This window comes from Malurus melanocephalus, unplaced genomic scaffold (genome assembly GCF_030028575.1).
Source record: "Malurus melanocephalus ecotype Western Australia unplaced genomic scaffold, MMel_1.1 scaffold_291, whole genome shotgun sequence".
NCBI classification, from domain to species: domain Eukaryota; kingdom Metazoa; phylum Chordata; class Aves; order Passeriformes; family Maluridae; genus Malurus; species Malurus melanocephalus.
Window position 1 is genome coordinate 679,710 of NW_026623523.1, and position 67,384 is coordinate 747,093.

A 67,384-nucleotide genomic window follows, 5' to 3' on the forward strand; every position below is an offset into this window, starting at 1 on the left:
CTGCTTATAATTCGCTTGCCTGCTCCACAAGGTTTGTGGAAAAAATTATCAAGTATATGTGAGCATTTGTGTGTTAGAGCAGACACAAGTAGTGGTGGCCCAGCCTTGCTGTGCTGGTGCAATGAATGAGAAGAGCATCTCCAGCATTCCCACGGTGATTCCTAACACTGTCAGTGAACTTCATTTTATTTTAAATAAGATGTGGGAACAGGAACTACTTCAAGAGTAAACAAGGGCTCCTTTCTCTGCCTCATGCCTCTGTTGGGAGTGTTATCTGACAATCATACCATGGCACACAGTACAGCAGAGCAGCAAAAGCACCATAAAAACCAGTCCATGCTGACACAGTGATTTACCTTTTTAGAGCCTGTAAATCTAGGACAAAATGCACACAGTAGAATCTCTGCTTCTGGGAGCCCTCCTGTCTAAGGGCAGCGATTACAGAAAGTCTCACAGCCATGCTGTGCTCTCACTGAACCTTTAGAAAAAGGAAACCACTGGAATCTTCAGAAGCAGCTGCATGAGGGTCTCAGGATAAAGGCAGCCTTCATGTTTGGGGTTACTGTACTGCGTGTGATCCCAGTTTGAGGAGGCAGGTCCTTCACCTGACCCACCGCTGCCCCTGGGCTGCTGAGCTTTGTAATCCAGTTGCCCTCSTGGAGAGCACAGATCTACAACAGAGAAGAGCTCTCAGCTTCCTGAGAAATCAGCTTCATCTGCAGCCTCCTCTGTGCCCTCTGGGCTGGCCTTGGGAAAGGAAGATCTGCAAAGCAATGGGCTGCCCCCCAGATGGGGTTTGGGAGGGTTGGAAGTATGTGCCCAGCTTGCAAAGAGTGGCAAGTTGTTTGTTCCCCATAGCTCATGGAAACGGTTTACTCTGCACATGGGAGTGGGCTTTTTTRTTTTGGTTTTGGTTTTTTTAGGGTTGGGTTTTTTCTTTTGTGTGCATCCCTTCTGCTCAATACTTTTTAGGGTCCTTTGCAGAGAGATGAATTATACCACAGCTTTACATTAAAAAAAAAAAAAAAAATCCGCTCATGGGCTGCAACAGTGTTTTCTAAATGGAGTTCCAGTGCATTGGCAGGGTCATGACAGCTTGCTAAGCTGAGAAAGGAACACTCTGCCAGGAGGTTTACCCTTTATTTGCTAAAGTTGCCCTTGTGTTATTTTCTGTTCCAGAGAATCTGAGAGTCTCTCTTGCAAAAGTGCTTCTCTGGCCTGAGCGACAATTCCTGTGGGTTTCCTTCAACAACAGTCTCTGCCAAATTAACAGCCCAAACACTACATAGAGACACTCTCCCTGTGCTTTAAGGTAAACACAGAGAAGAAAAACAGTTTTGTTTCTCTTCCAGTTCTTCAGATGTCATTTTTTCCCCTCCAGACCCTGTGCAGAACTCTGTTCCGCACTGATATCTCTCCCACCTCATCACATCCCTCATGCCTGCTTTCCTCTCTTTCCACCTGCCACAACCAGGCAGGAAGGCAGCTGTGAACAGCAGAAGCCATTCTCCCTGCCTGTGTATGTAGGGAAGTCCACATCCTTGTTTCTGGAAGGAGGATGTAAGGGAGGAGTGGMACCAGATGCTGTGTGTCTCATAGCTTGGCAGAGAGCAGTCTGCAGCAGCTTATGCTGTTAGAGAAGTTATTGGGAGCTGAGAGGGGAAAATCCAGGACATTTGCATCAGGGGAAAGGCAGATCTTTATTATGTTTGGATGTGATCCCCAAACAATATTTGCTTTTGCACTGTATCCAGATTTGCTTTGAGGCTGGTGGCAAATTTGTTTGTGGCTGCAGCCAAAGGTTTGACAGAGCCCTTGTCTTCCTGCCAAAACCCAAACCAGGGTGCTGACCACCTCGGGTCACACCAGTGCTTGCTGTGCCTAAGACCAGAGGTCATCATGAGCACATGAGACAAATGTGACCACCTTGGCAAAGTGTGCTTTCCAAAAGTGAGATACAAACCACTGCAAAACAATGAGCACAACCCTGTTTTGCCCTGAATACAATTCCACCAGCCTCTGTGGGACTGCTYCTGGTAGAATCAGCAGCACAATGATCTTCCCTGCCCCAACCACCTGCATTTAGTCTACAAGTTTCCTGTCTGGCATGCTGGCTCTGTGAGCACTTCGTGCCTTGGATCATCTGCTCATATCACAACTACTGTAAAGACTTATGTAAAGAGGCAGTAAAAACAAGCTGCATTTATTTTAGGTTTGTTTCTGGCTGGTTGGCTTTGTGGATGGCTTCTTGTTTTGTTGGTTTTTGGTTTTGTGTCTGTGTGTGTGTGTGTGTGTGTGTGTGTGTGTGTGTGTGTGAAATAATATAGAAATGCATAGTGGAAAAAGATTCTGAAAATGAAATATTGTCCTGCAGTGTTACAAGGAGGTCAGGAAGGGTGGAGGCTGCTACTTCACAAAACATGCATGTTTTGCTGTTCATTAACTTTCTCAGGTAAATAGTTTGATGCAGAAGGCTACTCCTGGAAACAGGAACATGTTTTAGTCGGCAGTTTCAAAAGTATTTTCACAAATGTGAGAGTTAATACTATTTAACAGTAGAAGTGAATTTTTTAAAAAAAATGGTAAGCTTTTCCTCCTAAGTATGCTGTTGAGCTGAGGAAAATTTAAATGTCCATGTATTTTACAAATGCATCAGCTGTAAAACAGAGGATCAGTAAAGTCTGGGGCTATTTTTAAATATGGAATTTAATAGTGATTCCCTACACCTTTATCTGTTGACACTGTTAATTAATTTCCACATATAGCATTATATTAATTAGTACATGGTTATCTGCACCTTTGCAAGGCATTTGTTTTAAATATCAAACAGCACTGGAGAATTCATTAAAGTTTTAGTTCTGAACTCAGGGAGTCTATCATGTCTAATCTTTTGCACCAGTGCAATGACCCTGATTTACAACACTTTCCAGCATTACAAATTAGTTTTCCTGGTGTGTAATTATACAGCCACAATGTAAGAAAATATAGGAACAGTTAAGAACAGTGATTCAAAAATCACTTCAGTTTCCTCTCCACGTCTCATCACCAACATTTCTCTCAAAAGTTGTAAAACGAATCAATATTTTCTTCTGGCAAGGTCTGACTCGCTGAGTCTCTGCAGATATGAGGAATTTGGAAAGTTCAGGTACAAACTGTCTCCTCATTTGATGAAGTGCAGCCTCCTGCAAGTGGCTGTTCATCAGATGAAGCGCCTAACTCTTAAATTTTTGATGACAAGAACCAGAGGTGYCACATTAAGAAACAAAAATCCAGCGAATTGATAAAAGGCTAGTGCAGAAATCCCTTCTTTTAAGGATATTCCCTGCTCTGAGGGGAAACATTGGCATTCCTAAGAAAGTTGCAAGGCAAGCCTGAAAGAGGGGAGGATAGCTGTAAAGAGAAGAGGCCGTTGTCACTTACTTTTCTGGTACTTGTGGCGCTGGAAACCCGGTCAGTGGGCGATCAGACAGCAAAATCAGACGCTTCCTGCGTTTCTTTCCCGACTGCTTTTCCGGTGCCCGGGCACAGAGCTCGCTCCTGCCGGAGTCAGCCCAGCGCTGGTCCCGGCTGCCTCATTTATAGAGTAGCAGGTCCTTTGTCTGGCGCGTGTCGCCACTAGTCCTGGCAATCCAGGGAGCTTGTTTTGCATCTCCCGGGAGATTCCCTCTCTGTCTTGCCTTTTCTCTGCTCACCACATGTCCCCTGCCCTTTTCTGGGGCTGGTGTGGGGTGGTAACTAGAGCCATCCCAACCAGCCTTAATCACTCAGCCTGGTGGCTCTGGCTARGTCAGGTGAACTTTGCAGGAAAGGATGGAACTGGCATTAGCAAAAATCTAATTTTCCTCTCTTTTTCTTCTGTTTGGGGAGATGTTTTTATTTTTTAAATTTTGCTTATTTAGCCAGTTCTGAGCTTGTCAGTTTTCCAGAGACAGAGAGAGCTCTTTCAAAAGCCCTCTTTAGCTCAGAATGGAGGAACAGGCTGGTGCATTCATTGCACCCCCGAGCTGGAGACAGCTCCTGCTCTGCTCTGACAGGATGTGAGGTGCAGCTGGGGGTTTGTCCATGTSCAGGATCCTGCTCTTCCTTCTCGGGTGGGAGTTCCCTTTCACTCAGAGTCAAGGCTGGCACCTTCTGCAGCCAGAGCACAGCAGCAGCTGCTGCTGTCCCCGTGCTGCCGCAAGCYCTGGCTGCCCCTCTGCCTCACTCTGTGTCAATTCACACCTCTTCCATGCTCTTCCCTTCAGGGTCCAGGCCATGCACCGAAAGTCTAACTCATGTTTTTACAACAAAGATGAGTGAGCTCCATACCCCTGTGGCTAAGATGCAGGATTGGTGAAAYACAGACTTCTTTTGGTGCCCCCAAAACTTCCTCTCTGCTCAGGGATGACAGGCAAGCAAGGTGACATCTGAGTGCAAGCCCCAAAACCTGCAGAGTAACCCCATCCCCATCACGTGTCTGTGTCCATGGCAGAGACTGGTCCATCCAGTCTTGGCCCTGACCTGGGTAACAACCCTTTCATAGGYCAAACAATGGCACAGGCTGCTCAGAGAGGTGGTAGATGCCCCATCCCTGGAAATATTCCAGGTTACATTGGATGGAGCGCATTGGATGAGTAACCTGCTCTGACTGAAGATGCCCCTGCTCAGTACAGGGAGATTGGACAAGGTGGCCTTTCAGTGTCCCTTCCAACCTGAATCAGTCTCTGTTTCTGTGAAAACAGTCACAAAATTGMCCCAGACACAAGCCAGCCAGGCTGATCCTTTGGGACCTGTACAATCCTTTCTGCACCTCCATCCACCTTTCCATTAAGTGCTRCAAGTTTGCTTTGGGTGGACATAGGAGTGAATAGGGAGAGCAAGAGCAAGATACCTGCTTTTGCCCTGGAGCAACAGGAAGCTGGGAATAAAAAGGGGAAGGAGGGGTGGGGAAGGAGAAGCCCCAGCTCATCATCTCACTGTCATGGGGCAGGAAAACACAGGATAAGGCAGCTTTAAGCACACCCCACCAATTCCCTCTGCCAGGTCCCAGGAAGGCTCAGCGAGTACCCAGAACAGCTCACCCCAAACTGCAAGATGGCTCAGCAGTGCTCACCCACTGGGTTTTTAAAAGAGCTGAGAATGTTTCAGTTAACAGGATTGCCCCCATAAATATTAATAAGCCAGCAGCGGAATGATGCGGTCGCTCTCTGGAGAGAACGAGTCGCGGGTCCCCGCCGGGGCAGAGCTGCTCTCTGCAGAACTCGACTGAAGGTTCAGCCCTTTCACACGGTAAATTAACAGTGGCACTACAGTCTGAAAGCTGTGTCAACCGCTTCATTTAGCACAAGTGTTAYGTTAACTAAAGGCCCTATTCCGGAGGGGCCTTTGGCCGCACAGAAGCCTAATTTCCATGTAATTTACATCGGAGGGCTGGAGAGCGGTCCTCCTCTCTGTTACTTCCTCCAACCAACCCAGTTTTGCACCCAAAACCTGCCCTGAGATGCTGCAGCCAGCTGTAGGGAAGAGGGCTTGTAAATCCAGACAGGGAAGGGAGTTTGATCCCAAACCACTTGGATACTTCACTGCCCAGAGCTTCCAAAACCTGGCCAGGAAAAGCACCATGAAGCACAGTCAGGAAAGTGTCTTTCCTTGCAGGGAGAGGGGCAGGATGGAATGCTGTTCATCCCCACTCGTACATCCACGCAGAAGAGCACGCAGGGAAGACAGCACTCTGTCCTGCACCAGGACCCACAGCCGGGCACTGGGCAGGAGGTCCCAGGTGCAGAGCCAGAACTGGGAATGCTGATGGCATGGCTCAGGGCTGCTGACCTTTACAGCAACGTCAAGGGTCTTTTTCATCCTGTTCAAMGGGGTTGTACATCAGAGTCTGCTTCACTGTGTCTTTATTAAGCTTCCTATTGAGCTGTGATTACTTGGCATCCATGAACCACACCGGGCTCATTCATCTTCCTCTCCATATTGACCTGGCAGCAGGGGGAACACGCTACCAATCATCCCTGCACTCCTGGCATTACTTTTCCATAGACCAACCCACAGCTGCCAGGATAGTACAGCTCAGCCAGGAACAAGAGCTGGGGAAGCAACATCCCACCCCGGGCTGCTCCTCCTCACAAGAATTTCTGCAGGAATACATCCTGTCAATTTCCCAGGAGTCTGGGACAATACTTCAACTGCAACTGGTCTGGATTTCAGCAGACACCTGTTATCAGCTCATGGAAAGTAAAGGAGACACAGAATGCATTTTGTAAAATGTGATTTTAGCTGGTCACTTCAGCTGCCTCACCTCTGMATCGCAGGCACCAGGGACTGCTTGACCTGGAGGAAGCAGCAGACTGACTGCACTGTCTCATGCAACTGCACTTCCATGTGTGATYCCATGAAGTGGGATACTTGAGAGCTGGCCACTTTGAACAGGTCAAGAACATTTGTGTGCTGCAAAGTGTGAGCATCTCAAAACTGGGTCTTTTTTTGAAATCTGGTGTGCCAGCATTAATATTCCAGCCCCTGAAACATCCTAGGGGCATAACCCTCATTGTTGCTCTCCCTGAAAGGAAGAAAAGCTGCTTTTGGCATAGGGGCTCAGTGGTAAGCCGGCAGGAACAAGAAGTTTTAACCTACTCCACAACTTCCASGGCCAGTAGCAGCCTCTCCAAGACAGAGTGGTGGTCAGATGGGCAAACAAATATTTATGRTTCACTCTGGGCCAGACCTCAAACCTCAAACTCCATCTTTCCCTAGCAAAACTCTTGCAGCTGGCCAGGGCGTAGCAGAGAATCCAGCCTAGAAATGAGYAGAGGTTTCAAAAGATGGGGCTGGGTTCAAGTAATCTTTTTCTGCTTGGTGAGGTGAGTCAGGTGAGCCTGATGAAAGTGGTGCAGACAGAGCAATGGGCAGGGAAAGGACAGTGAGAGGCTGTAAGCTAGGAACCCTGCTCCACACATGGGAACAATGAGAAACAATTATGCACATCTGGGTTCCTGCCCTTTAAAATCATAATTTAGATTAATAGATTTTGAGTATATTGAGCTGGAGGAGGCTGCTTGAGGTCTGGRATAGCAGCTGCATTCAGGCTGCTGAAATATTAAACTTCCATCATCTGAGGCTTTTCCGTAGCATTTTGAATCTCTTATTAGTGTTAACAAAACACATCAGGGGGTGCTTTAAATTCTGGCCACACTCTTTGGCTTAATTCCAGAAGCCAAAAATCGTCTCCTTTTTAATGCTGAAACTTGCTGATAGCAATGAAGAAAATGTTTAGCCACAGAATAAAGAGACTGAAAACCTAATGTACCTCAAAACCTCTTCACTAGGAGCAGGGGGAGAGACAAACAGCTAATTTTCCACTTGACACAGAATGCACCTTGACATTAGAAGTTCTTGGAAAGGCAGGCCTCTGARAGGATCAGCAGCTGCCACTTTCAGGGGCACACAGTGTGGAACTCAGCCAGGTTGCATGCAGAAATAAGGCAACAACATCAGCATCACCCAAAACAGAGATTCAAAGAATGTGGAGTCAAGAAAACCTTTCTGACCACACTRTAAGCACTGAAGGGTCTTTGCCATAGATTCCTCTTCCACAACAGATTTGCAAATAATGACAAAAAGTAGAGACTGAAGGGTTAAATTTACAATATGACTCAAAATGCTTAACCCCCAGCCATGTGGATTTGAYGTGCTGGCAATCTCCAGGATTTTCCACAGCCTGGGCAAGTCCCCTTCCTTCATGTGCAAGTCTTTGAAACCATGTAGCTTGCTCTTTGGGGGGAATTTGCTCTGAAGCTCTCAAACATCTCTTAGTCCATGGGAATGGCTGAAGTTGAAATCCTCGAAGTAGAGATCCCGTTTGGTGTTTGAGGCTGCTCCTCTTGCAGGAACAGCAGTGCAAGTGTGTGCCAAGGGAAACTCCAATAAATGCAGCCTTTCAATAGTTCATATGATCATACATCCATTTCATACTGGAAAAACAGATGTGGTCACTATTCTGACTCTTAAAGGTAGCTTTCTTTCTTTGATTTTAAAGTTACTCCATCCTGTTATTTTGTTGAATTATGAATGTGTGCCCATATTGCTGCCTCAATGGTGAAGAGATGATGTAGTTTTGAATTTTGTTTTCAATGGCTTTGTTTCCATGGTTTTTAAGTGCATTTCTGTATTTCAGGTGCTCAGCTGGTGCAAACTCACAGACTTCCATCAATTACCATGGACCTGATCTGCAGGCAGAAATCATCCCATTACTCTTTCAATTCACCTGTATTCTACCATGTGACCATGCTATACAGCCCTTTACTCTCCACTGCCTCTACAGAAGCCAACTGCAGACAGAGAAAGGAAGACAAATTTCTGGAAAAAAATCCTCCAGGTGAGAACTGTGCAAGCTGCATATCTGAGCACCTGCATTTTCAAAATAATTTTTCAAAGTCAGGCAGAAGCTTTTAATAGTTTGGACCAGGGTGTCCTTTCCCCATCTGACCATGGATATATTACTCCTGCAGAGCTGATGTCCCACCCTCCCACACCACAGCACACAGAAACAGCTGCATTAACACCATTRAAGTCCTTCCTTGTCACAAACAAATTGCATTCATCCAGGAGCATCTTACCACAAATGTAGCTCAGCTGCTTTCTGGGTCATTTTCAGTGGGCACACAAAGAATTAATCAGCTCTCATCTCCTCTGCTTTAGCTGCAACTGACCTTTCTTGCCTTCTTCAGTTTCTGCTCTAGTTGGTMAAAAAAAATACCATGGGTTCTCCCTGCATGAAAAATGTGACCGCCTCAGAGATGGAGTGAGAGCCATAAACCACGTTCTGAGCCATGGTCAAACCTGAGGGGGGTGCTGTTAGCTTAGGTTAGGGTTAGGGTTAGGGTTAGGGTCAGGGTTTGGGTTAGAGTTTGGGTTAGGCCTGGGCTTTTGACCGGTGTTTCAGGAAGACACCAGCCTTTGTTAARCACCGAGCCAGGAGATGTGGTCACYTTGCCTGCACTAAAGCACAGGAGGAGCAGGTTTTGGGCATGACAAGCCCAGGCTGTGCAGGCAGAGATTGTTTTTGGTAACCTGTCCATTCAGTTTGGTCACTGAGCTCAGGGGCTGAGTCCAGGCTGGTGACAGCATCTCTCAACCAAGCCTTTTTTCAGGTGCTCGGCTTTCCACTGTGAGTGAATGAACTTAGAACACATCACAAATGCAAAGTGACAGGCAGGAATCACAGAATGAACTGATTTAAAGGGATCCTCAAGGGCCACCAGCCCAACTCCATCCCTAAGAGTCCCACCATGTGCCTCAGAGCATTGTCCAAACACTCTCTGCGCTTCRAGGTGGTCAGGAATGCTCTTCCAGCACACCAGAGGTGCCATCCTGGGGAAAAGTGCTGCCCTCCAGGAATTCACCAGCATGGCCCACCCCAGTCCACCCACTCCTGACCTGTACTTTGCTGGTGTCGCCCACCGCTTGGCCGAGGCAGAATGCCTGCCTGCCTGCATGGAAACAAAGCCCTGCTCCCCTGCTCCTCACCCCGGCACCCTCTGCCCACCCCTTTCAGCCTTTCTGCAGTTTAAATGTTCCTTTTTAGAGTGCCTTTTATTTCCAGCCTGGAGAGCAGGGGGACGAGAGATAGGATAGGGATGCTGAAGTAGTAATTTGCATAATCTGATTAACGGAGGATTATCCAATGGCTGCTGAACAGCCTTAGTGTGCTTGAGCTAAAAACCTTACTATTCATTGCTCTCACCACCCTGCAGGGTGGCTGCACCTGCAGCATCAGCTAATACTCTCCTGGGGACTTCAAGGAAGRAGAAAAGCGGAGGCATATTTTTGTTATTATCTGGGGGAGGGTTGAGGAGCTGCAGCTTCTTGTGTGCAGCCCCTAATTGATCTGTCTGCAGCAGTCACCGGGAAGATGAAATGAAAGCTGAGCCAGTTGGCATTATCAGGAACAGCCATCACCTTTGAAAAGGGCCAGCTTGTGTGGCTCCTCCCGGCCTCCCTGTGGCCAGTTCAGTGGGGCCCTGCTGWGAAAGGAGCTTGGTGGAAGGGTCCTGCACATGCAAGGACCTAAAACAGAATTTCCCAAGTGTCTCCCTCATCTGAGWGCAAACCAGGCCCAGCTCTTGCTCTAAAATCACCAGAGAACTTCTCAGGCTGTAGTTCACTCCTCTGTCCCAGGCCAGAGAGGGAATCTGCTCAGAGCTGGCATGGCCTGACACCCAACACGTCACCTTTTCATCACCCAGTTATCCAGGGGCTTGGCTCAGGTGGCAGCAGTGGAGAATTTTGGTGAGTTGTGGGAAGAGCAGCAGGACCCACCAGAGTAACCCCTGAGCGGGGAGTGAATGAGCCTCTAAAACAGCTTTCCCAAAGTAAGTTGGGATCACCCCAACACTGCCAAGTCCACCATACACCATGTCCCAAGTGCCTAATCTACACATCTTTTATATCCCTCCAGGGGTGGTGATTCCACCATTTCTCTTGGCAGCTTGGTTCAGTGATGGACAATACCCTTGGAGGAGAATTCTTTCCTGGTGTCCAACCTAAATCTCCCCTGGCACAACCTGAGGCTGTTTCCTCTTGTACCATCACCTGGGAGAGGAGCAATCCCCACCTTTCTACAGCCTCCTTCCAGGTAATTGAGAGACAAATTAGGTCCTCCCACCCCAAGCCTCATTTTCTCCAGGCTAAATGATTCCAGAGCAGTGAACTCTCCTGAAACAATTCAGCAGGCAGGCTTAAAAAAAAAAAAAAAAAAAAAAAAAAAAAAAAAACAAACCAAAAAAAACCACAAAAAAAAAAACCACAAACCTGAAAGAAAGGACAGGTAAATGCCAGAGGTCCTTGAAGACACTGCAAAACTCAGCAGCACATGAAGGCATCAGGTGGGGCTGAGCCCAGCTCTCCTAGAGGAACTGGGAGATGGGGGAAATTCAGGTTCTGGCAACACAAGAGGAGTTCTGCTGCTGGTTTCAACAGAACCAGGTTTGCACACCAAGCAACCACTCACGGCTGAAACCCCAAACTGAGAAACAATTGAATTCTTGAAGGGAGATCCCCATCTCAGGAGAAAAATAGTGTGAGCTRGACCCTCCCACACACACTCATCAAAACCAGGGAAAGACAAAGAATTTGGGGTTTGTTGGGGTTTATTTTCCATTACACAGAGGGACATCTGTAAGGCAGTCAGCTCTAAGAGGTTTCAGAACCTTCCAAATAAACTAAAATTGAGCTTACTGGAAGAAAAGAGACACGACCAAATTTAATCCCCCTGGTAGAAGTGCTGCAATATAATCACCCAAGACTAATTGTGAATCTTTGTTTCCAGAAGCACTCTCCATCCTCACAGCAAAGTCTGGAGATGTTTTTCATGTTCACTTGTGACTCAGGCTGCTGTGTTTSTCTCTGCAGACCTGCCTGACAGATGCCATTCACAGACTTCACCTGAACAGATTTGCAGCTCAGTGTGCCTTCCTTGCTCCTACCCACGGTGTGAATGAACAATGCGATTGTGCTCTAGTAAAACAGGGAAGTTGCAGAGCATCCTGGAGTCATCCTGCCTGTTTGCTCATCCAAATATTCCTCCTTTTTAAGAAAGACGGGGAAATACTTCTGACTTTGGAGTAAAAAAACCAGCAGAACAAAGGCTGAGCAGCAGCCACCAGAGAACACATTGTGCCAGTAAGCACAGCCACCCTCACTGAGTGGTTTTTTTTTTTTTTTTTTTCCAAGGAGTTGTGACACAGAGAAATGTCCTATCACTCACTGTTCAACCCTCTGTGCTGCCTGAGAACCATGACCCCTGCTGGCTGACCTGCCAGGCTGGACTGTGGGATGTCCATGGCAGTGGTATCCCCACGGTCCTCTCCGTGGCCAAGGTGTCACCAAGATATTCCCATGCTTTGGTGTAATTCACATTCCCAGATTTAGGAGTTAAAACTGCATCCTGGGGTACACTCCTGCTTTGAGAAWGATAATCTCTGTTCCTAAACTAATCCTTCATGCTGGCATCTTCCCAGATGTCAAGAGGAATGAGGAACTGACAGCAACCCCCACTGGTGCCATGTGCTGTGGGGAACCTGTTTCCTACAGAGCCTTGYTCCTCTGTGCAGCCCTGTAAGGGCCCCTCACAGCTCCTGATTGTTGAATCTAGAGCTTTGTCTACTGATCAGAAAAACATTCAAAATGGCAAGAGGCAAAATAGACAGGAAGGGACCCTGCACGTGTTGGTGGATAAAAGCCAGGGGCCTTCTTTTCTTGTTCTTGTCACTTCAGCGCAGGYCTGGTCTGTGGTTTGGGAATTGCAGGAGTAGGATCTGGTGCAGATCATCTGGCATCTCTTGGTGTCCCAGCAAAGGAGAACACTTCCACAGATCAGACACAGCACAGACGACAAAGACAACAGCAGCATCTGTTTGCTTCATCGTGTGTTCCCAGGGATGGACTTTTATAGATATCCCCCAGAGGCCCAGCAGCCAGAAGAAAAACATTTTCTCACAACTTCTGTTACCTTTTTTTCCATGCTTCTGTCCCCAGAAAAAGCAGCAGAGCTATTTAGCTGCCATCCATTCCCCAGGCACACAAACCTGACCCACATGAGACACAGAAAACACACAGACAGCACAAACAGAAAGAAGAAAAAAGCCCTTCCCCTGAGCAGCGGACACACTTCTCACAATAAATCTTCCACGCACAGACAGCAGCAGCTCCTCCCCAGCACGCAGCAGGCAGTTATGATGCAAAAATCATGCCAAGGAAACAAATGTCAGGGTCTAGGTCTGCTCACGGTGGCGAGAGGGAGAGATGCATCACTGCAGGTGAGGAGGTTGTGCTGCTCCAGCACTGGGCGTCAGCTTAAACATCGGCTGCTCTCAGAAAGGTGCGACAAACCAGGGGCTCTTCCCTTTCTCYCCTTCTCAGCCCTGCCCCCGGCCCCCTCCCGGCTGAGTCCGGCTCCCTACGCAGCTGAACAACTGTTTGGGAACACAGGACAGCTCATCTCGGGGGCCCTGCGTTATTTATGAGTTTGGAAATCAGAGCCGCTCGGTTCGCTGCCAGCAAACGGCAGCGGCCGGAGGAGGCAGGGGGAGCCTTGTGCGCGGCTCTTCACTTCTCTGTCCCCTGTGAAAAGGGGAATCACTCCAGCTAACTGGCCCGTGGAGATAAGGATTTCAGACAATCTGCATTAGCCTGATAAGCCAGGTTTGCATTTCATGAAGATTGTTTGTTAAGTGTCTCAGTAAAATAAAATACAGTTGGAAGGGCTTATCGGCAAAACTCATTTCCACTCGCACCCTGCCGGCAATTTTCTCCCCTATAAATTAAGGTTCCTGCTTGTGTCTCCCGTGTTCTGGGATGGAACACGGACCAGGGAGCAGTGGGGGAGGGCAGGGGAGGACAAGGAAGAATAGCCTGAAACCTCCCAGCTGCGATTGGTCACTGTCAGAGCCGTGCTCCTGGTCCACAGCGTGTGGGAGGGCACCAGTGCCCATCCGGGGGGTGGCTGGGATTTGCCCTGTCCACTGTAAAGCAGAGCAGCTGGGCGGGCACCAGCAGCCTTCCCTCTTTGCACCAACCAAGGATCAGAATAGGGAAAAGGGGTTTATACACGTTTTCCTCTATTTCAGGTTTCCCCCTTTCCTCACATGAAAAATCACAGCCCCTAAGATGCAAAGTTATGGACTCCCAAACAAACCCCTGGCAGTCTTCTCTCTTCCCTCTTCAAACAGGCTATTTTGGTGTAAAACAGCCTTGAGGAATCACAGAAAACTGTTCGAACACACTCTGATTCTCACCCTTTCCCGCTCTTCTCTTTCCCAGCGCCTACAGCATTTGCAGGGAACACACCAAGGCCATTCTGTTTGGACAGCACTGCCTTACCAGGTGGTGGATGCCCATTTCTGTATGKACCCTGGGCATTATTCAGACATCACAAAACAATTCAAATTCTGAAAATCCCTTCCCAGTCACCCCTGGATGAAGAGTCCCARGGAAAGGCAGCCACACAAAAACAATTAACCACACAAGGCCTTCCATGGTTTGACAGCCAGCACAATTACAAAGTCACTTAATCTGTATCATCTCTTGTTTCCAGCTGCCATTGCTGCACACACTTTTTTGGTGGTTTTTTTTTTCTTTGGCAGAAAGACATTAACGAGGCAGAAAGGATCCTAGTAGGGCTTTGCATTTCTACCTCAGTCCTTGCTAATGCTGTGGAGTAACGYAACAATTTGTGCCACAGCCAAGTACAGCTCTCTCTCACACCCTTCAAGGACTCCAACCCTCTGCCTTAACACCAGTGACCATCACAAAAGCTGCATCAGCCCCATTTCAAACAGGTTCCTCCTTTTCAGGCCCATTTGTAGGTGAAACCTAGGCTTATGTGGCCCCAGTGTCAAAGCCTCGTGTCACTTCAATGGAAGTTCCTCTTGCCTCAAAAAGTGAGATGGGACATGCAGCAGCCTGGTCACCAGTCTGGCTAAAATCCAGAGTATCCATCTCCAGGCTTCATGCCAGCCTGCCAGATGAGATACCAGTGAGGACTGGTTAACAACCAGAGCAGCTCAGAAGCGATACTGGGAGGGACTGGAATATTTGGTGGCCAAAGGAAGGACAGGGAAYTCCTTGTCTTGTTCACAGGAGATGCTGGGGACCTTTACTCAGAGGTTAGAACACCTCCACTGTGCTACAGATCTGAGAAGGGCTGGGGGGCAGCGGATTAATTGCCTGACTTTGTCAGCTGCTTGCAGTAAAAGAGCAGTGAGGAAGAGGCTAACGAAGGTCTCAACACATTGACCCCAGCAACAGCTTTATTTCAGCAAGAAAAGAAATGRCACTTTTTCTGATTAAACAACAAAAAATGCATTACAGAGGCATCATTAACCCAGAGAAGTGGCTGCAGCAAACAGCCAAGRGCTAAAGGCATCAGCAGTGCAGGAAAATCATCACAGGCAGCTGCAGGCAGCAAATGCTGGGATTTTTGACRGAGGTGGGTCCCAAGCTCCTTCACTGGTGGTGTTCTGTGTTTCCAGGTGTATTTGGGATATGGGGATGGAGTTCACCATTAACAGATTTGTAGATGACACCGAGCTGGGTGGGAGTGTGGATGTGCTGGGGACAGGAGGGCTCTGCAGGGGGGTCTGGACAGGCTGGACCGTGGCCTGAGGCCGATGGCGTGAGGGACAGCAGGGGAAGGGCTGGGCCCTGCCCTCGGGTCACAACAACTCTGCAGCTCCAGGCTGGGCTGGGTGCTCGGGGAGCTGGGAAAGGCCCTGGCGGTGCTGGTGACAGCAGCTGGACACGAGCCCAGGGGTGCCCAGGTGGCCCAGAAGGCCAATGGCCCCTGGACTGTCCCAGCCATGGGGTGGCAGCAGGAGCAGGGCAGTGACCGTCCCTGTGCTGGCACTGCTGAGGCCACACCTCGAGGGCTGGGGACAGTTCTGGGCTCCTCACAAGAAAGACCAACAAATCCAGGGAAGGGAACGGAGCTGGGGAAGGGTCTGGAGCCCCAGGAGAGGCTGAGGGAGCTGGGAAAGGGGCTCAGCCTGGAGCAAAGGAGGCTCAGGGGGGACCTTGTGGCTCTGCACAACTCCCTGACAGGAGGGGACAGCCRGGGGGATCGGGCTCTGCTCCCAGRGAACAGGGACATGAGGAGAGGGAATGGCCACAACCTGTGCCAAGGGAGATTTTGTTTGGACATCAGGAATTTCTTCACAGAAAAGGTAATCAGACATTGGAAGGGGCACCTCAGGGAGGTGGTGSAGTTACTGTCTCTGGAGGCATCCAAAGAAAGGCTGGATGTGGCACTCACTGCTCTGTTCTTGTTGACAAGGTGCGAAACGGTCACAGGTTGTACTTGATGATCTCAGATGTCTTTTCCAACCTACTGGATTGGCTCACAGAGGTGAGCTTGGGAGGAGCCRGAGGTACACTGACCTGCTGCAGAAGATGTCAGAAGGCATATTCAGCGGGAAATCGCCTCCTTTTCTTCCAAATCATGCACAAGAACCTCGTGCATCCCTTAACTGGGGGGGCACAGGGAATAATCCACTCACATCTCATCCCCACAGAGGGGTGGGCAGGAGAATCAGGGAAAAACTCATGGGTTGAGATCAGAACAGTTCTATAACTGAAAACAAAGTAAAAYACTAWTAYTGCTGATAACAATAACAATAATAATGAGAAAGATTAAACCTGAAAAGTTGTGTACAGAACAGTTGCTCACCACTCACAGATTGATGTCCATGTTGTGACCAACATTTATTCTTCTACTGAATCCAAAACCACAGCAACACACCAGCTGCTGAGAAAAAAATTAACTGCCCCATGACAATAAAGAAAAAGTCTGGTCACTCATGGAGGGACCCATTCTGCATGATACGAATGTATTTTGCCTTCCCAAAATAAAATAATTAATTATAAGAAAAATACAAAAAAAAAAAAAACCAAACCAAACAACCTGGCCTGGTTCCTGTCTTTACCGGCTGTTACCTATTTAAACTTCTCTCCCTTTTCATGTTTGATCAGAATTCCCTCTTCCAGTGCAGCTGGAAAAGGTTGTTACCAACAGGCAACCGAGCCTGAATGCCGACAATGTGAGATGATTACAGGCGCCCAAAGAACAAACACACACAGTTTTCAACAGAAAACGCTCCTGCTGCCTCAACAGGCTCCTGAGACACAGCTCTGGACAGTGGCAGTGATGAAAAGAGCTAATGTCAGCTCAAAAARAGAGGCCACACACTTCAACAGCAGCTCCTTGCAGAGGCTACTTTACTCAAGAGTTTTGACTTTTCTGACAGAAGTGGCTGGGTAAAAGGCGCCGTAATTATTTGCTTTATGTCAAAGAGAGCCACTTAGCTTATCCTGGGCCTGAAGTGGAAGGAACAGAACTGGCTGAGCTGAGGAAACACAATGCTATTAAGCAAGATTATCAGCTGGTGTAAATTGCTGCAGTGCCACTTTACCAGAGCAGCTGATGTAGAGCAGTGAACACAAGTGCCAGACAGACTGATGCTCTGGCATGCTGTTTCTCAAATTCCCTGTTCGTGTTCTGCAACACACAGTATGACAGTATGATAGAAAYTCGTGGAGAGGAAGGAAACATGTCAGAGCAGTGAGGCAGCTGCCTATGAACTTCCTGAAGGGCTGTGTGAACTCAGAGAATTCTGCTGCTGAGTAAAACAGGACAGAGTCGTGTCCCTGGGAGCCACTGCACTGTGACAAGTCCTTGCAAGGAAGGTAGCTGTGYTGTGTTGTCACACAGATGTTACTCATTTAACATCTTGTTCATCTGTGCAAAACACACAATTACAGCAGGCAGAGCAAAGAAGAGACCGGTTTTCTCTTGCGCTGACAGATTTTAGAGTTTGTTCCAGAATTCCAGAGAATTCTAAAGCAGCAAAGGATGAAAGGCTGTTTGACACCAGCAACCAGCATCTCCCAGATTCTCCSGGGTATAACAAAACCAGCTACTCCTTTTTAATCTGGACAGCAGAGAGACTCAGCTGTACTTCTAGGACTCTCCCCARCCTGTATCACCAGTTTTGCCCATCTGCTGTTTCTGAGGCTACAAACGCAGCACGGTGGAACATACACAGGCCCTTCTGTCAGAATATTGCTCCTGGACAGGTGGAAAGCGTCAGCATCTCCCTCAGACCCTCCCTGCCCGGTGCACTCAAGCATTGTCCATCCCATGACTGTTCTTCAGCCTCAGTTTGGTTCAGACATGCCCTCTTTGGAAGAGCTGCATTTACCCCTTTTCTGCAAGCAAACACATTTTCTTCAGGTGTCCAAGACACTGCAGTTTTCTCTCCTTTCCAGTGGCAATTCACCATCACTCCTAGCATGAGTTCTAGTGCCTGATGCTAGAAATAAGATCCTTTCTTAAGCCCATACACAATTATTCCAACTTCCACTTTCTAAAAGCAGAAAGTTGTGGAAAACTAAAAGGGAATCATGGGAAATAGGAACTCCCTCCAGCTGAAGACAGGATTAACTACAATCAATCCTTAACCACAGCAGCCTTGGCTGGCATTTGCCTCATATGTTCTCAGAGACCCCCAAAGTCAAAGGTTTTACACATTTCCACATGTAAAATATTCCAGTTGCTAGGCAGCTGGATCCATTTGCATTCCTCCAATTTACTTATATTTCCTACCACCCACGGAAAGGGAGCACACATACATCCCTCYCTTTTTTTGTAACTATCTCTTACGGCTCTTGAAAATGGCCTTTTACGGTCCCTTCTCTTCAGACAGTGCTATTTCTTCGATACTTTTTGCCATTATTCTGGAGCTTTGAACACTTCCCTATCTTTAAAAGCTGCATAAAAATTTCTACAGGAAAGTCAAGGGACTTCACATGTGGTTGCTTAAGGCCATTAGGAGAATTTAGGAATTGCCCTCCCCTCCCAGAGCACTTCCAAAATGAAGGCAGTTATTGAGTTAAGAAGGTAACACAGATTTAAGAATCCATTTCAGATGAGGCAACTCAGGAGAACCTAATGGGAAAACACACCTCAGCCTGGTTGTTTCTGTGGGAATGGTAATGCTTCAGCTGYATGATGTGTCTTCAAAAAGCAGCAGTTCCATGATGTTCACACCATTCCTTGAGACCCAATCTGTGTCCAACCAGGAAATCTGTGGCCAGAGCACAGCACAGAGGCAACAGGAGACATGCAAAGTGTAATCTCTTTGTGCTGCTGCAGGATCCTTTCTCCTATATGTGGGCATCTGCTTTCATTCCTAGTATCTTTGTTGTATCCAGGTATCTTTAATAAAAAAATAAAAGCTCAAAGATGTGCAGTCAATAAGCAGTGTAAAAAACATTTCAGGATGTTTTTTCTGTGCATTATGTCACGGTAACTGCAATGAAGTGTGTTAAATGCTGCCCAAGATGACAAAACAAAGGATAAAACAGCATCTTGAGTTGCAAATTAGATTCTCCTTTTAATCAGTGTTAAATATACACTTGTATATTCTGAAGAGAAAACATTTTAACCTTAAGAATACCTTTCAGGTATAATCAACTGTTCAAGACATCCTCCCTTTCAGGGACATGCATTTTTTCCTATTAGTCTTTTCATCTACAAAGTCAAAAATTTGACAGATTATAATTTTCTGAGAACATCTTTTCTTTCACTCTTGAAAACATACCACATTTGAGAAACTCACAGGCTCAYTGAGTGTTATTACACCAAGGAATTCAGGACAACAGAGTTATGAACATGAAAACCATAAGGACATTTCACTTTTTTCCCCCCATTTTATGGAAAACGTACAAAAAATAATCTACCTGAGAAATTATCCCTTATGATGTCATGGTTACTCAAGCAAGTGAATGGTGTTAGCAGGATTTTACATCTCTCTCAGCCAGGCAGGGCTAAGAAATTTACCATCCAACTGAAGAGCCAGCCTGACAAGCTGTTGCCAGAAGCTGAATCATTTACTCCACTCTTTCAGTGGCAGGAGAAACTGAAACGGAGAGGACTGGCAGGATTGCTGCTGCAAATTTGACGAACAGTTGGTATTTGTACACATTTCTCCTTTCCCTTAGAGAGAGGCCTCTGTTCTGTGAAACAGAAAACTATGAATAACCCCCATTTCTGTCTACTTGCAGGAAAGCAGGGATAGCTGTTATTTTCTGAAATACAGTCAAACCTTTTACAGGGAGAACAAAAGGACTGGGACATTAAAACAAGGATTTTATTTCATTTCATGACAAAACCATCTCAGCAGCATGCATCTTCACATTCTTAAAGAAAAGAGCAGATTAAAAAATGTCCAGTGTGGATTGTCTCTCCTTCCATTAACTTAGTGTTGCCCATCACCAGACACCTCCTAGATGTAAAGCAGGTGGTCACAGGGGTTTTGTGCAATATAAACATTCCACTCCCAAGAGCAACCTGTTGCACATTGTGGGGATGTTTCAGTCTCAAAACAAGCACATTTGAGGTACTCTACACTCTGGTGTTCTGAAGTTAAGCAGTCACACCATCTCCTTTGAAAAAAGAGGAACTTCTCTGAGATTTTCCCATCCTAACCCTCTSTCAAGCTTGAGAATTTAACAGTCCAAAGGTTTTGATGATCCCAGGAGTGTCGAAACCACCTGGYCACTGTTTACATTTGAACAGTCAACTGCCCAGAAGTTCACAGCAATATTTCCTCTCTACTCCCTTTGTGCAGCTTTTCTTTCAGCTTCCCTTCCCTCGAGTTGCCTTTCATCTTCTCCTTTAACCACTTGGAAAAAAAGCATCATCAAGGTGAAGAAAATACCTGTTAAGCAAAGGGAGGCAAATGTCTCCTCAGGAAACACACAGAGARTGATGCTGATGCCTTTGGGCTCTGAGAAATCACAGTGTGACAGTTCTGGGGACAGGCTCTGTCAGCAGCCAGGGGTCAGTAGATTTGGATGACATCATCCCACTCATCCACAGGCCACACACCGTTGTCCTGCACATTGGAGGGTGAGCTCTTCCAGTCCCACGTCTTCACAGGCACCTTCCACTCCGGGCCRTAGTTGGCCTCCACGTACTGCAGGGTTTCACAGGGCACATGCACCTTGAGCTCCACAAATTCAGTCCAGCACAGAGTGAACTTGGGGAAGAGATACCTGTGTCAGAACAAAAGGGTATGGTCACTGGTAGAAAACTGAAATACTCCTCTAAGCAAGTTCAAGGAGAAAGCAAGCAACTACAGCAAGTGGGCATGTTACATTTATACTGTTTTTTCTCATACAAAATGGTGAAGGGCGTTATCAACAGTAAGTGGTGAACATTTGGCTCATGTGCTTAGGAAGAAGCATTTCTAATTCTTTTGCAGCTCGTGCTCATATCATTCTGCCACCTATAGGTTAGTCCCTGCCTCTGGTTTGCCAATTASAAACGGGATTTAGCAGTTACCTCTTTTAGAAATGTGTCAACAGGGTGAYACATTCTTACAGCACTGGCAATTCATAGGTAAATTCCTAACTTTGACCAGAATGACATCCTACAGAATTGTCAGAGTCCATGTGTTAAACAATATCAAAGTCTACCTATTATTCCTGCAGAGGATCACTCCCACTTCTAAAATTCTGAAGATTTCCWCAAAAAATAAAAAAGTGATCCTAAAATTCCTGTTCAAAGGTTAAAATTAAATCATAAGCATTTAGTCTTTTTGAAAAAGGTCTGTGCATTAGTATGATGAACTAGAACTGCCCTCTCCCTGTTCTTGCAAGCACAAAGTTAATTTTATTTCTAAGCTCTGAGCAAACAGATTGATAAAAGAGTTTTGCTTTGTGTTTTAAATGGAGGGAAAAAAACAAAGTGATSAAGCATTTTTTGGATACATATCCAGAGGCTACTGATTAAACTAAACTCTTACACAGAATCCTCTTTGTCAAATACCAACAGAATTAACTCATTTTTAGGGATTAAAACAAACTGTGTGGATTTGATTCCCAGACTCGGTTTTTGGTAGATACTAATTCTCTGCTGGAGAATGCAACTGTTCAGTATTTATTTTGCAAATGGGAGGACACAAATGCTGTAACTCCAAGACAAGATCAGAAGGATGCACATGCTTGTGTCAGCAATGCGTGGGGAAGTGTTTGTCTACACATAAATGCAAACCACACAGCCAGACTGTGAGSGTTAGAAACCAGCTCTCCAAGGAAACAGAGGCTAAAAATGACCACGAGAAATATTTTAGGGACTCAGTGAGAAATGCATTGGTTCCCCAAACTTTAACCTAGATGTACACAAAGTATGCCTGTGCAAATAATTAGCTATCTGAAGAAAACGTCTCTTTTACCTTTTAATCTTAGAAGAGAATCTCTATCCTTCTCTGTGATGATCTAGTAGCAATCAACATCTCTTCTGATACTACACAATCAGCTGCTTTAAAAGTGCTAGAGTGGATTTAGGATTCAGCATGACCACACAATCATGTCTCCTCTCACTGACCTTACTTTTGCTTTCCTCTAAAATTCTGACAAGGTTGAAGACTGAGCAAAACTGAGGGTGATTCTGGCATTACAGGCATTCATATCAAGSATGCCAAATGCTGTCAACATCTCACAGTAACAAAAGCTGCATCTCTTTTCCCTTTCGGAGAATGTATTTGGAATAACACATGTCTGGAATTACTTGGCTAAGGATTCTGAACAGCTGAACATTCTGTCATGGCTCAGGGCCTTTATGATGGCAAACAAGCCCCTTTCTTGCTCCTTTTCTGTATGCTTTAAACTAAGACTAAGAAACACCAGTTCAGATTTAGAGGCTTGGCTTCCTTATGATTCTATGCCCAAGCAAAGTTATTATCTGGTTCTTATTGAACTAGAAAGCCATTTTGAAACTTTTGAAAAGCTACCACCACAAATAATTACAAGGCTACAAGAAAAGGAAAGAGTTTTTTGCAAGCTGGAGTTCCAAAAGAGCTATAATATCCACAGTTACAGAAGTTGGAATGCAGCACAGGTTCACATTTACCTCCTATTCTCATGCCTGGGACCAGTCATTATCAAAGGGAGGGGTGAAAAAAAGCTCTCAAATATCCAAGCTTTGATGCTACAGTGGAATTTTGAAGGAGCATGTCAACACCATTGGCATGGAAACAGGTACTACAATTTAGGTGCAACAGGAGCACAAAGAAAAGGAAAGGAATTTATTGGTCAGCTTGCTTTTCAGAATGCATCACACAAGACAACAGGAGTTGCTGCTGTATCCTAAAAAATATTCTGCAACCCAGCATATTTTCTTTCCATGGGGATATTCCAAGAGCTCTTAGTTTAGTCTATTYCTAAATGTGCCTTTTGAATCTGGTCATCCAAGTATCCTCCCCAATCTTTATCTAACMCTTTAGAACAAAGATAACTAAGACGAGGATTGGGACATTATCTCCAACTGGATGACAGTGTTCACTAAGTTCCCGTTAGCTAAATATAAACAAATACATTTCAGGTAAATAATGAAAGTCAATGAAATTGCATAGAAGTCAGTCTGCAGCCAACTCCTGAGTGAAGGTGGGTGATGTAAAGAAATAAATCTAATTATCAAAACCCACATTCAGTTTGCTGAGTCAATCAGGAAGTTTGTTTACTGATTCTGAAAGGTATGAAACAAGAAATTCAAAATTCCATTTCCAGAATGTGAACAGTAAGGCCTGCAGGAATCACCTGCATTGCTGTCACAACTACAGTGAACCAAGCATTCCAAATGGTTACCTCAAAATCCCAAATTGTGGATTTTACTGTGCAAGGAGAGCTGAGGCTTTTTGCCATAATATTTACCTATTGAGATTGATGCCTAAGGATTAATCTTCTACTGCAAAATTAGTTTGTGCAATAAACACTGTTTTGAAGACCTTTTCTCATCTTGGATGTTTATATAACTGGGAGCCTGTCACAGTCAGACAAGATCTGCTTGACACAGAATATGCCAGCCCTTCTTTTGATTTCACAGAAGAACTGACATTTACTTTCCAGTAAGGCACAGGACTGTACTCTCTCTGCTTCACTGGTTTCAGAGYGCAGAATCTCCACTGATTCCCCTCTGACATCCATCTTTTCCACAAACAACACAGACTCTACCAGGCAACAGCATACAAAGTGCCATCACTAAACACTACCCTGTTAAATTTCTTTCCTATTAGTGGTACAAATGGAGCTCTTACTTAAATTTCTTGCCTGACTTGGCCTGAGTTCCTCCATTCCATATGTGGTCATCCTCTTCATAGAAGAAAAATATATCAAGTTTCACATCACCTTCTCCCTGGAAAGAAAGCTCCAAGCTGTCTTCCACCTGGAAGACAAAAATAYACACTGTGTATACACATAAAAAAAAACAAAGCAACTTATGTCAGCAGAATACAAATTTATTTTAATCAGAAACACAGGTTGACTCCTAACTGAAGAAAACACACTAATTCTGCAATTTTTAAACTTCTTAAACATTTCTGCAAATGAACTCAAAGTTACACACACAGAAAGATACACATGGAACGAAAAGTTTATGTACCTTGCCAAATTTATGCTTCAGTGGCAACCCTGCTTTCTGGAAGGCTGGAATGATATCTGCTTTGTAATCCCTTATAAAGATTCCTAAATCCACATCTTTGCTGTGAGGAATGATATTGCACTGTCTATACCAGCCTGAGTTGAGGGGAAGAAAATAAAACAGAAAAATCCCAAACTGGTTAATTCAGGAACATGAATTCAACTGAACAAAGGCAACAAAAAAAAAAATAGCTTCCCTTATATCACCGTGCAGACGTCTTTGGTTGAGGCCATAAACAAGAGACTTCTGCCTTTCTTTAGTAAGAATAATTCACATCAAACACAAGCATTACTGAACTTACAGTCATCTCTCTCCCCTCAGAAGAGAGAGGAGAATGAAAGAGAAAACAAAGATAAAATATCTTCAGTTTTCCAATTTAAATGCACTTGTATAAAAAAATAAAATTCCTTATCTGGGCCCAAATCTAATCAGAAATGAACAGCTACAGGGCCACAGCTGTGCTTCTGATTTCCATCTATTGTTTTACATAGCATCCAAGATGTTAATCATCTTTCAATTACCACTCCAAAGCAGAAAGACAAGAAGTAGGACACCATTTTGTCTGGTTTATTAARGCAGCTTTTAGTAACTGTTCATTCAGAAAGTTTTATTCTCTAGGATTAAATAAATACAAGCCAAACAAGCACACACAAGTTTTCACAAACTGTTTCAAGAACAAAATAATCCTCACCAATGATAAGACACCACTTCCACCTTCAGTAGAACTGAAAACTTGCATTATCTATTCTAATGGACTGCCATTTTATTAAGTTTGTTTAAAAAAATAAAATAAAAAATGCAAACTGTATTTTAGAATACAATGATAAGCATCAAATTGCATGGGAAGAAAAAGAGGGTTAGAGGGTACTTGGATGGCAGAAATATGTGCTCATCACTGTGTTTTCCAACTGGCCCTTCAGTCAAATTCCAAGGCACACAAATTAGGGAACTGTTGGTTACTTYCTAGCAGTGATGAACACAACACAGCTAACTGCTAACATCACTAAATGCTCCAMTGGAAATTTGCCCAGCATCTCCAAGGCTCAGGTTTCTAAGGAAAAAGCATTTTCTCAGAAACAAAAAGGCCTATTTCAAAACAATTATTACCTTCCAACCCAGTACTTTTGGCCCCTGCTTACATCATGAGCAGTGGAGAGTGAAGCATTTAAGGTTTCAGATGAGTTTAAAAATGCAAGACAACACAAATGTTTTACCAAGACATGTTCCACTGCTCAGCCAGAACTTTACTCCCAAGTTATTCAGTGTCAGTGCAGCCAGATGAAGCAAGGATTTTGCTTTCTTCCTAAATTCCACTGCATCAAGAGAGGCATCATCAGGATACAGCTAGAAGGCAAGCGTAAGCAAGTTACTGTTAGAGAGCAAACTTGTCTCTTCCTTTTTCTCAGTGCCCTAGGAGAAAACGATCTTTAAAAATTTACTTAACCAATACCTGTTTTCACATACACAGTTCATTTTCAGAACATGTACTGGAATGACAAGTTAAAATTAAAACTCTGAATCATCAACCTTCATTTTTTTCCAAACCATCAGAATGCAAGTTCACAATAGAGTAAAATAAGAAAATACATATTAGACACTGATTCTCAGCACTTGGCAGAAACATAGGTGAGCYCTTGTTCTGCACATGCTGAAGTCAGTTCCTGGAGTCCAAGGGGAACACAGGGACAGAATCAGTCCCTTTCAGAACATCAAAGCTTTTCCAACCTCCAGAATTCCATGATTAATTTATTTGGCGCCACCAAGTGTCAGAACAGGGTGTTGAGTTTTAAAGAAAATTGCCAAGGAGCAGAAACGGTGCGTACACAAAAATCTTCCAGCCAGGTCTGCTGTTCATGCAAGGCCAAAACCAACACGGCAGGCTGGGCAAACATTACCAAGTCTAACAAGGGAACAACCCCTCAGCTTCGTTATGGATTTCATTAAAAGCTCTTGGACAACAAGCAGCTAAAATGAATCTTTCAAAACAGGCACCAGCTGCTTGTCTCAGTGTTAAAGCTCCAGTAAAGTTCAATGAACATTTAGTTAGAGGCATATTTTCTCTGCCTGCGGTGATTACTGCCTGGAGGCTGAACTGGAACATACTTTTCTGCCTTTCACACATGAAGGGCCAGAACACGAGTGCCCTTGTGACCCTCCTGCTACACAAATAGGGATCTACAGCCCAGTAGACTGAACAAGAGTGGTCCTCTCTTTCCCCAACATCTAAATGAATGAAAAGTAGAGCCTCCAGGGTCCTTTTTCCCCCTTCTATGAACCTCAGCCATAGATGGCTCAGATTCAGTGGCCTGACTATGACTCCTCAGTCTTAACTGTGAACTGGTCACTTTATAACTCATGTCCTTTTCAAGTTAGGACAAAATGCTTCCCAGATTGCAGCAGAGACTTTCCTGCTATCTGCTGAATCAGGGAGCAACATTCTAAAAATAGTGCTCTAAGTAGTGGTGAAAACATTATCTTACATAGTCAGAAAAGCAATTAAATAAGTCACTTTGGAATGAATAAACAAATTCAAATGGGCCAAATGAGGAACACGGAACTACAGGACATGGTTCAAAAAATGTAAAATGAAACACTACTCAAAACTTTGAGGACTGCCATAAGGAAAGTTTTCACCCATGAAGAGACACAAGATCTTAGTTTTATTTACATGAGATCTATTTAACAGTAAGGGAGTGTGAGAACCACGCACGTGTTGGTTCCCTCTTGAAAAAGATATTGCTCACAAGTGCAAAATAAGGCCATGATCTCAGGTAAAGTTTTGCTTTCATTACCACTTACTAAGCTCTGTGGAATGAGAATCAAGGGCTGTACTTAGCTTTGTGCATGTGAACAGTCTCATTCAAGTTAAAATAACCCAGTGAATTGTTCTTAGCTTTTGGTCAATCAGTCAAAACACACATTTCATCTTAAAGACACCACCTGGTTACCACTAACCTGAAAGAAAGCCCGAGCTTCTCTGTACCTACATTCAAGAAATCTAGAGTGGGACATCTCCTCTAGAAAACCGGACGGATTTTTTGGAATTTGAACTTTTAAGTCATCAATGGAAACAGGCAGAAGTTCTGGCCTGCATGGAAAGAAAGATAATACATTACACCATTTAATTCCTTCACAAACCAGGTGGCTCTTTCTCCTTTAACCGAAGTTAAAATCTTAATRCACACTACTGGCAGTGATTCCTCTGTCCAAATACAGTTAAAACCAATCATAAACAAAAAAATGCAACAAGAGGTTCAACCAATTCCCCATTCATTACAAAATTTTGTTAAAAAGAACTCCTATACCTTCAAACCCCAAGTTAGTTTATCAAATCACTGATTGCTTTATTGACTCATGACTTGAATTTGTTCAGAAATGTTGTCCAGTGCTTTTGAAAATTGCATGGGGTGCACTTAAGAATCAAATTTTACGCTGCACTTTGAGGCTATTTGCTTCTAAAAATGAAAAACTGTTCAGCCTTCATAATGATTGAAGTGTGATTATTTAACAGCTTACACAGTTTACTTCAAACGTTTAGCCCCCATAACCCACACAGATTCACATTTTAAAAGGAAGAAAGAATGGGGTCAAATTAAGAAAAAAAGATTAAACAGATTTACTTTTACCTGTGAAATGTCTCAATGTCTTTCTTATTTTCTCAGAAACTATATTCTCATAGCCTGCACTTCAGAGTCCAAATCACACGAGCTAAATTTTACAACCTCACTTCAGGAAAGAGGGTAGTTTTACACATATGAGAAAAGAAATAATTTTGGGAGTGTCATGATGACTTTTTCCTGCWCCTGTTGTGAACTCACTTTTCATAAGCTCCAGGGTAGCGACCAAAGTGGAGTTTCCGGAAAGGCACAAACTTTCTGTCCATGTGTTGCTTGAGTCTCAGGGGTCCATGCCAGAGGAAATTGCCACTCCTCTCATAGAAGACCACCAGGTGAATGGCATGGGATGCCAGTTTGAATATGTAGTGCAAGGGAATTTCCATGCCAGACAGGTCATCCATCCCATCCAAGCGAGGGTCCTTGTTGATAATCTTTAGCCATTGGAACCCCATCTTCTCAGCAGTTCTAAAAAGGCCCATCTGAAAATGAGAGAGGCAGGAGGTTGAGCAGGCTAAAGATCAGAGAAACCAAAACTGAATGCTGAATGCTTATTATTAATTGACACCATCTCCCATTTACATTTTTGATCTAAACACAAATGAATCRAAAACTTCTAAGAGCTTGAAGACCAGAAAGCACAAGTAATTCCAAACACCTTCTGTCCTTGTCTGAAATTTTGTCCCTCAAACAATAAAACAAAACAAAAAAAGTTGTAAGCTATGCTTGGATTAGGTTTATTCCTTGCCATAGCATCCTATCCTGCATTCTCAAACTATTYTCTAAAATTATTCTTCTGCCTAACTTGATGTTCTTAAGCTCTTTAATAACACCACCACTAACATAAAAATGATTACTGCAAATTTTTAATTTGTGGGGCAAATAAAAATGTCACTAAACAGTGAACACTGCTGTAGGGGAAAAACATTCACATTTCCACAAATAAAGGGAATTAAATTCTGTCTGATTATAAAAAAAGAAACAATCAGTATCAGAAGAGCCTTTCAACTGCTTCCCTTGAAATTTTTGTAAAAGCGTATTAGCTTCTCTTCTGTCTGATTTGAGACACAAAACAGCAGGGAAAGGGATTAATTAAAGTTGTGCTGCTAGACAACTTTATTCTCAATTTCTTTAAGTCCTTACATCTATGGGTAAAATAACTGTCTGATCAGGTCCAGAGTGACACCCCTCTTCACTCAAGTTCTTCAGTGAAGAAGTCACAGATCATTTCAGTGTCTCCTACTTTTTCTAATGAAAAAAAAAAAAAAAAAAGCTGTTTGCCACTGGTGTCTTTACTGGTGTCTTTACATTGTACAAATTAATCTAATAAACATTTCCATATTACACTTAACTGAGGAAACAGTCTTGGATTCAATTTTGTCCTTCATCACATGCTACAACACTATTTTTAATACAGCCATTAAAAATCTCCTGACACCACAGAAGCAGAGATACCAGCACATTAAATGAAATGGTATTAAATACAACAATATGCTAAAAGAAATGTAAACCAGCAGACAATAATAATTTTTCCAGACTTGTCACATCAATACCTGCATTTCCTTCTTTATAACTCACCAAACTTCAGATTTTTAACAGCCGAACCTACATTACAGGATAAAGATTCTTCTTCTTCCTAACAGACCTTCTTTGTTTCCTTTTGGCATGGACTCTTACTGCAAGTGATTTTTGAAGACGGCCATAGCTTCTAAAAAGTTTTAGCTATAAATGACTCTCAATGTATCCAGGCTAGTAAACGGGTAACTTTTTCTTTAGAAAAAAAGTCTCCCCTGCCTGAAATATTGCCAACACATGAATTAAGATACAAACATGAAATCACAGCATCAAAGAACAGTGAAATGCATTAAAATACCCAAATGTGAACTGAAAACATGCACTTACTTCATGTTTCCATGTTTTGTCCAGTAGTGCAAATGTAGTGAAGTCTCTTCGAGCACAGAAGTACTTGCATTCTGGGCTGGGGCCATCAGGAGAGCTTCTGATCTGCTCAATGTCTTTATCAACCAGTCCCAGAATCAAAGGATCGATCAAATACACTGGAATATTGTGACTGGATATTAATCCTAGGAACTTCCTAACCACGTGCTGTTTGACAGAGRATGGAAACACCATCTTTAAGCACACAAAGGTGAATGCATTAACTCTTTGACAGAAAGAAAACCCAGCCCACTGAAGGAAGGAAATCTTATCTCCCAGTACATGCTCCCAGTGCATACTTTACTTCCACAGTTTAATGAGAAGGTAGAATCAAGTGCCACACAGAACTTGGATTCTACCCAGGGCACTCAATGCTACATAAGGGGTTAAAAGCTGTAGCAGGAAGATTCTGTGCCTGAGAAAAGGAGTTATTAACTTGATTCAGTGGAGAACATTAATCAAACACATTTAAACATCCATGGCACACAGAAGCCATTTACAGCAGTCACAGTCATCCTGCTACTTAGATGTATTCAGCTGTAACATTTAAATTTAATTATTTTAAAGCTCTGGCTTCAGAGAGATGTGAAAACACCAGGCCAGGTTGTGGTTCAACAACAGAGTTTTGGCAGCAGCATTACCTGCTGTGGTACAGGCGGAAGCAAGGCCACCCTCTTATTTGGAAAGTAAGTGATRTGCTCATATTACTTCTGTGAATAAAACTGGAACACCAGACTGACAAACAGGAAAAAAACCTGTGCAAAAGTATCTACTTGCCCACACCATCACTTCTCCGAAAAACAGATGCTTTCAAATGAAACACAAATAAGTTAAAAAACCACAAATAATGGTAGAAAGAGATGGCCTTGATGTCAAGTCATGAGAAAATGTGTTCAAATTTAGTATTTTGGACACATTCACTGCAGGGACTCAGAGGAAAGCCTGGAGCACAATGGGTTYCTGTCAGGATCATGGAGCATCCTTTATCACTAACAATCTCAGAAGAGCAAGTTAAAACATTAGAATTCTGCCCACAGACCGGAAGCCCCCTTTGACCATGACACCTCACACCTGCTCGGCAGCTCCAAGGGGTGTCACCTCCAAGAACAGCAAGACATTCCTGGCACAAGCACGCAGCCCATAGAGCAGCTGGTTTGGAGTATTTCCAGGGACAGCTCTTAACCAGAGCACCTTCCCTCTTGCACAGCAAAAACCAGGCCTTTAAATGGCCATTCGGCTAATTAGCAACATTATCATGTTGCATCCAAATCGAAAGACAGCCAGCTCCCAGCACATCCTTCTCCTTAACCATCTGTGCTGTTTTTCCACTGGGAGATCAGTTAACAAAAGTCTTCTGTAAAACTGTTTCCAAACAAATCCTAACTACAGATATGATAACCGAGCTTCCAATTCCCCAGGGYTGATGTTCTGGTTGCATTCAGTCTTGCAAGCCTTAAACAAGACACAAGTATATCCCATTTCCAGTACCTAATGGCATTCCCAGCMCTGGTCACGAGGGCTGGAATACAGCAGCTGGTGAACACTGAAATGTGACAGTTTCCTGCTTGTGAAGAGCTTCACAACCTAGCACAAGCAGGTAATGCAGAACAGTGAGCAGCAGGTAAAACACCYGGAGTGGGCAAAGAAGGATTGTGTGACCCAGGACCTTCTCAGACTAACAAAGAAGCTCCAAGGCAAACCAGACAATCTGTTCAATACTATGCCTGAAAGGACACAAAAGCGTGCATCTCTCTCAGAAGAACAAGAGTTGCTTCCTGAAACATTAACAACGCTGCTAAGCGCYGGCAAAGGTTGTGAAGATCTAACTTCTCAATTTTACTTTACATTGATGTTACTCTCTTTACTGAGCAAAGTTAAGAAGTGTATCTCTTCACCCTTCAAAGTAGGAAGTACCTAGTGCTGAGAACTRGACCCTGAATTTGCAGTTTCAAATGAGTTCTCTCTCTGAGACTTGTGAAAGAGCTGTATGAACCCATGACATTGTACATACCCATCTAGTGCTGTCTTGGCTTGACTGGCTTCCTCTGACTTTGGAAAAAGCTGCTCCATTCTATCAAAAAACAAAACAAAAAGAAGGGGAGGAAGAGGGAGAACAGAAAAAAACCCCTAAGCTTCAGYTGAATCCTTGCTTTCTTAACATGACATTTGTCCACTTTCTGGTTATGCCTCTGGTCACTTAGCTACAGTATTGAACGTGAAATCATGAACAACTGTTCTGGTTTGGTATATTTAGAAGGACAACACAAGCCTCAGGGACCTCCAGACATGCAAGGATTATGTGGTGAGGCCTCAGGTTTCCCAGTCAATGTGCCAGTAAACATAAAATAGGAGGATGACAAATCCTGTCAGGCAAATACCACAGGGGGAAGACAGCAGGACTATGCCTCAGTCTTTCCAGGTATAATCCTAAACAATTCAATTTTAAAGACAGCATATTCATATAAGAGAGTCAAGGCAACTTCTGGCTCCATTTTTGGCTTTTCAGAAGAATGTTTCATTTGTGGTTTAYGAATCAGAAACTGTGTGAAAAAATGGTACTGACACTGCCTGCATTTAATAAGGGAAGAAAAGCCAAAAAACAAGTCAAGACACTTGAAGCCTACACAGTTCTTCTGCAAAAATAAACCTAGTTGCTTTGTTGAATTGGAGTTGTAACAGTAAGCTATGAAGCCACCAGAGTATTTAATTTACAGTAACATTCGCATCTTTTGCTGCTACAGAAAATCACTCGCTGAACATTTCCAGGTCAGGTATAAAAAGACGTACAAAGTGCATTCCAGCTATAAAAGCAGGATTTAATCTGTGACGTCCAGCACATTAGGAGCACTGAGTCACAAAGCGCTAAGACGACTGCAGAAAAAGTTGGGATTCCTCTTCACACCACCAGTGCTGGAAAACATGCAGGCAGCAGAGCCCTCAGACAGCGCTCGGTTCGATTTCGGGGTCAGTAAAAGTCACCGAGAAACGAGAGTAGAGGGTTAAAAGCCGTGGCGGTTCAAAGATAGAGGGAGCATCATTCCCTCCGGTAGAAATCGGACGCCCCTGGCTGACACAGTGACTCGGATACCAGGCTGGGAACTCAAACCCGACTGTACCCCTGCCACCAGACACCGGCCCGGGCTCCCTGCCCGCCCCACGCCCACCCTGAAGGAATTCCGAGCCTCTCCAGGGAATTCCGGGGGCGGGATTAACGCGCAAACACCGCTCCGCGCCAGACGCTCTGCCACCAGACCCAGCGCGCTCCTTCTCCTACCTTTTGCGACAGGTAGAACTTGTAATAGCACAGCTGGAAGAGCAGGAAAACCAGGCTGGTCAGCGACAGGAGGGCCAGGACCACGTTCCTGTTGATTTTCTGCATCAGCCCCCGGGGCGCTCCGGGAGCCGCTGCCCGGCCGCCCTCACCGCGCTGCGGCTTCACGCCGGAAAGCGCTGCCGCGCCGCCGCAAAGCGCCGACAAGCCGTCGTAAAGCGCCCTACCCGCTGTCGCAAACACCCCCTCACAAAGGTCTCCGCCGCCCACCCCCAGGACGCCCCGAACCTCCCCAAATCCCCCCAAAGGAAAGCGGCGCTAAGACGACAAAAGGAGAGAGACACAGGGTTCCAGATTTCTGTATTAGTACAAAACATCGCGTCACACGCGGACGGGCCCCTCACACCCTTCTTCATGCCGAGGGACTCCGGGCAGGGATGCTCGACTACCGGGATCACCGGGAACTGTGGGATCACCGGGGTCTGCTCCGAAGGAAACCCACGGCCAGGCTGCCCCTGCCACAGGACACCCAAAAATAGCGACGCTAGGACACGACATCAACACAAGCCACGGTCAGCGTCCATCCAACACCCCGGAGTCCTCAACATAAAAACACGGACAAGCCCCACACGCTCTCAGGTGGTTCCCTCGGTCTCCATCTGAAACATGCGAGGGGTGAGGAAACACCTGTGCTGTGGTGTTATGCCACACACTGCCTGCCTCTAAGCAGTGTCTGCTTTTCTGGCATTTTTAGGAAATGAACCTGCCACCTCTGCCCTGGCTGTTTGGTATTTACAGAAGTTTTTTTTTATCCCCTGGATGTTTTTTTGTTTGTTTGTTGGCTTTTTTAATAATCCTATCTGACAGTGAYATCCCTAGCTGCAGTTTCCACAGCCCTCCTCATAGTTTTCCACAGGACAATGAAAGTTATGCTCATTTGATGTATTAATACTCAAGGAAAACCTTCAGTTCCTCTAAAGTCAGGCCTTTGGAGTTAAAATACCAATAGTCAGTAGTTAAAAAAAAATAATTAAGCATCTCCTTTTGGTCATAGAGCAGAAAACTCCTGATTAGCCACCATGCAGTATCAGCTCCAAAGTAATTAATAGTAAATAGCACGTGGCAGGTGGATTCAACTACAGGGCAAACCTACAGACCTTAAAAAGTCWAATCCACTGCCAAAGAACAGCCACTACAATCCCTGAAAGTGATTCACAAAGGAAAAGCTAACTCCACAGGCTCCAGGCATCCCTGTCCAGCTGCAGGTACAAACCACACACCAACTGCAACAAAAAGCATAACTGCGAGCAGTGTGGTGTCACTCACCTTCCTATGATGGTGGGTGCTGGAGAGACACTAGTTCAGAAAAAAAAACCAGTCTAAAAAAATATCTAAAGTGCTTAAGGCAATTCTTCATATCCCCATTTACTAAAAACAATTGGACTAGATGTTAGCAGCAAAAATTTGACATCTGTGCAAACTATTATATAACAAATCCATCATTTTAAGCGTAAAAAGTCACATATTAAAGTTCACCTAGGACATCAGTTAAACCAAAACTTGCAAGTCACAAGTCACAGTATGAAACACTTCCAAGCTTTCCTAACTAACTGTTAAAGAAAAATTACATTTTTACATGGGTATACCTCAAATTCACCTTGCAGGTTACACTACAAGTTGCTAACAGAAACAAAAACAACACTCCTCCCCCCCAAAAAAAGAAAAAACAGAAAAAAAAMCCTTCATAATTTAAATGTTCTTGTAGAGGGCTGGAAAATACTCATGGTTCTTACTACACAGATGGTTGTAAACATCCCCTTTCTTTCCACAAAGGGAAATTTGAAGAGGAACTGCAGCTGAACACCTAAGATCAAGACATGGTGGTGATGACAAGGAGGTGGCCAGTCTGTCCTGGTGTCTGTGTGTCACAGCCCTGGACTAGAACTGGCCTCAAAACTGAGTTTGTAGCAGTTTATCCCCAAGAACTCCTAAGCAGGTGTCCATTGCAGTAAAATGGAAAGAGAAAAGATTACACACCGAGCTTAACAGTAACATCTGCAGATAACGTGTGCAACAGATTCAGACACTTGACCAAGAACCACATCACCTCTGAGTATGTTTGCTCCAAAGCCCAGCAACAGAACAGGCAGAAGAAGGTACAGTTAAATTGGGAACTGTTTTGCACTTTCCTCTGCAAAAAGAGATTACAAGTTCACAATGCAAATAATTAAGAGATGCTCGAGTTCCAGATACAAAATAAACATTTAGGGCTCAGCCAACCTGTTGACTTCATGAATCCTCAAAAAAATAACACTTTCGAGAACAGGTACCTACATTTCCTTGCTAATTTTAACTTTACACTGAACACCAYAGGCAGTTTATTAGAAGGTGTCTTAAGGAATTTCTCCTCCTCTTGAGAAATTGTGATGGACAGAAAGGAGCCATTGGTAATACTGAGGCTTAACATGATTAGATGCTCATGGTTTCATGTACTAAAGGATACATGGAAGGAAAAATTTATACTGGCCCATTTAGCAAATGAGCCAAATCATTATGGACCATGAATTTATACTAGTTTTCAGGTGATACCAGAAAGCAAGCTTCATTTAGGAAACACCTGATTCAAGAGTGTACCTGAAAACTATTTCTAGGCTCCTCGACTTGATTAGAGGGAAGAAAGCAGATTTAAAAAGTCTGTAGTAACCAAGTAATTCCCACTGACAAGCTGGGATTTTCCACGAAGAATATAACATGATTTTAAAATTTTTTTAGCTCTCCCACTATTACAAATCATTTGACTACTGTTCTATTAAGTTTGAAATAGGAGTCAAGGTGATAGAACACCTGTACATATTTACATTTTCTAATGAAATAAGAATGTAATTAATGAGATTGTGGTAAACAGGAGCTAATCTCAATATACACAATTTAAAAAATCAGTTATCTGTGGAAAACAGGAAGATTCTATATCAAGCGGGAGAAAAGTAATCACAGCCTGCTCTTACTGTTTCTTCATACRAGGCCTACCCATTCTCATGATATCCTACTGAAAACATGTAACTGTGATATTTTGCCAGGCTAGGCCAGTAAACCAGTCTGTTTTCAAAATGTATTTTGGAAATCACAACTTCTAATGGAAAGCCTAGCAGTAATTAAWTACATAAGTAATTCGTAATAGGAGAGCTAAAAAACTGGAATTTGCTATATTCTTCATAGAAAAATAGTATTTGTAACAAAACTAATATTCAAGCCCATAACAAAATGCTTGAAATATAGCATTAGAAAAGTACATAGTTACAGCTCTTGGTTTCTTTTTCTTTTTTTTTTTTTTTAAAGTAGGCAACAGTTCAGCTTTTGGACATTTTTCTGGATTCCCAGAACTGGTTCGTAACACTTTAGCCCCAAACCTTTAGCACTATCAGTACCCAGGCCCTAAACAGCAGAAGGTAGCAAACCCCGTATAACCCAATGCTCACAAGCTTCTCTGAGTAGCTACACAGAAAAACAAAAACATTCAGCAACAGAAGTGTTGAGCAGACATTACTAGGCAACATTGTTTAGGCTGCTTGTTGAACCCCCCAATCCATTTTCACTCTTCTGAAGAGTTTTCACAGCACTTGGCACCTGCAATCCAGTACTCACTGTGAGTCCACCACACCAGATCTGGGGGGGAAAAAGAAAAATCTGCATTATGAACCAAACACATCTCTCTCCTCCCATCCCTCAACTAACACAAACACAGCTGCATGTCTTCTATCACAGCACTCTGTAAAACATTCTAATCACAGATACGCTAATTTTTAAGTCCATAAAGTGTAAGATTATTCACATACTATGCTTTATGACTTTATAACTGATCCAATATTAAAATCACTTGCTCTAGTAAGAAACAATTCTTTGAAGGCCAGTGTGCCAGCAGCGAAGAGTGWCAATGAAAAGCAACATTATCATTATGCTACACCGCCTCAAAGCAGTGCTTATTTCTGCCACATCATGCTAAAATTATGTCAGTATAAACACAGTAAAAAAATAAATCTGAGAAGCTTCAGAGACACAGGTGCCAATGACCTCTTCTGCAAATGAGTTGCATGAAAGAATGCTGTGTTTTCATGTTTATAAGTAAGTTTGAGAGATGTAATTAAGTAGTTTGCCATTTTAACATGTCCTGTTCAGTCAGCAAGACTGCTGTCACTCACTGTGGGGGGCTGGCTGTGTGAGGTGCAGAGGCATAGCCTGAATTTTAGCAAGCAACTGTTTCCCCAGATCACTTGGGAATTGAATTTATATGAGTCAGCCTTTGCTATACTAGAGGATGGCCACATGTAACCCAACAGTTCTGAAGCTATTCTTTTCCCCTATGCTGAAAAGGATCAGCAAGGCAAACACACAGCCATGAAAATATCTAGACCTGTTAAAATCCCAGGCCAACATACCCTGCTCCCAAAGTATGATGCACTTGATGGTACCTTACAACACACCTGAGCCCTCTAAATTTAGCTGAAAAAGTGACTTAAATCACTAAAGAAAAACTAAAATGCAGYAACTAATCCTTCTCCTGTGCATTGTGGGCCTTTAAAATTGCAGCAAGTTGTTGCCCAATAGCTTCACGACACAAAAAAAAGGTTATGCAGAGCACTGAAACGACTGGCAAGAAAATCCCACTGAGCTTTTACAGATGTGAAAGCTGGAGTTTCCTTTTTCACTGGGAAGCATCTGGTGATGTTCTGTTCCACGACACCTGCTCTGATAGCTCAGAGCATCCTGGGCTCCCATCAGTTCAGATCAATTATTGCAGCAGACTCATCAGCCACTACAACATTCTATGAATTTACTGTACAGAAATTTAATGACTTCTGTTTAGAAACATCGAGATGCAGAGTCCTGCTAGAGTGCTACTAYAAGAACTACAAAATCCAAAAGAAAACAGTTAAACATTTTTAATAATTACTAGTCAGCCAAACCAAGTATTTCCAGTTTCCTTCTTAAAAAAACAAAACAACTAAATCTGCATTCAGTACTAGCAACTGCAAAACTTTGTAGATACTGACCATGAAGCCTGGTAGCAATGGCTGGGTAAACTTTGTTCTGAAGGTGTGTAACAGCGCCTTTGAGCTTGCATTATAAAATGAGAGCTGACCTATGAGAGAGAGAGAACAAGTTGAAACTCATCTAAAACACAGTTTAAGCTATGATACTGTTGCTGTCTACGTTGTACAAAAAAAGTATTAACTTCAGGACACACTAAGTACAGCCCGTAAGAGTGAAAATGCATTCTTTTCAGTGAATTTCAGTAGCTCTGTCGCACAGATGAACTCAGGTCACTTGACATGACAAGCATTTAGRGTCTGTGCTGCCACACAAGACTGGATCATCTGGAAGTAAAGCACTTTTTCAGCCTTGTACTGCTCCAACTCAACAGCCAACTAAATTTTTAGCTCAATCTCCTAGGAGTGTAATTTACCTCCATCGAAGTCGCAGTATACTCCTATTCTGTCTGGGACAGGTATATCAAGAGTCTTTGCTTTATTGTTATGCTTTGCTGAGAATGTGGTTTGCAGCCAGTTGTTGAYATGGATGCACCAGCTCGAGTTAGTCTTTCCTAGCTGGTCAAACTTCCCTGGGTTTCTGTACGTGACTCCCACGCTGTAGGATTTGCAGTCCTTCTGGGCTCTCACTTCCCAGTAATGCTGTCCACTTTCAACAGCGGTGTCTCCTACCAAAAAAAAAAAAACAAAACATTTAATTACAATTAAATGTAATTAATTACAACTGAGTGTATGTTACAGTGATGCTTTCCTAATAGGCACCAGCGGTGTCTCCTCTATTTYATTTTAAAGCAAGGAAATACAAAACAAATCTAAACTATGAAGAATAAAAAAAACTGTATAATAGAATATAAATATAAAACAGAATAATGRGACTGTATTTACCTATGCACATTATGACAAGGTACGTTTAACACCAATTTATGTTTAACAGCAGCGAGTATTAGTCACTAAGAGCTTTGTAAAAAAGAGCTTGAACAGAGTTGAAGACACAAAATTCTGGTGTTATATAGGCAAACGACTCTGGGCAGGACAGTGTTGAGTACACAGCCTTGAACAATCACAAACCTTCCCTCCAATTCTTGCCTCATCTGCCCTCGCCTGACAGAGCAAACAAGTTCAGCTCACCCAGCACCGTGTAGGATTCACCAGCAAAGCGATCCCGGCCGCCCCTCGCTGAGGCTCTCGGGCTGTTGGTGGATCTCTTCGGAGATGCTGTGTTGCTTCTAAAGGAGAGATGAGCCACTCAAAACCTCATCACAGCTACAGAAATGAGCACTCAGGTGTCCCTGAGTCCATTGGGAGCAAGGGACACACACAAACACTCTTGAAACGACACATTAGTTCATGCCTCCAACAGCCTGCATGCATGAGGGCTSAGAAGAAAGAGGTGGCAGACAGAAAAAGACATACAGAATGTTGCAAAAAACAAGATCATAGGCAGCTGAGAATGGAAACAGAGGGGGAAAAAAGCAGATGTGTGGCACGTGATTTGAATGAGACACTTCAGGATGGAGAGTATCCKAATGAGCAACCAGTTGTATAAAAGACTAATTTTAACCTAATGACAACTTCAAACTTTTTTTACCTCGGTTAGGCCTTCATAAATAATTACCAATAATTTAACCCTTAAACCAAATGAAGGCTATTTGCAGTGATCCTCAGCAGAGAATCACATTTGATTGCTATTTTAAAGGCAATTGGAGGCAAAGAATTTTAACTTCTCAGAAACAGCTACGCAGTTTACAATTTAATTTGACAAAAACCCCAAAAAAGTACAAAGTCAGTCTCTGAAACACACGTGTGAAGTAATTTTCAATTTCTCATTCTCTCTAGTCCATCAAACACCAACCTTGGAAGAAATACCACGCACAAAAGAGTTTTCTCTCCAACTTCTCCTTCAGCTACAATGTGGTAAAGCTACTTACTACTTTTAYGTCCCTTCATATAGTGAAGTTAAGCTTGTTTTCTTTACAATTCATTCATTATTCTCAAAAACCACTTCAGAAAGGGTTAGGAAATGTCTCTTTTGCCTAACAYCATCATGAAAGAAAAGTCATATGGGAATCAAAATCGAAGTGGTATTAAGCAGCCATATGTGATTATGCTAAAATCTAGCTCATGACCAAGTTTTATTCAATTTACAGACATCTCTAAGAAATCACTGATGAAAAAGCTGTTTACTTGAGGATCATCATTTTAGTAGTAATTTGACAACAATGATCGAAAGAGAACTATGCTCCCAAATTGCTCACAAGAGCTACATGAAGGGGGTGAACAAGGTGCACCACATCAAGTGCTTTTGGATTTTGTAAATGTGGGGGATGCTGCAGTTTACTTACCAAAGGAAAAAGTTAGCAAGTGATAGCATGGGGAAAAAAAAAAAAAAAAGGCAAAGCCAATAATTAAAGCATCATTTCAGAGGGAGGCACTCTGCAGACTTAATTTCTGCTTCATCCACTCACAACAAATGCTGCTGAAAATTTTCTATTAGACCCAGTACAAAGGGGTTAGGCAGAAAGCATCGTAGCCATTTAGAGAATCACAAAAAGAAAAATGCAGGTGCTTTGCTAGAATTTTCTCAAGGTTAAGAAAGCATTAARGGTTTCTTGGCATTCAGTTATTTTGTTCAAGTCTGTAAATGGCCACTGCATGTGCTTTGTCCTCTCAAAATTTAATAGCCTTTATCAGTTCAGAAAATTACATTGACTATTTGACATAAAAGCTTCCAAAAACCCAGTTATTTAGGGTTTTTTTCCTCCACAGTACTTAAGTCTGCCTTCTCACAGAAGGCAGCAAATTTCATAGGAGAAAGTCAGTTCTGTGCCCATTTTCCAGCAGAGCAAATTCCTTATTAGCCAGTAACTGACACATTTCTTCCACTCTTTAGTTGCCAGATATTCTTGTCTCATGGTTTAGGACTGTTGCCGACAGCACTGCAATTAGTCCCTGTTTTTTCAYCCATTTCAGCAAACAGAACATATTCCAAGCAATGTGTATTCTCTTCTGGAGAAGAAAGGTCAAGGAAGGAGATCAGAAATTGAGACTTTCTCTGGTCTAATAAATTAAAGATAATTAAAATTTTATTGCCAGCATGTGTTTCCAACCCTTAAAAACTGCATAATTGTTGTTTGAAGTAACTATACTACAATTTTTTTCCCCCACCTCCCATGGAGCCAGCTCCGAATTTGCCCTCTAACAGATATCTCACAGATGTTTTTAAGAGTAAACAAAAGCCTCCTACAAGAACAAAGCTCATCTAAATCCCSTCCTAGAAAACGTCAGTCAGAGATGCAAAGYTGAACATGCTACCATGTCCTTCTATCAAAGAAAAGCCAAGAACTAGAGAAGTTCTACTGACAGCTACAAAGACAGGCCAAAGTACCAAATTCCCTGAGCTGAGCAATAGGAACATCTTCAAGACATTTTAAAATCTAAGTTTAGCAGAAAYTGCTATACTCTGTGCAGTAGAAAAATTAACACTGCATGGCTTYAAGGGCCTATTTTGCTTTTCACATAAGCTTTTCTTCTGATTTCAAATCATAGATCCACCTGATAGGTATACACAGGGGAGYTAGATCTGTAAGAAATTAAGAATCTGGGCATTTCTTCTGGTCCCACTTCTAAACCAGTAAAAAAGAGCTAGAGAGCAAAAACAAGAGAAGTAATTTCTTAAAAAGGAATTTCACTGGAAAAACAATGAAAAATGTGATAYTAAAAAACCAAAACTACTGCAGGAAYAGGAGAATATTTTACAACTCAAAAAGCAGGATTTCTCATCCAAACAATTGGTTCTACAATTAGAATYTAACACATGCCATCATACTTCATCCTCTTCAAATATGTAAAACACACTATAAGAGTATCTTACCCTGTCTAGTAACAGCTGCAGCATAATTTCAGAAGCAAAGAGGTTTTCCAGTTCAAAAATGAGAAAAAAAAAGTATTTTAAAAGTCTCAGAGAGAAGACCTTTACCGTATTCGTAAAAAATGTGCCAAAGGGTTAAGAAAGCATCAATATGTCTGTAAATAACAGGGATTGTGGATCAATATTACARTACATGATGCCCTCCCAACCATTGCAAATCAGATTTCATACACATTAGGATGAATCCTGCAAAAAAGGCTCTCTTCCAGTCACTGGAAAAAAAATAATCTCTCTGAATCCAAATTAAACTTCAAAATCACTTCTAAACATGCATGTGCATTGTTACTGATAAAGGCTATTAGATTTGTTTCTCATGATATCAAGCAAAGGAAAGTAGCACAGATTCCCAAYAAAACTAGGCGCTAGATCCTAGGAATAAGAGGTATATTATCACCTTCTATTGCTCTTCAGTAGAGGATTCTGGCCACTGTCGACAGAAATAAGTAGTCATTAAAGAGCTGTTCTATTATGACAGTAAATTATCCCCGTTTTTAAAATGCCAACAGAAGTTATTCTATCATGCTTCTGGCAATACATTCCTACAGAAAAAGCATTTGTTCTGAATTATCTCAAGTTGTGCATGTGGAAAGATAATAAATTGCGGCTGAGGGAGTAGCCAGTTGTGTGGACCCATCTCCACAGAGTATCTCCATAGCCCAAGAGGTGAGGCATAGATGGGGTAGTGGGGCCATGGGCTCTGCACAGATCCAGCTGAGTACCAGGCTCACAGCTCTCCAGGTGAGAGAAATCCACAGGCAGGACAGGCTGAGGGATACCTGAGGGAAGAACAGCTCTGCAGAAAAGCCACTGGGAGTTTGAAAAGCAGAAACTGACAAGAATAGTGCTATGCACCCTCACGRCAGAAGCGGACAGCCACAACCTGGCTGCAGCCACAACACAGTGACCAGGAGCCCAAGGCAAGTAACTCCTCTTCTTCYGACAGCTGTCAGACTGATCTTGAAGCCCTCCTGTGGTCAGGTTTGGGCCCCTTGGATTTACACCCTGACACACCAGAGTAAGTCTAGTGGAGAGCCAATACCACAATTAAGGGTCTGGGGCACAAAATGACAACTGGGTTTGCTCAGCCTGAGGAAAACAAGAACCAATCGCTGTCTTTAATGAGGTAACAGGAAAGGGAGAGAAGATCAAGCTAGGCTTTCCTCAGAAGGGATCACTCTGATGGCTGAGAGGCACCTGGGAGCCACTGCACCACAGGGAATTCCACTCAGGTACCAGGATAYTCCTCCCCTCCCATAAAAGTGGCCTGAAATAGAGGACTAGCAAGTTAACACATTTTTCATACACACATTCTTCATCCTTYGATACATTCAAGGCTCAGCCAGAGAGACAGAGTTAAATGTTCTTCCAATGGTATTTATCCCATGACTCAGAACAGCAGACTTTTAACAGTCTACCAAGAGTTCTGCTGAAGTGCTTTTCCTGGATGAGTACAGTAAAAAATGTTTAGAGATGCCACTTTCACAATAGTTATGTTTTGTTAYTCATAACCTTTTGCAATCTGTTTTGTTTCATTCGTGCCTTTTCCCCTCCAGTGAAAGTTTAAGATAAATCACACACCACCTATATATATAATACCAATTTTACTTAACCTTTTCCTTCTCAAAAGGACAAGGCAGCTCTTTCCTTCATTTTTTATAGTAGAAATGTCGTCTATTCACCAGACCTGACCTGCAACACTAGTAAACACAGAATTTTATCAATTGCCTGTTCACATTTACCTGATCCACTGTCCTGGGCTTATGTGGCAAGGTATTATTACCAAGAGAAGGCGAAGCCATAGAGCAGGTGAGTGCGCACCTGGTGAGTAGACAAAGTCTATCCACCACACCTACATTTTAACTCAGTACACTGAATGATAACCTAACAAATGCATTTCTAAATAAATAAATATTAGTTAGCAATTATGACACAATTCTAGCCCCTACATCTGTGTAACAGAGAAAGGGAAAAAATTTCTTCAAATAAACATTTCTGAGTCAAAATTCCTTTCATGTCCCACAGTCCTCAAGTGCTTTAATTCCCCCCTGCCATCTTCCTTTAATTGCTAGATGGGATATTCCAGACACTTGCAAAACAAGGGTTCTTACCTGTTTTTATTTTCCTTCCCTTTTATTTTTTCTTGCCCTTTGCCTCCAGTAGGATCCCATTCAACATAGGTGTCTTCAACTTTCAAGTTCAGGTGAGATGAAGTACTGTCCAAACTGAACACAAATGCTGATCAAGACAAAAYAGAAAAGAGTGAAATGGTACAATGCTCTCTCTCAATAGTGGTTATTCATAGCAAATAACAGAAGCAGTAGTAAATTGTTACAGACTCCCACTGAACATAATTGAAAAATCAGCTTTTCAGTCTGACACTTCCAATCAGTCTGACACTTGTAAATCCCCTCCTAGAAAAGGTCAGTCTGAGATGCAAAGCTGAACATGCTACCACGTCCTTCTACCAAAGAAAAGCCAAGAACTAGAGAAGTTCTACTGAAGCTACAAAGACAGGCCAAAGCACTAAATACAACTGATACAATAGGCTGAATTCTCTAATTACATTTACAGACTATTCTATAAATGTCCTAATATCACCAGAATTACAGTTTTGCTCTAAAAGAAAGTATACTTGAGTTTGTACAAGTTTAGACCTCAAAAGTGCACAGCTATAAACAAGTCAGGTTAAGCATATGGACAAGCAAACTGATTTTCTATGGGCTGACTATTAAAGTAAGTGAACTAAGAATTCACCCAGGAGTAACAAAAATTAATATGAGAAGTGTGGTAACTGCCCAAACAACCAAAACCAGAATTTCTTTTCTGGTACTGGAGTAGGGAATTGCGTGGCTATTAAATGGCTACTATGTCTCTGACAGTGACTGCTACTTAAGAGCATTTAAAATAATTCTAGGAAAATTACCAGAATGACCATCAAGCTCATTCAAATTGTATACAGCTTTATTCTTATGAAGTAACATTCACAAGGAACAGAATTTATACTTACAGAAATTGATACAGTGGATACCAGTCATTTTGCTCTTGACACCACAGACCTGGTCGCAAATCAAGCCTCAGGATCACTCTTTCATCTCAACTGTTAAGATTTGTGTTCTGCTACAAAACATCCCATTCTAAGAAGTTTCCTTCCAGTTTATTTACTAAACAATTTTAGGAAGCCACCCTAACAATTCTCAGATCAGCTGACTTCCAACAYGATGACTGTGCACCTTCAGCAATTTGAAGCTGACAACTTTTTAAATATTGACAGCAATTAGAAACAGCAGCTACAAAGCCAAGAAAACCCTTTCCAGCAACTTCTAGTTACAGGAAGCTGTTGTGTCTGTCACTAAYAACAGGACAATCACACCAACTGTTTCGATGTCCTAAGAGTCATCCACAGCATTCATCCTCCTTCTTGCTGTATGCTGGCATCATGCAGCAGCACATGGGACTGTCACTCCACAGTTCAAAGCAACCAAATCCAAGCTTTTAGAGAAAGTGACATTAACTGCCCCATTTTCCAGGGTCTGAATGCCAAAAAGGGCAGCTTTATGCCAATAAGCTTTTTAATCTTTTACAGTTGTTTTCCTTTCCACTTGGGACGCGTTCCAGCAGTACTCATGCAGAAGCAGACTGGGCATACAGGTAAGAAGACAGAGGAGTTTAAGTGAAGGGTTTTCACCACAGATAAGGTTTAATAGTTTTGCAAACTTTACCTTTGGTTTCCAGAGTCACGGGGTCAGAGTATTCACCTGCCACAGCTTTGTTGCAAGCTTGTACTCTAAGGTTCATATATTTTGTATCAAATTTCAGACCTAAAAAAATATTTAGAAATTACATTGAATACTGACAACTCCTACAAGACCAAGATCTGTTCCCATGTAGCTGTTTTGCATTTATCTCATCCTGCAAAAAATATGCTTGAATACCAGTGCAAAACTTATTTAGCACACAATTTTTTGCAAAACCTCAAAGTCAAAATAAAGGAGAGAACTGCTATTGTACAAAGCACTCAAGAATAAGGTAATATAATGGCAGCTTCATTACAGGCAGAAAAAGGGACACTTCGCTAAACTTCCAAGCACAGTTATATCAATATCCTTGGGTCTGAAGTATAAAAAACCTTTACCTGATAATGTGTATTGAGTAGCTTTAATGTAGTCAACCAGCTCCCAACGCTGTTCACCTTTCAGTCGAGGGAGCCCATCAAAGTTGGTTTTCCTGTACTCCAGCACAAAATGGTCAATTCTGCTGTCCTCCTCAGGCATTCTCCACGATATTGTTATRCAGTTGTCAGCAACCAGACATGCTGCTACATCTATCTCGGGAGCTTTAGGGACTGCAGAAAGAGAAATACACATGTCAGCTTAAAGAGGAGAGAGTAGAGTGAACTTACAACAACGAACCCACATTTAGAATCAACACYATACAGGAAGAACACTAAGAAGCAAACCTCTGTTTCTAAGTCTTTGGAAGGTAAGATAASCTGCACTCCTCACACAGCATCACTTATATTTATTTTCTTCACTACAGACACTATAATATTWTCCACTAGCTTTTCTTCAGTTACCCAGTTTTCTTTCCTTTTCACCCCTTTTGTGTTGAAAGGAGGGGAAACAATTCCTAWGGCCCACTAAACACTGCAGTTTTGTTTATAGACAACAGAATTCTGTTTCCAAGGAAACAAAGAGCACATAATTCTCTGGGGAAAAAAATTGAAAAAGAAAGCATTTTCATACTATTTGGAATGTCTAAAGGACATTCAAGAAAGACTTGCTGCAGGAAATGAAAAGGAGATTTTTTGTCTTCATTTTTTGGAGAAAGGGTCTGCAAAACTCTTTTTCTTTGTTTCAGCATTGACAGTGCTTGAAATAGATATAAAGGTGGCCTGAAAGTCAATGTATCAACATAAAAAAAATACATTAAAAAATACAATATTGATGCATCTATGGAACTGATAGACCTGTAGATTTTGTCTGTCAAATGTCATCTCTTTTCTGAACACTCAGCCCTCAACTGTGCTGTTCTGTAGAGGCCTTATTGACCAAGTCCTAATTTCATACAGGTTGCCTTTGTGAATCTGAAACAACCTTTCACAACCTTTCCTTTCACCATGATTCCCCTCCACAATGACTGATGACAATCAGTTTCACATTATCTACAGCTGAGTCATTTAAAGTTGTGCAATTTTACTATCTAGACACAAACCCCTCCTAGCTACAGTAGGACCACCAGAAGCAGAAATGCGAGTTTGTTTTATGAACACCCTCTTCACACCTTCTCTTCGTGATCTGTTCCAATATTTTAACTCAGCACTACTAAAACACACCATTTTATCCTCACCCACTCCTGCAGTTTAAGCCAAACAGGAAAGTACATTGAAACCAGAGGTATAGATTTAAAACACTTGATGGYCAGGACAGCTGACCCCAATTGAACCAAGGGGTATTCCAGACCATAGGGAGTCATGCTCAGAATATAAAATAGGGGGGAGAAAGAAGGGAGGGAAGAGATATTCCGGGTGAAGGCATCTTGTCTTCCCAAGTCTCTGCCACAGGAATAGAGTTTTCCTAGGGATGGATGAACAGCTGATTGCTGATGGAAGCAGGAAATAAGGTCACTTACACAGCCTTTTGCTTTACCTACTAAACTCTGTTTATCTCAATCCACAATTTTTCCCACTGTGACCCTTCTTTCTCTCTTCCCTATCCCACCTGTGTGGTGCCTGCTGGAGGTTAAACTACAAAAAAGGCTCAAGTGTTAACTACATGCATTTGACATCAAGTTTCAAAGTTATCCAACAATAATCTGAGAATATCCCTTCAAATAAAAATAAGGATTAGGACAAATATTTCAGCACATGTATCTCTAAGTTCAGCTAACTACCCCAATTATTTTCGTCATGGTACAAGATTCCAGGTAAAGACCTTTCCATTTGCTGGGGCAGCCAAGTCTTCAGCATAATTCTGGTAAGCACTATTCAAACTGTCACAACACCAAACCTATTGTCAACTTCCCACGCTAGGACATTAGTATTTCCCTGTGTATGAGGGCCTACCAGTGCTCAGTGCAAATTTGCCTGCAACRGTTTGAGCTTTTGGCGTCTGAGTAATTTGGAAGCTTGGTTCTATAGTAGAAAAAGCAAGATTGATACTCAGACAGCCAATTTTCCTGTTTACAAATCAAAGGCCCAATTTAAATTSCTATGTATTTGACAAGGAAAAATGTACAAGAAGGGTCATACTAAATAATACCTTTATCTAGAYGCAAAACTCCATTCACACTTGCTCTTAGATCTTTACACTCGTATTCCTATTAAACAGGTGCCCTGTACCCTTAGCTGTGAAATGCAGGGCACTGATTGACACCCAGAGCCCAAAACTAGAAGGTGAATTTCTGCCTGGACACTGCCAGCTGACCACTAGGAATAACATTGGTCATTTACTACACCTGCTACCACATACTGTATCTGCAACACACAGGGCAGAAATGTAAACTGATGCTGCCAAGTCCTTAACAGATTTGGATTTGTGACCTAGAGATGAAACAACTTTACATCCCTGCCAGCAGTGCTCTTGTCAATATATTCTCAGTAACAGCCAAGRGCAAAGTGTTTTAAATATGAAAGCAATTAGAAATAAAAAGGCATGAAAGACACATACTGGTCTAATACGSTCAGGTTTACTATCAAACAGGAACAGATGCATTAATATACATTTTGTAATATGGTAGTATCACTGTATTAGTAGACTGTCCCTCTCCTGTCTTTCAGACCATTTCACCACTCTTGTATGCAATGTATTAGTTTACAGTTACACACATAACAMCCCTCTGCACAGGAGCAGGACTTGGGAACATCACTTGGCATCAAGCTGGCAGGGACAGTCCTGAGAAATCTCAGGTGGCTTCACRAAGTACAGAGAAACCGATGAACTCAGGAAAAAACATGGTCTGGAATACTCATTCTCACTTCTGAGATTGATACTATTTTCCAAAGCACTGTCTCATGTAGAAATTTACACAATACAACCAGAAAATGCTCACCCTCAAAGTATTTGGTTCAACATATACTGAGTAAGAACAGAAAACTCTCACCCTCATGGTACTCAGTTTACATTATAATGAGTAAGAATTTTAAGTGCTCTGAAAAATTTGCTCACTAGCATGCAAGTGGCATGGTTTTCTCTTGTTTTGTTGGCTAAAATATAGTAAGTTGTTCACATAGCAACAAACGAAACGATTTTTACCTGGCAAAAACTTGACAGCTTGGAGCATGCGCTTTTCCAGRGCGAAGTCCACCATCATATGAGTCATACTGTCACTGACTTTTGGTTTCAGAGAGAGACGGAATGCTGAAGCCACTGTGACACTGAAGCCAAGAAAGCAGCATTAGCAAAATATGTTTTACATTGTCAAGCACTACATCCCATTTTCCAAAACAGCAATCAGACAATCTGTATCACTGAYGTCAAACCACCGATCAAAGATGAGAACATTTTTCTAACAGAGAACTGTTTACCACTGAGCACACTCAAAATAGAAAGTTTTGCTAATGTCACTGTCTCAGGATAACAGTGCAAGCTACCATCTGCTCCATATAACTCAGCAAATAATACTAGGGGTGACTAGAGAAGAACTGAAAACTTTTTACTAGTGAAAAAAAAAAAAGAACCAGGATAAGAAAGAAAACAAAATTTGTAACACTTGACATAAATTTAACAAGTRTGAAAAGACTAAAGAAGTGCAGATTCAGGATCATGTTTAGGCATTTCTAAACAGCAATGAACAAGCTGATTATGCTGATTTTATACCTATGACCTTATCAGGGGACGAAGAGTTTTTGCAATCTGCAGATTGAAACATGCAAGTACCAGATCAGTTTTACAAAACACAGTGAAACGCTGAAGACCCTTCATTCCACAAAGGCAAAGGCAGGGTCCTGCACCTGGGCAGGAATAACGCCAGGCACCAGCACCAGCCAGGGTGATCTGCTGAAAACAGCTCTGCAGAGAARGACCTGAACAGATTGTCTGGAGAGGGCATGGAGTCTCCCTCACTGGAGATATTCCGGAACCTTCTGGAGACAATCCCGTGCCATGCGTTCTGGGATGATCCTGTTGGAGCAGGGAGGTGGGACCAGRTGWACCACTGTGGTCCCTTCCAACCTGACCCTTCCTGGGATTCTGTGAAGCAAAACTCCCTCTTTCACTCCTGAAATCTTAGCTCTGTACTTATTCTGAACACTCCCAAGAYATTTCAGTACTCCAGCTACATCACCAAAAATAAAACAGACAAGGCTCTTGTATAGCTCTCTAACTCTGAAGACACTAGGCCATGCAGCAGAATTTGAGTAACATTGATTCAGACACCACAGAGGTCCCAAATACTGCTTTAAAAAAAAGGAATATCTCAACTGCAAAGTAATTTACACACCATAATAGTCAACTGCCAAGACCTGAATACATTTTATACCCACAGATGTGTGCCACCTTCAGAATAAGTAGTATGTATCACTTCCTGCACTTCACTAGTATGCAAGAGAGACCGTATGCTAACCACAGCTAGATCAAAGAACACTGAAAAACAAAAAGTCAGGTAGTGGGAAAGGGGAAGGAAATATGAAGTTAAGTATTTAAGTTATAGGCAAGTCAGGAATGATGAGCTTTGCAATTCTGGGATATGAAACAATTATGAGACTGAGCTGAACATCATGAAAGACAATTCAATTGATTTCCCAGGACAGAACTCACATTCTGGAATTCAGTATGGGCTGCCTAGCACATTAATGCTCAGCCAGATGGGTAGAGTAAATCTTTCCTTAAGAAAGAATAATCCTCTGATTAGCAGCAAGAGAACACCAGGGAACAGTGGGCCTCAGACAGCTTTTAACTCCTGCTCAGACTCCAGTCTTGGACAGAGGACCACAAAGGATTTGGTGATAATTTCAACAAACCAGAAGAGGATGCTTATTACTAATAAAAAGTATTACAAGTCCCATCACTGACAGTATCCACTATCCCGCTGATCTGTTAAGGATAATAAATCTTCACCCTTGGAAAAGCAAATATTAATTTAAAATATAACAATTACTCRTTTTACACAGAAGTTCAAAGAATTTAGTAAATCAGAGCCTTCACTGAAARATCTGTAAATTGAAAGCTGACCTATAAGGTCCACAAGACCAACAACATCATCCTCTGAGCTGCTTCTCAAAATATTGTGCATATCATAGAAGGTTTACTGACCCAGAAGGTCATACTCTTGGAATACAGTTAACATTCTTCCGACTGAAGAAAAATGGCCTTAGTATTGACTTTAAAACAGTAAAGTTTGGCTTTTTGAACAACAATTCAAAGAAAAGCTACCAGCAATAATAATTTCACTGTCACTAGTGTCACCAAAAGTATTTCAACAGCTACAAGACTTTTTGCATTCTGAAGGAAAATAAGCTAGCAAAAGTACTAGTAAGTACTTGAAAAAGAAAAAATAAACCAAGATTCTCTCACAACACAAAGGGACACAGTCAGCTTGAAACATAACTAAATTTCAGCTATGAGGTATTAATAATAAATAAGTCTTATTAATGATATACATATATATTTAAATACATAATTATAGCAGCAGCTGATGCAGAGCTCCACTTCCCTGCATCAGAAACACCTTTTAATTCAAAGTTATAAAAAGCCAGGAAGAACACTACATGAGCAGCACAGAAGTTTTTAGTTCCCCCTTGAAAGTTGTGATAACTAACACTTAGAAAAGAGTCAATGAATTTGATTAAAGCTGACTATGGCCCTTTCAAAGTACATGCATTTTCAAGGATAAGATTAATTCAAAGACAAAAAAAGTGATAGATTTTGTACTGTACCTATCTTTGATCTGTCTGGCAGCCTTGATGCATGTCAGGGAGAAGAGAGAGAAAGTAGTTAGTATTCCCATGCAAGTATCAATGGCAGTAACATGCAAGAAGGCCAGGAACAATCTCTGCTGCATTGCTCAGATTTGAAGTTCAAAATGAGTTTAACATTTTCCTCAACATAAATTGTCCCATTAAGCATGTTAATAGCATGGGTTAGCAGAGCAACACCATAACACCTGGAGGGGAAAAAAAAACTATTTCCAGAACCACACCAAAAGAATTCCAAATTACTCAACTTTCTGGGTGTGACTTTGTCCTTTCAGATTTTTCTTAATCACTATACGTCTTTTATTTTACTGCATTCAAAAATGACAGCAAGAAGATCTTCTTTAATGACAACCTTGAAGTAATGCAGAAATTATKACTTTAAAAGATAAACACCAACTGGCACACAGAAAGACAAAAATCCCTCTCGTTCACCAAAATGAGTGCAAACCTAAGACAAAAGTTAATGCTGAAGTAGTGATGGCTTAGTTGTGTTTGTTGAAGCCTTGATTGGAGTTAACACTGCTCCTAGATCTAGCTGCTCATTCAGCTGAATTATCTTCCCTTTCAAAGAGACACAAATCATCAGGCAGCTTCCCAGTTTGAAGTTAAAAGTGAAGAACTTACCAATTTTTCACTAAATACAAATCACATTAAAAAAAAAATAAACAGGAAATCAAGCTGTCCCTGCTGCTTGAATAAAACCAATTATATATTCCTGAAGTGGGAAGCAGAAAAAAAACCACAACAGCTCAAGAGGCATCTTTGCTCTACCTCAAATCTAAGTTTTTGCAGGAACCGATTGATTTTCCTTCATGACAGCTGTAGATAAAAACAGAGCTACTTCACAATAAAATCCTTGGGTTTGATCTCCATGTCTTGTAAAATACGTGGCAGCCGCGACTCATCATCTTCAAGACAGTCCCAGCTTAACTTCACCAAATTTAGTTGGTTCTAGGCTACTGACAGAGAAGCATCAGCCCATCCCAGAGGAGCTGCCCAGCAGTGCCTGATCACATCCTACTAACCAATGAACCCTGCTGCAATCTGTCACTCAAAACAACTCAGAGAATAAAGCCACAAAAAAWTAGTGTAGAGAAAAATAGATTAAATGATAACCTTATGCTGGTTGCTCCTCAACTGATTTACTGGAGTATCCAAAGAAAATTTGTGCCAATAGAGAAGTCAGGGCTTGAGCTGCCCCTTGCTATTCCTACCAGCAGAGTAACAGAATTAGCTGCCGAATAGTCAAGGCAATATTACCTTAAAATGTCATCCCTGAATGCTCAAGTGTAATACCAGTATCAAATCCTACATATTAGAGCTTATTGAATTGGATTTCAGTGTCTTAAGCTTCAGACTCCAAATCTCAAGAGTCTTTCCCCAGCAAACACACAGCTTTCCTTGGTGTATTTGATTAGAAAAAAAGCATTAAAGAGATCTGAAATGGAAGAACTTCCAGTAAAGTCAAAGCTGTATTTTTCATAGAGTTCAAGAGCTAACTTCATTTTTTGCTACAGAACAGAAAGGACAACTCCAGCTGAAGAAAAATACTGTTTAGGAATTGCTGCTCTTCAAGGCAAATAAATCAAAGCTGACACCCAGAAAGCACGACAGCACACAAACATGCAGCCAAAAGGTAAAACTGACACTAGAAGACAGCTTTCCCCCTCACTCGTTTTAACTGATTTGTGTCCTTGTTTCTGTTAAAATGCAGAAAGAAAAAAAGTAATTGAGCCTTGGATTTGGTGTKGCTGATCCCACGGCTACCACCAGGATTACTGTAGCAAGCATTAGTGTACCGATTTCAGTGTGGAACTGTTTTCTCAATTTACAAGTATATTCTTCCAGTTAGATACATGTTATTTCACCCTTGCTTTCTGGGCTCATCCRTGCAAGTTTGCCTAACCATGACAGTTATCCAGGAGAAGGCACTGCATTCCTTCCCCCTTCACTCTAAATAAAGAAGAAAACCCAAGTTGTTTTATCAGAAATTGCATAAAAATTGAGGACTACAGTGCTTTACTTTTTTCAGCAGAGCAATAACTGTATTTTTACATGCCTCTCTAKCCTCACTCTAAATACACCTGGTTAAGTTTCCTGTGTCCATGAGAGTAATGCAAAGGATCTTTCAAACTGAGGCAGTCATCCACACCTGCCTCACACACATCCAGTCAACATTTTCTACCTCTAAGAGCTCCACGGGGTTCTTTATGTCCAGCGACTGCACTGCGAGCTCCAGCAGCTCTTCTGAGCTCTCCAGGGCACGGCTGCACTGGCTAAGCTGATCCTGGAGCAAAAACAGAGAAAATAATTTGATGTATTCCCATTAAAACAGCCGTTTGTGAAGCACCAGTCCTAGCAACTACACKGATTTGTTATGCATTTGTGACAACTTACTCCCTTATGTAACCAGGGCCTCTGACAGTGTCCTAACTTCACTGTGCTTGACAAGAGCACAGTGATATTTGGCAAATCCCACAACTCCAAGGGGGAAAAAGCTGAAGTCTGACTTAAAAGCCGGATTTAATTCCAACGCCCTGTTTCTCCCAGCATCAGGGCTTCAGATGCAGAGAAATGAATGCTTACATTCACGAGCACTACAATTTCTATTTACAGGACTGCACTTCATCACTGAATGACAGTGTGGCAATAGCCTTGAAAAAGGCAGTGACTTTACCAGCTCTGGTACTGTCACAAGACAATCCTGAAAATCAATACTGCCGTGTAACAAATGGGAGTAGCAGAACAGGAACAGAGGAAGTTCAAAACTGCTTATACGCAGCAAAAAGTCTTTCCGATTGAGTTAGTTATTTACCTGGAGTGCTTGAATTTTACGGGCTTCTTCTTGCTGAATAGTGTTGGCCATACTGCCCTTCATCTCATGCAGTACAGAATACAGACCATCAAACTCCTCATCCAGCTCGCTGATGGCATTAGAAGAGTTCACCTGAGAAGAGAATTGAAAATGCTGTTTACACTGGAAACAAGGCAAACACTTTGAAAGTCCCATAATTCCCCACACAAGTTTTTGCCGTGTYCTTGTGACTGCTTCTTAGCTTATCAGAAAGGGGAAAACCATTAAAAGTGAGGGAACAGTCTCCTAAGCAGGCTCTTTATCAGGCCACTGAATGCCAAAATCTGTGAAAATTCCACGATACTCAATCTTGYACAGAACCAGCACAATTGGCAACTTTGCTCTATGCTTGACTTCCCTCTCACAATTGTATTTGGAWTGCTGGATGTTTGGAAGGAGGAAGTCACCCAGTTCCAAATAAAATTATTTCATTTGATACTCAAAAGTGCCCTCAAGAAGGCAGTTGAAAGATCTGGTGGATAATTTCCATTACTGCAGCCAACCAGGCTCAGATTTAGGATGAAACAACTTTCAGCTAATYGTCAGGCTAAAGGAACCTAAAACTCATTGTTCTGCAGATGCTCCAACAATTAGGTCCAACTCTAAACTTGAGCCCAAAAATTTGAAACTGATGAAAAAAGAAAAAGCAAAGAATTTTCTCTCAAGTGTCATTTTTCAGTCTGCCAAACAGAGCAGAAGCCTGAAAACACAGACTATTTGCCACTACTGGGAGTTTCAGAACTTGCATCAGATTGAATTCTCTTTTCCACACAAAGTTCTATAACACAAAATGCAAGATCACCATACCTTCCATCTAAAGACAGACTTGAAACACAAAATGTTTTTCTATCTAGTTCCAACAYGAAAATGTATTTTGAACTTGATTCTTACCATCCCTCAGACACTACCCAGTTTGAGACAAACAAAAGTGGAAAGGTGCCCCCCTCTCAGGCACAAGCTGTGAACCTTAACATAAATACCTGAACATTCGATATGGTATGGTTCAGCATGTCAATGAAGTTGTGAATTTCGTCATTTTTGTTCACTAGAGTACTGACAATCCTTTGCAGAGTCTCCTAGAATTACAAAAAAAGCAAGAAAAGTTGTAAAATCGTCATGCAATATTTTTAAATCATCACCATTTCAACATAAATGAAAATTCATCACAGACATTCCAGCTGCAGCAAACTCAGTTCTCATGGAATCAGGAAATGCATTTGCTCAGGACAGAGAAAGGATATTAAAGCCCTAGAAAGCACACTAAATTAAAGATCTCCAGGTGTTAGCTTGAGAGAAACCAAGAACCTGCATTAAGACACCCCATAGTTTCACATGCYTTTCTACAAGAGTCACCTGCAGCATAATACCCACTTCTCCAGATAAGAAAGCTGGTGCTTGTGAAGCCAGAAAACCCATAAAGAATATTTTAAATGCTGGTAAAAGGAAACCCAGAAGGAAAGTTGAGAGCTCCTCATGTCAAAAGAAGATAGTGTGAAATAACCACACTGACAGTTTATTCCATACACAGAATAAATCTCCAACGGTGATTTGTAAACTTATTCTAGAARTGGGAAAATATTTCGGGTGAGTAATTTCTATATTCCAATTAAAAGTGACCTCAAAGAGGAAAGCTTACTGGTAGCGGAGAGAGAGAGAGAGTCAAGATTATTTCACTGATGTGCATTCCAGCTGTTCAAAGAACAGTAGATTCAGCTTAGAAACCACATACCAAGCCAGCAAAACTATTAAGTGCATCAAAACTTACTTTAAATTAAATAAGACTACCAAGTTTAATTTTGTTGAGCACCTAGTCACATATTCTAAGAATTTAGCAAAAACGCATCAATGATTGGTACTTCAAAWTAAGGAATGCTGTATTATGAAAGCATATCAGCCTATGTAAGTAAAAATAAATGACAAGATGAGGTGTTAACTAAGAATTTTCTGTAATTCAATTAGGATTGCTGATAAGTTCTAGACGCAAACTTAGCCCTAAAAATGCAGGTAAACACTGTCTTAATACACTATTAATCAGTTGATCTAGAGTTTCAATTGCTCATCCTAACATTGTTCCTTGATATTTAGGAAACCAAGATAACAAATGCACCGTAGAAATAGTCAGAATACCAACTAGATGCTGCAGAAATCTCTCCCAGAAGCAATTTCTTAATTGCTTAATTGCTAGCTAGATCACATTTGTCTGCTAAAAAGCAAGAAAAATATTTTGTCTTTTCACAACAGCCACCGCAAACCTCTGTTTGCTTTAAGAAGCTTCTCTGCCAGTCCTAAGGCATGTTCCTTCCTCTGTTTTCTGACTTCCTCTTGGGCAGTTTCCAACAAATCTGCAAGGAGGTATTTGTGGGTACTCCATCCCCCTGCCTGTAATAGTTACACACTCAGGAAGTTAAATCATGAGTGGAAAAAAAACTAATTTAAGTGCTTTTACCCAGGTGTTTAGGATGTTACACACAGAAGTAACCRAGCAGCCAGCAATGACTCAGGTCTGGACTGTGGGCAACAGAAACAAGACTTTGGCTGCTTTCAGAAACAGAGCCACAGAAAATCTGGAYCACTTCATTACTGAACCTTTTCCTTGTCTGGTGAGAGCTGAGAACGTTTAAAGGCAATTTTGTACACATCAGAATGCCAGATGAATAGCCATTGTCCAGCCAGCTGCTTCTGCATTCACTACTGACCAGAGGCAATAGTTTTCACAGGCCAGATAGCCTGGAGATAAGCCTTAGATCCTATGAGCACAACTGTCAATTTGGATGAACACAGAAAACTCACAATCCTCTTTCAGCACAGATCTTAGGGCTTACTCAGCTGCAACACATGGGGAAAAAGTATTCCTGTGTGTAGTGCTGAACAATGCTGTTTGGTTTTATAGTTACATTATGATTAAAGGAAACTATCCACATTTTAAATAAAAGGCCTTTACACAGCCAAACACATGGCAGCAACTGGAAGCCAGCTGTTGAACAAGATTTTCACCTAAGGTTACATCTCACTGGCTAAACGTGGGTTGGTGTGGCCCTTTTTAAGTAAGCTACCAATTTCTCTGCAAAGAAATTCATCCAGGTTTGGTCAAATTTGAATGAGTTTAAATGCCCCTTAAAACTATCCACCAACAGCAGGCAGAATTTTTCTAAAACACCAACACACAAGCCACCAGAACACAAAGGTAGCTTTTGGGAACCACTATCTTACCCTATTTTCCAACGTAATTTTCTAATCATTAATATGCAATAAATAAATTTCTTTCCAGACACATGACACATACCAAATTAAAAATACACTGCAATGTCGCCRTTTCTACCTTTAGTGGGAATTTCTGAAAAAAATCACTGTAATTTCATGTAACAAAGGTTTTTCTAGAAAAATTACTGATGCAAGCAGCAGACAAGGCCTACATTCTATATAAGTTCATAGAAGAATTACAGTAGCACTTAGCCCAGTAAAGTTTCTTGGTACTTCTGCACTAAAGGACATTTAACTCTACTGCCCACTGTTAGATGCAGTATTTCACAGAATTCTGTTACAAGCAATTTTCTTTGAGCTTTCTGTCTGACCTCACTGTGAGGTCGSTTTCAAATGGATTTTCAAAGCATTATGGAATGTTTATTACAGGGGTCATTTTTGCTGCTGTCAGTGAGCTTCATGCTGCTCTTTCCTTTTGTGTCCTAATCTTAGTCACTGAAGCTAATGCACTTTGCTGAAAAAAAAAACAACAAAAAAAAGTTCAGGCCATCAGTAAAGCAAGAGTGTGGGTGTGCAAAGGATGAAGAGAAAAAAGGCTTAGGAAAAAGGATGGGAAACCCTAAGACATGTAGTTTGTAGCCTTGCCAGGTGTATAAAAACAATACCCCCACATTCAAAGAGTGAGTAATTAACATGACTTAGGGCCTCTTTAAGCAAACAGGCACCTCATAAAAACTAAATTTTTATAAATTAAACTATCACAGCTGCTCTGTATAAGATGCAAGTTATGAACTTGCTCAAGATCATGCTGAAGGCTCATGAGCTGCCTGCATGCAGAACAGTTCCTGAAGCAGTCCCAGGCCTAGGACAAAATCACGAGACATTATAACCTTCATATTCAGATCAAATTTCAAGGAGGACATGCTTACTTAGCCTCCATTAATTTAATCTCCTGCACTTGTCAACATAGTGAAGTTGCCAGAGTTTGAAGGACAATATTGTATAGTACAGGTGACATTAGCAAATTAACTCTTGYTAGAGAAAGTAAGATACAAGATCCACTGCAATTTTACTGCTGTATTCAGAACCTCYGGAATTCAAATATGACCAATGTGCAGAAACATCCATGTGGAGCACTCACAACAGGGGCAGCCTTCATCTACTCCTCCCTCAGAGGGATAAATCTCACAAAAAAAGCAGGCAAAGGCAGACAGACTCAAACTCACAGTTTCTTCCAAAAGCACACTTATGCTATTACACATCTCACTTTTCAAAGCATGCGTTCAGAGATTGTATTAACTACTTACATAAATAAGTTTTAAACAGAATGAGTTATACAGAATTACAGCATTGTGTGATTCAGAGTGTTGCTTGCTTAGGATGAGGAGCTGCATTTGTTGAAGCCGTTGGTAAACTCAAACCAAGTTCTGCTGTGGCTGGGACAGCGTTAACTCCCCTAGTAATTTCTCAGCTAATTGGGGCTTGGCTTCAGCACGAGAAAATTACACTGATCTGTAAATTCCACRCCATTATCAGCACTAAACTACTCAGGCCCCACACACCCAAACGYGTTCCCAAGCTGAGGAAAGCACACTGTCCACAGAACACAGTAAGAGGAGAYCTTTTGCACTGACAGACTGGAAGCCAAGGGGCTGAGTCACAACTTTTTGCAGGGGCTATCATTTTTGGAAAGCCCCAATGCTTGGGTGGACACATCTCTGCTCTTCAGTTAGTTCCCTGAAGGGTCTGACCGCAAGTAAAGGAAGGAGGGAATTACAGGGCTGCAACTACAGAAAAAAAAAAAATATTTAAAAGAAAGAAAATAACAACAAAAAAATCCCCCACAAAACCCTTTTACGCATTAGMTCCCTTCAACACTAGATTACATCAATGGCAAACAGAAGGGCTTATGCACGCACCATAATTACTTATGACAGGAATAAACAGAGTGAAAGAGCTCTTGCACCGCTGGAGCTCTCCATTCCTGAGCCGCGGAACAGCCAGGGATGGAAGGCACCCCCGGGGACCCCCCAGTCCAACGCTCCCAGCAAAGCAGGGTCACCTGGAGCAGGTGACACCGGAACGCGGCCAGGTGGGGCTGGAATGTCTCCAGAGAGAGACACGCACATCCAAGAGGGACGCAGACTCGGGGTGGCCCAGAASCCCGCCAGCATCCCTCCCCCACGCCGCTGCCATTCCCACACAGCCCCTGCCCACAGGCCGAGCGCCGGGGAACGCCGACACGCCCGGTAAACGCCCCGCCGGCCTCCTGGGCCGCCCGCAGCCGCCGGGCCGCGGGGACTCACCCGCTCCTCGTCCATGTCGCCGTGCGCGGCAGGGCCGGTGCGGTGCGCGGTGCGGGGTTCGCTCCCGGCGCCGCCGCTCCCCGGGGATAAGCGCCCGCGCCGCCCCGCCCCGCGCGCACCGAGCCTGCGCGCGCCTGCGCGCCCGCCGCCGCCCCGGGGCCGCGGGTTCGAGTCCCGGTCCCGGCGGGGCGGCGGCCGTGGGGCTGGGCAGCGGTCAGCGGACTGGTCCGGTCCCATTGCTTGGGTCAGGCGTGCTGGGCTTCTGCAATTTAGAGAAGAGGAGACCGAGAGGCCTTCTCTTCAATCCTTATAAAATTCTCCAATCCCTATAAATATCTCCAACCCATATAAATACCTCCAAACTCCTGTTGGAGTGACATAAACTTTAACACCGTAAGTAACACCTCGACATTTCCGCTGAGGGTAGAACAGCTCACTCACCTGCATTCCTTTTAACCTTCTCCAGCGTTTTTTTTTCGAAAAGCTACCTTTGGCTTGGTTTATCTTGGTGACTGCTGTGTAACAGGTCAACAACGAGGGCGTTTATTCCTTTCATTACTTGTTATTTTTTGTTTAAAAGAGGGGGGAAAGAAATACAAAAGGATGCATCCAACACTGTGTTCTTCATGCCCAAATGTGGCATGGGTTTTAAGGGGGCAATACGTAGATGGACATAATTGTGCAACTGGAGGAATAATGATGCTTAAGTGCAGGAAATTATTTMGGGGTGAAAGAAGAGAGTTAAAGATAATAATTATGGCATGGAAAAGGCYGTCAAAATTGTGCTCATGAACCAATAAACACAGGAAGCAGTGATAGCTGGCTGTGCAAGAAATTACTGTGCAATGCAACTTCCCTGTACTCAGCTTGTGCCCCGAGTGACCAAGAGCTTTGGAAGTTGCCTAGGAGATCTTCTCACGTATTATACATCTATAATATCATCTTTTTCCAAATTTGTGGAGGGCTRCCTTTCTGAAGACTTTCAAACCCGTCTGGACATCTTCCCATGTCGCCTGCTGCAGGTGTCCCTGCCTTGGACAGTTCAGTTCAGTCCAGTCGGGAGCAGAGCCCGATCCCCCGGCTGTCCCCTCCTGTCAGGGAGTTGTGCAGAGCCACAAGGTCCCCCYKGAGCCTCCTTTGCTCCAGRCTGAGCCCCTTTCCCAGCTCCCTCAGCCRCTCCTGGGGCTCCAGACCCTTCCCCAGCTCYGTTCCCTTCCCTGGACATCACTCYWTGCTGTTTGTGTGAGGTTGGAGGTCCAATGAGGCAGCTTTGTTTTCCATCACAGCTCACTGATCCAGTCTTAGGAAGGCTTTTTTCCATGGCATTTGGCAGAGATGCAGCCATAAATCAGCCCCTGGGCTGAAGTGCAGCTCGGTGGTTTTCTGGCAGCTCTGAGCACTGTGCTGGAATTAAAATGCAGCACTTTTGACATGGACAGAGCTGTAGGAGCTCCCTTGCAGAGTGGAAATTCATCACAGTGGGGAAATTTTGCCCTCTGCCAGTGAAGGTGGCAAAAGATGCCTCTCTAAAGCCATCTCTGCCTCTGTGAGTCCTCTCTCACCACGGCCATTCCTCCTCCATTGGCAGCACTGCACAAATCCAGGGCAAGGGGATGCAGAAGCAATGCTCCAATCTTGCCAGCTCCATGCAGAGATCTCCTGGGACTGCATTAACTGGTACAAGGCTGGGCCTTGGCTGCAGTTTGAATATTCATGGTCTTCCAAGTACCTGATATCTTAATTTTTCTAATTAACACCCACAGGCTGTGCTGGTGGCTTCCACTTAAAACCAGTGAGAAGAAAAGGAAGAAAAGTCAYGTCCGATTGTGCCACACTAGAGACAAGGACGATAAATATGAGCACATGAATCAAGGGCACTGATGGTTTCCCACAAACTGTTTAGGAATAAAATACTGAAATCCAAAGGGATTTTTCATTTCTTGGCCTGGGAGGCAGCTGGGTCAGGTATAGTGCCTGTGGTCAGACACCCAGTGTACCAGAAAGAGCAGCTTCAAGAAGGGGTATATTTGTCTCTGAAACCCTCTGGAGTGGGTGGTTAAAATTATTTCTGTAGCTGTGGGCCCACTTTTTAATTTCAGATCTGGATTGTGTGGGAAGACACAGCCACAYATCTTCCCTTCTTCTTTGTAAATGGCAAATGCAGGGGAAGCGTCACTGCCGAGGAATATTTCCAGTTTTGTGAGTTTCCTGCAGCACTCTCGTGAACACAAATCCAGATTAGGGCCACCAAGGTGATCAGAGGGACAGGGCACAACCTCACACAGGGGAAAGCTGAGAGAGCTGGGGAGGAGAAGGCTCTGGGGAGACCTGATTTCCATTCCAGTACCTGAAGGAGCCAACAGRAAAGATGGAGAGAGACTGTTCACCAGGGGCTAGAGTGACTGGACGAGGGAGAATGGCTTCAAACAGGCACAGAGCAGGGTAAGATCAGGCATTGGGAGGAAAATTGTTGCCTGTGAGGGTGGTGAGGCCCTGGCACAGATAATGGTGCCAGAGGAGTTAGAGAATATCTTCAGAGTTAACACTCATAGCATATTTGAGGCCAAAAATAAATGCCACAGTCAGAAAACCCAAAGGAAACGATGGCAAGAAGTTGGAGGCAGAAGAAACACTTCAGACCCCTAAAACAATAATGGACTGACYTGGGTGATAACAGAATAAGTAGAAGTTGCATTCAATCTGTCTCCACACAGAGCAGTGAATTAGATGCATCTATTTATCAATATTTTTCTTTAAAATGAAGGTTAGGATTTTAAGGAAGGGATTTTTCTCCAGGGCTGTTTWCTTCTGCCACCAAACGTCAGTGCTTCCTTAACACAACACCTGAAGCATAAACCRAATGTTAGCCTTAGCTGGCTACCTCCTAAAAGCACTTACTCTCTTGAAAGTCACGAGAAATAGAATATTAAGATTGTTTTCTCCCTCCTCCTGTAAGATTAGGCTCTTGTTGCATTTCCTTCAACCAACAGCAGGACCGCAGTGCTTACATTTATCTGCAGTGCCATAAATGTGAGAGGAGGAGGCAGCAGGTCGTTGCATTTCTTTGTAGAAAAAGGCTTGGAAGAAGTCAAAAATTATGCTAAAACCCTGTCTGAGGAACCAAGYTAACCAAATAACGAGGAAGAAGGCCTTTAAGACACAGCAAATTTTCTTTGTGCTGGCTTTGAGAGGTGCTGGGCCCTGTGGTGACTGCTGCAGACCCTGGAGCTGCTTTTGTTCCACTYAGTGTGGCTCTGTCACCAGCTGTTGCAGCTCACAGAAAGTCCTTCACTGTGACTTTGGAAAGGCCTTTTTTGGGGTGGTTAAACCCCAAAAAGCCACTCACTCCCACCACCGACACAGAGCCCTTCTGTGTTTTTGAGGGTCTGTCAGCGGACAAAGCAAGGAGTGAGTCACAGGCTCAGCAGGCTCTTCATTCTTTTCTTGGTTTTCCATATTTTTTCCCATTTTTCCCCTATTTTGAGAAGGTCAGGARCCACCAGCACACCCACCCAGCCAGGGGAAATGTGGAGCAGTAGAGAAATGTTCTGTGTATGGGACATGAAATAATCCAAGAACAATGAAGACGTCCCTGGCTTTCCTCCCATCAAACCACCTCAAAATGGGTGAGCTGCCCCGCAGGGAGTCACAGTGGGTGGGCTGAGAGATCATGACAATGCTTATTTATACTTCATTACCCTGATGAACACCAAAGCCTCCCTCAGAGGCCAGTCTGCTGATGGCTCGTTGCTTTGMGTGTAATTAATGCATTGTTCCCATCATAACTCCAGAAAATAAAATTTGTGAAGTTCCCTCCTCCCCACCAACAGCTTCTGCTGCCTCTCTCTCAGGGAGTTCTGCTGCACAGCAAGAGCAGAGGACAGTGGGCAGAGGAAAACAGGCTTTCCCTCAGTWCTCTGACTCAGTCATTGCCCTGAAGGAGACACAGTAAGGTTTTATTTGTGTGTGTGCAGACAAAGGCTGTGACTATCAAATCTGCTTTATTGCTTCTACAGTAGGCTCTGCACCTATTTAAAATTAAAATCCACTCACAAACACAGCTTTGTGGTGAGAGCTGTGTGCTATTTACATGTGTTTAGTGTAGTAGAGCTTTGATTTTTTTAGTGAGTTTTCTTAGTAGTCTTCCAATTAAAAAGGAGGAGAGTAAAACTGTGTTCTGAGACTTATCARCTGATTTTCTTCCCTTGGATTCCCATTAAAATCTACTGCATTTATGGTTTTATACATATATCGTGGTTTAACCCCAGCTGGCAACCAACCATCACACAGTTCTCACTGCCTCTCCAGCGGGATGGGGGAGAGAATCAGRAACACAGAAGTGAGAAAACTTATGGTATGAGATAAAAAAAACTCACAAACCCTGAGATTTGAATTGTTCTTCACTTAATRATATCTTCATGCCCTGCATAGATATGATGTCAAGTGGGGGGTTGAATCTTTACAAATAGTATTTTTATCATTTAAAGCCCTGTAAGTCAGTGGTAAATCTGTCTCCAATGGCAGTGAATTTCAAGGAGGGCAGAAAGGAGTTTAGTGAGATGGATCCAGAAGACACCATCATCACTTAATAGATAATAAATCAGGATAGGCGGGATGAAATCTCCTTCTCCCCAGCTCCAGCTTGACATCATCAATGTGACAGAAAAACTYGGAGTCCAAATCCATTGAGGACACATCCTGTACCAGGCAGCAGAGTGGCTGTGCTGGCGCCCTCCTCCTTGCTCCCTGCARCCTGGAGTTCAAAATCTGGGATTCCTAAGAGGAAGCAAAAATAAGAAAAGAAGAAATGTGGGATGGGCAGTCACCTCCTTTATCTGTCACAGCATCCGAATTTGGAAGTTTTTGCTTTTTGCCTGGGTGGAAGGCTGATTACGTGAGCTGGGAGGGCAATGGGTGCAGGACAGGCTGCCCCACGGGAGCCCTGAAGCTCACAGAGGAGAGAATTGCTGGCTACTTCCAGAAGACAAAAATCTCCTGCCCCACTCAGATTAATTKTGTGGGTTTGTTGAAAACACCTGTACATGTTCCTGGTACTCCTCATGTTCTTACAAAGGTTATCYGTTTGAAAAAAAATCCAGAGGATGTGACAGAGAACCATACCTAAGATAATCAGACACCTTGTGCTCTATGGAGAGCCTTTCACTGTTAATTTCCACATTTCTTTCCTCTCCCACTTCCCTTTTCAGTATTTCTAGGTTGTCCCTGTTGAAATTGCTACCGGGCATTTCAATATCATGCACGGCTTTCTCTTGCACACCACCATTTCTCACCTGTGTTTTAGGTCAGCTCATTTGTCTGGGTGTGTTTTCCTTTTCAAACAAACTTCTGGCTCCCCYTCCATGCCACAGCACCCCAAGTGTCACAGAGACACTCTCAGCTGTGCCCTGGGTCACAGACTTGTTCAGATCAGTGGAGTGGTAACAAAAGCTGTGTGTGGCTGCAGAGGAAACAGGTAATGTGTGTTTTGGGTTCATCTCAGCCTGCAGAAAACAACCCTTCAGCTCCACGAGTTGACACAGCGTTCACAGCAGCCAGGAGTGAAAGAAAGCAGCAATTCTCCACCCTAGAAAATTGGCCTGTCATTAAATTACGTGATGAGAGGCATTTCCAAGCCCAGTAAAATCAATTCTGCTCTTGCCATCCATTGCCCYGTGCTGCCCTGGTACCATGTCATTGGTAAGGCTTGTTCCATGTCTGGGACTYTGCCCTGTTGTGAATTTCATTTTCCTGCTGCTGGCTCTCTTGGGTGAGTTTCAAAAGGAGCCAGCTCAGTCGAATTTGGCCTTCAATTTCACTTAATGACTGTAAATTTCTTTCTTTGCTGACCTTCTCACTGTCTGCTGAAAGCAGTGTGGATAACACTCWAAAATTATAAAACTGCTTCAGTGCCAGCGGTTAAAGACTTGGGTAGTGAGAATGTGACTCCCAAAGTGGCTCCTGACCAGTCAGGCAGGAAAGTTCCCTCAACAACCCCTGAGAGAGAGAGAGAAACTTTTCAGGAGACAGGATATATCTGTATAAATGGGATATACCCACGTACACAGCTCGAATTAAGCCAAGTCTGAGAAGTTTGTGAGGATTGCTGGAAAAGAAACTAAAATCCTGCTATGTGAAAACACGTACATTGCTCAGGAGTCACCCACCCGTGAAGCTGAAGTTTGAGTCCTTCAAATCACATCACTCTGTCAGTTTCTGGAGTTGCTCCTCTCATGCCAAGGCACCTATTGGGAACAAGCTTTGACCCACGTCAGAGAGCAGGCAATAAGTACATTTTCTCAGCGACTGCCTGGGAAGGATTGGCCCAGAGCCACGCAGTCCAGAAGTCATTTTGCATTTTAAAATCAGGTTTGAGAAGCCCTGCAGCCAGCCAACAGCAGAAAGGAGACAGGGAGCAAGGAGGTAAACTGCAGAGGAGAAGAGGTAACAAAAATGGGGAAAAAGAAGAAAAAGGGAGATTTTTTCACCTGGCATAATAGTGAGCACACCTGGGAAAAAGGGTCTGTAGCTGCCTGTTTTTTTCAGGGAGCAAAAAGTAAGAGGAGAGGAGAAAATCTGAGCTCTCCCCTTCAGGCAGAGAGATGCTGGCATAGTCCAGTGGAGAGGCCAGTTGCAGTTTGGAAGAGAGGGAGCATAATTAATAAGGTTTTCAAGGCTGCCTGCACTTTGCTGGGCTGTACAGCCAGCTGCACTTGCCTGGCCTTTAACGATTAAGGGATGCTTCTTCTCCAGCTTGTCTCGGTTCTTTTTAAGAGGTTCCCAAAGCACACTGTGGGCAAAAAAGTTGTGCCTCCATGGCAGACTGGTGCTAGGGCCAGGGCCACCACTGATGTCCAGCATCGAGCCCCATGAGCTGCTCATTCACTGCCCCTACAGCGAGACTGGGGAGAGAATCAGAAGGGTAAAAGTGAGAAAACTCATGGGATGAGATAAATGCACTTTAAGTAGGACAAGAAAAACCACACACACAYATGAGGAAAGCAAAACAAGGAATTCATTCAGCATGGGCAGGCAGGTGTTCAGCCGTCCMCAGCAAACCTGGGCTCTGTCACAGGTGGCTTGGGAAGACAAAGGCCATGGCTTCAAACACTCCCCCTTCCTCCTTTTCCCCACACCTCTGCGTGCTGAGCCTGACACCAGATGGCCTGGAATATCCCTCTGGTCAGCTGGGATCAGCTCTCCCAGCTGCACCTCCTCCCAAATCCTTGTGCACCCCCTCGCTGGCTGGGTGGTGTGAGAAGCTGGAAAGGAATTGGTGCTGTGCAAATCCTCTTCAGCAA

At 43.1% G+C, this 67,384-nt stretch overlaps 2 protein-coding genes across 4 annotated transcripts; both read right to left on the reverse strand.

Annotated features, from left to right (window-relative positions):
* Nucleotides 1-18,764: 18,764 nt before the first annotated feature.
* FKTN (fukutin) lies at nucleotides 18,765-33,073 on the reverse strand. 2 transcript variants are annotated; one of them, XM_057376812.1, is made up of 9 exons: nucleotides 32,846-33,073; nucleotides 31,583-31,642; nucleotides 29,536-29,739; nucleotides 27,838-28,115; nucleotides 26,975-27,107; nucleotides 25,234-25,363; nucleotides 23,981-24,114; nucleotides 23,637-23,764; nucleotides 18,765-20,595 (listed from the first exon to the last, which is right to left on the reverse strand). In XM_057376812.1, exons 1-9 carry the CDS (start codon nucleotides 32,948-32,950, stop codon nucleotides 20,382-20,384), a joined length of 1,386 nt encoding a protein of 461 aa, XP_057232795.1. In that variant the 5' UTR covers nucleotides 32,951-33,073; the 3' UTR covers nucleotides 18,765-20,381. The 2 variants fall into 2 exon arrangements, with proteins under 2 accessions (XP_057232795.1, XP_057232796.1); XM_057376813.1 differs by lacking the exon at nucleotides 32,846-33,073 and having other exon boundaries at nucleotides 18,766-20,595; nucleotides 29,536-29,690; nucleotides 31,583-32,836.
* A 102-nt stretch (nucleotides 33,074-33,175) lies between these two features.
* Nucleotides 33,176-60,184, reverse strand: FSD1L (fibronectin type III and SPRY domain containing 1 like). Of its 2 annotated transcripts, XM_057376810.1 has the most exons (14): nucleotides 60,087-60,184; nucleotides 55,560-55,655; nucleotides 54,541-54,672; nucleotides 53,911-54,012; nucleotides 51,687-51,709; nucleotides 49,066-49,187; nucleotides 45,948-46,157; nucleotides 45,535-45,633; nucleotides 43,924-44,050; nucleotides 42,210-42,242; nucleotides 39,016-39,113; nucleotides 38,304-38,555; nucleotides 37,891-37,979; nucleotides 33,176-36,505 (listed from the first exon to the last, which is right to left on the reverse strand). In XM_057376810.1, exons 1-14 carry the CDS (start codon nucleotides 60,099-60,101, stop codon nucleotides 36,386-36,388), a joined length of 1,518 nt encoding a protein of 505 aa, XP_057232793.1. In that variant the 5' UTR covers nucleotides 60,102-60,184; the 3' UTR covers nucleotides 33,176-36,385. The 2 variants fall into 2 exon arrangements, with proteins under 2 accessions (XP_057232793.1, XP_057232794.1); XM_057376811.1 differs by lacking the exon at nucleotides 42,210-42,242.
* Nucleotides 60,185-67,384: the final 7,200 nt, after the last annotated feature.